This window comes from Mustelus asterias, chromosome 31 (assembly GCF_964213995.1).
Source record: "Mustelus asterias chromosome 31, sMusAst1.hap1.1, whole genome shotgun sequence".
Classification (NCBI taxonomy): Eukaryota; Metazoa; Chordata; class Chondrichthyes; order Carcharhiniformes; family Triakidae; genus Mustelus; species Mustelus asterias.
In genome coordinates, this window is record NC_135831.1 from 5,180,849 (window position 1) to 5,247,444 (window position 66,596).

A 66,596-nucleotide genomic window follows, 5' to 3' on the forward strand; every position below is an offset into this window, starting at 1 on the left:
ATCAAATGCAAGGCCTAAGGGTTATTGCAAAGAATGACATTGCTGTTTGTGGGAACTTGCTGTGTGCTTAACTAAAACCCCTGACTCTTCCGGGGACCATATCCCTCTATTCCCATCCTATTCATGTATTTGTCAAGACGCCCCTTAAAACTCACTATCGTATCTGCCTCCACTACCTCCCCCGGCAGCGAGTTCCAGGCAACCCACCACCCTCTAAAAACTCTGCCTCGTACATCTCCTTTAAACCTTGCCCCTCGCACCTGAAACCTATGCACCCTAGTAATTGACTCTTCTACCCTGGGAAAAAGCTTCTGGCTATCCACTCTGTCCATGCCTCTCATAATCTTGTAGACTTCTATCAGGTCGCCCATCAGCCTCTGTCATTCCGGTGAGAACAAACCAAGTTTCTCCAACCTCTCCTGATAGCTAATGCCCTCCAAAGCAGGCAACATCCTGGTAAACCTTTTCTGCACCTTCTCCAAAGACTCCACATCCTTCTGGTAGTGTGGCGACCAGAATTGAACACTATATTCCAAGTGCAGCCTAACTAAGGTTCTATAAAGCTGCAACATGACTTGCCAATTTTAAAACTCAGTGCCCCGGCCGATGAAGGCAAGCATGCCGTAAGCCTTCTTGACTACCTTCTCCACCTGCATTGCCACTTTCAGTGACCTGTGTACCTGTACACCCAGATCCTTCTGCCTATCAATACTCTTAAGGGTTCTGCCATTTAATGTATATTTCCTATCTGTATTAGACCTTCCAAAATGCATTACCTCACATTTTTGATTTGATTTGATTTATTATTGTCACATGTATTAACATACAGTGAAAAGTGTTGTTTCTTGCACGCTATACAGACAAAGCATACCGTTCATAGAGTAGGAAAGGAGAGAGTGCAAAATGTAGTGTTACAGTCATAGCTAGGGTGTAGAGAAAGATCAACTTAATGCAAGGTAAGTCCATTCAAAAGTCTGACAGCAGCAGGGAAGAAGCTGTTCTTGAGTCGGTTGGTACATGACCTCAGACTTTTGTATCTTTTTCCTGAAGAAAGAAGGTGGAAGAGAGAATGTCCGGGGTGCGTGGGGTCCTTGATTATGCTGGCTGCTTTTCCCGAGGCAACGGGAAGTTTAGGCAGAGTCAATAGATGGGAGGCTGGATTAAACTAGATTTGTCCGGATTAAATTCCATCTGCCATCTCTCCTGCTGTATCCTCTGATGGTCCTCATCACTATCCGCAAATCCACCAACCTTTGTGTTGTCCGCAAACTTACTGATCAAACAAGTTACATTTTCCTCCAAATCATTTATGTATATTATAAACAGCAAAGGTCCCAGCACTGATCCCTGAGGAACACCACTTGTCACAACCCTCCATTCAGAAACACACCCTTCCACTGCTACCCTCTGTCTTCTATGACCGATGATGTGGAGATGCCGGCGTTGGACTGGGGTAAGCACAGTAAGAAGTCTTACCTGATGAAGGGGCAGTGTTCCGAAAGCTTGTGCTACCAAATAAACCTGTTGGACTTTAACCTGGTGTTGTGAGACTTCTTACTGTTCTATGACCGAGCCAGTTTTGTATCCACCTTGTCAGCTCACCTCTGATCCCATGCGACTTCACCTTCTGCACCAGTCTGCCATGAGGGACCTTGTCAAGGGCCTTACTGAAGTCCATGTAGACAACATCCACTGCCCTACCCTCATCAATCATCTTCGTCACTTCCTGGGAAAACTCAATCAAGTTAGTAAGCAGCCATCTTTGAGGCCCGCGCTCTGTGTGGGAATGGATGGAATTGGTCTTCTAGGCAGCCATCTTTGATTTTCCCCCATTGCTCTGTGTGGGTGGGAATGGCTAGAGTTGGCCTTCTCGGCAGCCATCTTTGATGTCCCCCCACTGCTCTGTGTGGGTGGGAAGGATGGAGTTGGCCTTCCAGGCAGCCATCTTTGATTTCCCCCATTGCTCTGTGTGGGTGGCAATGGACGGAGTTGGCCTTCCAGACGGCCATCTTTGATTTTCCCCCATTGCTCTGTGTGGGTGGCAATGGACGGAGTTGGCCTTCCAGACGGCCATCTTTGATTTCCCCCATTGCTCTGTGTGGGTGGCAATGGACGGAGTTGGCCTTCTAGGTGGCCATCTTTGATTTTCCCCCATTGCTCTGAGTGGGTGGGAATGGCTAGAGTTGGCCTTCCAGACGGCCATCTTTGATTTTCCCCCCCACTGCTGTGTGTGGGTGGGAATGGATGGAATTGGTCTTCTAGGCAGCCATCTTTGATTTTCTCTCATTGCTCTGTGTGGGTGGGAATGGCTAGAGTTGGCCTTCTTGGCGGCCATCTTTGATGTCCCCCCCCCCCCCCGCTCTGTGTGGGTGGGAAGGATGGAGTTGGCCTTCCAGGCAGCCATCTTTGATTTTCCCCCCACTGCTTTGTGTGGGTGGCAATGGATGGAGTTGGCCTTCTAGGCGGCCATCTTTGATTTCCACCATTGCTCTGTGTGGGTGGCAATGGACGGAGTTGGCCTTCTAGGTGGCCATCTTTGATTTTCCCCCCACTGCTCTGTGTGGGTGGGAATGGATGGAGTTGGCCTTCCAGACGGCCATCTTTGATGTCCCCTCATTGCTCTGGGTGGTGGACGGAATTGCCTTCCAGCCGGCCATGTTTGATTGCCCCACCCCCCATTGTGCGGGGGGTGTTGACAGAGGTCTCCCAGTGACGTCATGACGCAGCGCTTCCCCTCCTGACGCACGACGCAAAGAATGACACCGCCCCCTGCACGACGCAAGGCTCGCCCCCTGCGCGACGCAAGGCTCGCCCCCCCCGCCCCCCCGAATCACCGTCGCGCGCACGCTTAGACGCAAGGCTCGCCCCCTTCACCGTCGCGCGCACGTTCTCGCTGGCGCGCGTTGGCGTGGGTCAGGTGCCCTCCGCCGGAATGTGCTGGAACAGCAGGATGGAAACTTAGCAACCGCGCGGCGCCAGCCAGGCTTCGGCGCTTCTCGTCGCCGGGGGGGTGGTGAGGGGGGGGGTGGTAGAAAAATCCACCACCACCACCCCGGTTCCTTACCCGTCACTTCCTTCAGCGGAGAGAAATAAAACAACATGGATGAAATCGGGACGACGGTCTGATTCTCTGAAGGACTTCTTCGCCCCCCCGCCCCCCTCCTCGGAAAGTGGGGGGGCCTTTTCCGTGGAGGCTTTCGCCGGCCTCGAGTTGGTGCTGCGGCCGAGGAGGGGGCGGCCGGGCGGCGGACGCGGCGTCGACGCGAGGGCCCAGGCTGCGCGGCCTGCACTTCAGGCCTCCCTCCTCTCGATGGCGCAGGAGGAGCGGATGGAGGTGGACCAGTGCGCGTGCGCGGGGGCCGGCGCGGCGGTGCCGGCGGCTGGCGGGGGAGGGGCGCTACTGCGCAGGTCCAATAGCGCCCCCATGATCAGCAACATCAGGTAAAGGGGATATGTCTGTTCGTGGGTGGGTGAGTGAGTGTGTAACCCAGTCTTAACCCCAGGCTCTGCACTGACTGATGGGCTGAATGGCCTCCTTCTACACTGTAGGGATTCTATGACTGAAATGCTCCTGACCTGTGGCTTTTTAATTTTGAAATTATTGCAATATTGAGAATCATTTGCAATCACTCCAAACTCCTCACCGACTGAAATACTCCTGAACTTATTTTGAAATGATTGCAGTGTTGGAAATCATATGCATCTGTCCGATGGGACAGGAGGTCAGTGTTGCCACTCCCGCTAGCATTTCAGTGGAATGCACACAGTTCGCCCTGTACTATGTGCTGTTAAGGCGAAAGTTTGTGTTATAAGGAATAATTCTCCTCCAGCATGAATCTCTCAAACTAGGGTTTATTTCCTGGGGAGTTTCAATGCTTGACGGGTGATTTGTGGGTTATGGGGGGATTAGCGGGTTTAATACATGGGAACCTGAGGGTAGGGCCTTGGGTAAGACCATAAGAACAGTAAGAAGTCTCACAACGCCAGGTTAAAGTCCAACAGGTTTATTTGGTAGCAAAAGCCACTAGTTTTCGGACCGCTGCCCCATCGTCAAGTGAGTGGGAGTTCTAAACAGGGCATATAAAGACACAAACTCAGTTTACAAAATTTATGTGTCTTTATATGCCCTGTGTGTGAATAGAACTCCCACTCACCTGATGAAGGGGCAGCGCTCCGAAAGCTAGTAGCTTTAGCTACCAAATAAACCTGTTGGATTTTAACCTGGTGTTGTGAGACTTCTTACTGTGTTTACCCCAGTCCAACGCCGGCATCTCCACGTCATAAGACCATAAGACACAGGAGCAGAATTAGGCCACTCGGCCCAATCTGCTCCGCCATTCAATCATGCTGATATTTTTCTCATCCCCATTCTCCTGCCTTTTCCCCATAACCCCTGATCCCCTTATTAATCAAGAACCTATCTATCTCTGTCTTAAAGACACTCAATGACTTGGCCTCCACAGCCTTCTGCGGCAAAGAGTTCCACAGATTCACCACCCTCTGGCTGAAGAAATTCCTCCTCATCTCTGTTCTAAAGGATCTCCCTTTAGCCTGAGGTTGTGCCCTCTGGTTCTAGTTTTTCCTACTAGTGGAAACATCCTCTCCATGTCCACTCTATCCAGGCCTTGCCGTATCCTTTAAGTTTCCATAAGATCCCCCCTCATCCTTCTAAACTCCAACGAGTACAGACCCAGAGTCCTCAACCGTTCCTCATACGACAAGCTCTTCATTCCAGGGATTTTTCTTGTGAACCTCCTCTGGACCCTTTCCAAGGCCAGCACATCCTTCCTTAGATACGGGGCCCAAAACTGTTCACAATACTCCAAATGGGGTCTGACCAGAACCTTATACAGCCTCAGAAGTACATCCCTGCTCTTGTATTCTAGCCCTCTCGACATGAATGCTAACATTGCTTTTGCCTTCCTAACTGCCGACTGAACCTGCACGTTAACCTTAAGGGTAGGAAGCTCTGTCAGAGGGTCAGTGCAGACTTGATGCAGGGGGCAGGAATTTAGATTTGTGGATCATTGGGATCTCTTCTGGGGAAGGGGTGACCTGTTCAAGAGGGACGGGTAACTGGAGGGGGACTAATATACTGGCGGGGAGATTTGCTAGAGCCACTGGGGAGGGTTTAAACTAGTTTGGCAGGAGGGAGGGACCCAAAGCAATAGGAAGACGAAGAGAAGGTTGAGGACAGCACAGAAGTTAAAGAGAACACATTAAATAGTAAAGGCAGTGTCAGTAATCCTAGTACCAGACAGATCAGGCAAAAGCAGGACAGAGAGCAAGGGAAGTCCAGATTAAACTGCATTTATTTCAATGCAAGAGGCCTGACGGGCAAGGCAGATGAACTCAGGGCATTGATAGGTACGTGGGACTGGGATATTATAGCAATTACTGAAACATGGCTAAGGGAGGGACAGGACTGGCAGCTCAATGTTCCAGGGTACAGATGCTATAGGAAAGATAGAACAGGAGGTAAGAGAGGAGGGGGAGTTGCACTTTTGATTAGGGAAAACATCACAGCAGTACTGAGAGGGGATATATCCGAGGGTTCGACCACTGAGTCTATATGTGTAGAACTGAGAAATAAGTAGGGGGAAATCACTTTGATAGGGTTGTACTATAGGCCCCCAAATAGTCAGCGGGAAATTGAAGAGCAAATATATAAACGATCTGGAAGAAGGTGTAACTGGGGTGATCAGTAAGTTTGCGGACGACACGAAAATGGCTGGACTTGCAGATAGTGAGGAGCATTGTCAGAGGCTACAGAAGGATATAGATAGGCTGGAAATTTGGGCAAAGAAATGGCAGATGGAGTTCAATGCAGATAAATGCGAAGTGATGCATTTTGGTAGAACTAACGTAGCGGGGAGCTATACGATAAATGGCAGAACCATAAAGGGTGTAGATACGCAGAGGGACCTGGGTGTGCAAGTCCACAGATCCTTGAAGGTGACGTCACAGGTGGAGAAGGTAGTGAATAAGGCATATGGCATGTTTGCCTTTATAGGACGGGGCATAGAGTATAAAGGTTGGGGTCTGATGTTGCAGTTGTATAGAACGGTGGTTCGGCCGCATTTGGAATACTGCGCCCAGAAGGACGTGGAGGCTTTAGAGAGAGTGCAGAGGAGGTTTACCAGGATGTTGCCTGGTATGGAAGGGCTTAGTTATGAGGAGAGATTGGGTAAACTGGGGTTGTTCTCACTGGAAAGACGGAGGATGAGGGGTGACCTGATAGAGGTGTATAAAATTATGAAAGGCATAGATAGGGTGAACGGTGGGAAGCTTTTCCCCAGGTCGGTGGTGACGTTCACGAGGGGTCACAGGTTCAAGGTGAGGGGGGGGAGGTTTAACACGGATATCAGAAGGACGTATTTTACACAGAGGGTGGTGGGGGCCTGGAATGCGCTGCCGGGCAAGGTGGTGGAGGCGGACACACTGGGAACATTTAAGACTTATCTAGATAGCCACATGAACGGAGTGGGAATGAAGGGATACAAAAGAATGGTCTAGTTTGGACCAGGGAGTGGCGCGGGCTTGGAGGGCCGAAGGGCCTGTTCCTGTGCTGTATTGTTCTTTGTTCTTGAGATTACAGATAGCTCCAAGAAAAATAGGGTGGTAATAGTAGGGGATTTTAATTTTCCCAACATTGACTGGGACAGCCTTAGTATTAGAAGTTTGGATGGAGTGAAATTTGTTGAGTGTATTCAGGAGGAATTTCTCATTCAGTATGTGGATGGCCTGACTAGAGAGGGGGCAAAACATGACCTCCTCTTGGGAAATAAGGAAGGGCAGGTGACAGAAGTGTTAGTGAGGGATCACTTTGGAACCAGTGACCATAATTCCATTAGTTTTAAGGTAGCTATGGAGCATAGGTCTGGCCCAAAAGTTAAAGTTCTAAATTGGGGAAAGGCCAATTTTGATGGTATCAGGCAGGAATTTTCAACAGTGAATTGGGGGAGTCTGTGGGGAGGCAAAGGGACGTCTGGTAAGTGGGAGGCTTTCAAAAATGTATTAACCAGGGTTCAGGGTGAGCACATTGCTCTTAGAGTGAAGGGCAAGGCTGGTAGAAGTAGGGAACCCTGGATGACTCGGGATATTGAGGCCCTGGTCAAGAAAAAGTAGGAGGCACATGACATGCATAGGCAGCTGGGATCAAGTGGATCCCTTGAAGATTATAGAGAGTGTCGGAGTTGAGTTCAGAGAGAAATCAGGAGGGCAAAAAGGGGACATGAGATTGCTTTGGCAGATAAGGCAAAGGAGAATCCAAAGAGATTCTACACATAAAGGGCAAAAGAATAACTAGGGAGAGAGTAGGGCGGCCTCTTAAGGATCAACAAGGCTATTTATGTGCGGATCCACAAGAGATGGGTGAGATCCTAAATGAATATTTCTCATCAGTATTTACTGTTGAGAAAAGCATGGATGTTAGGGAACTTGGGGAAATAAATAGTGATGTCTTTGAGGAGTGTACCTATTACAGAGAGGGAGGTACTGGAAGTCTTAAAGCGCATCAAGGTAGATAAATCCCTGGGACCTGATGAGGTGTATCCCAGGACATTATGGGAGGCTAGGGAGGAAATTGCAGGTCCCCTAGCAGAGATATTTGAATCATCGACAGCCACAGGTGAGGTGCCTGAAGATTGGAAGGTGGCAAATGTTGTGCCTTTGTTTAAAAAGGGCTGCAGGGAAAAGCCTGGGAACTACAGGCCAGTGAGCCTCATATCTGTAGTGGATAAGTTGTTAGAAAGTATTCTGAGAGATAGGATCTACAGGAATTTAGAGAGGCAAGGCCTGATTAGGGACAGTCAGCGTGAGTTTGTGAGTGGAAAATAATATCGCACAAATTTGATTGAGTTTTTTGAAGGGGTAACCAAGAAGGTAGATGAGGGCAGTGCAGTTGATGTTGTCTACATGGACTTTAGCAAGGCCTTTGACAAGGTACAGCATGGTAGGTTGTTGCATAAGGTTAAATCTCACGGGATCCAGGGTGAAGTAGCCAAATGGATACAAAATTGGCTAGAGGACAGAGGGTGGTTGGACAGGGTTGTTTTTCAAACTGGAGGCCTGTGACCAGCATTGTACCTCAGGGATTGGTGCTGGGTCCACGTTATTTGTCATTTATATTAATGATTTGGATGAGAATTTAGTAGGCATGGTTACTTAGTAAGTTTGCAGATGACACCAAGATTGGTAACATAGTGGACAGTGAAGAAAGTTATCTCCAATTGCAACGGGATCTTGATCAATTGGGCCAGTGGGCTGATGAATGGCAGATGGAGTTTAATTTAGATAAATGCGAGGTGATGCATTTTGGTAGATTGAACCAGGGCAGGACTTACTCAGTTAATGGTAGGGCGTTGGGGAAAGTTATAGAACAAAGAGATCTAGGGGTACAGGTTCATAGCTCCTTGAAAGTGGAGTCACAGGTGGACAGAGTGGTGAAGAAGGCATTCGGCATGCTTGGTTTCATTGGTCAGAACATTGAATACAGGAGTTGAGACGTCTTATTGAAGTTGTACAAGACATTGGTAAGGCCACACTTGGAATACTGTGTGCAGTTCCGGACACCCTAATATAGGAAGGATATTATTAAACAAGAAAGAGTGCAGAAAAAATTTACTACGATGCTACCGGGACTTGATGGATTGAGTTATAAGGAGAGGCTGGATAGACTGGGACTTTTTCCCCTGGAGTGTAGGAGGCTGAGGGGTGACCTTATAGAGGTCTATAAAATAATGAGGGGCACAGATCAGCTAGATAGTCAATATCTTTTCCCAAAGGTAGGGGAGTCTAAAACTAGAGGGCATAAGTTTCAGGTGAGGGGGGAGAGATACAAAAGGGTCCAGAGGGGCAATTCTTTCACACAGAGGGTGGTGAGTGTCCAGAACAAGCTGCCAGAGGTTGTAGTAGAGGCGGGTACAATTTTGTCTTTTAAAAAGAGTTAGACAGTTACATGGGTAAGATGGCTATAGAGGGATATGAGCCAAACATGGGCAATTGGGTCTAACTTAGTGGTTAAAAAATGGGCGGCATGGACAAGTTGGGCCGAATGGCCTGTTTTCATGCTGTAAACCTCTGACTCTATCAGAGGGTCAGTGCAGACTCGATGGGCCGAATGGCTTCCTTCTGCACTAGGGATTGTTGGATCTTTTCTTCAGAGACTAAGCATTAAGCTGGCTTTCACATGAGGGATTTCCCTTCTTAACCACAGCTCAGCTAATACAAAGACTCACGGAGACAGTATTCTGGTTAAAGCTGTGCCTTTATTTCCAGGACTGGTTCAATTTGGTGGCAATCCAAAACTACTCTAAAAGTGCATCACTTTCCGTTATACTATTACAATTATACAATTTTCAAAAGTCACTTGCCCGCCCTCTCTGCTCACCCCAGCAGGGTGTGAGTCAATCATTATTAGCATGGGTTAGTTACCACGGCCAATAACATTTTACTCTCTGACAGCATTGGACTACGTGAGTTCGTGGACTTTGAAAGCTTCTCTCAGTCTCCGAGCAACTTAGAATTACAGAGTCCCTTCAGTGCAGAAGAAGGCCATTCGGCCCATCGAGTCCGCACCGACCTCAATCCCACCCAGGCCCTATTCCCATAACCCCACATATTTCCCCTGCTAATCCCCCTGACGCTAATGTCAATTTAGCAAGGCCAATCAACCTAACCCGCACATCTTATCGGGAAACTGTATGCCCTATTCATTAACTGTCTGGGGTTGCTGAGACTATCTGGAATCCACAGCTCTATTATTCCAAAGAATCTTTTCATTTAGCTACGTCCCATCATGCCTTAGAGCAGTGTGCCATTGACTAAGGTTTATGCTTTTAATACAGAATAGTCAGAAATGCATATCTAAATTTTCTAACAGTGGTTATATGTGTCTCTATGCAAGTAGGTACCTTTGTAAGATTTATTCCAGGCATTTTGTGACTTCACTCTAAATTAATCTACTCTGATCAGTTACATCTTTTAGTACCAGGTTATTCTGAAGCCTCTCTTTCATTGGCTCTGTGACTTGATTGCAAATTTTAAGATATGAAGGGGAATGGATGAGTGTTGCTAGAAATGGTGTTTCTGCTGTTTGGGGGAGTCTAGAACTTGTCGGGGGGGAGAGTCTTAAAAATTAGAGCCAGATGTTTCAAGATGTTTGGAACTCTCTTCCACAAAAAGTAATTGTTGCTGGATCAGTTGTTAATTTTAAATACAAGGTTGATAGAATGTGTATTAAAGGATCTGGGGTCAAAGTGGGTGTGTGGAGTTAGGTCGCTGATCAGCCATGATCTTGTCGATGGCGGACAAGGCGTGAGGGCTGAACGGCCTCTGTTCTGAGGCTGATCCACCTCGCAAACTCCAGAGGTCCATCACCTGGGCATCATCCCAGTCTGAAATGGTTGTCTTTGTCTGGCGCCAGTTACAAAGATACAAAGCGCAGTGGACTCATCCTGGATTCAACAAAAACAGAAGACGCAGGAAAATGTCAGCAGGTCTGACAGCATCCATGAAGAGAGCCAAGGTTTCGAGTCTGGATGACCCTTCGTCAGAGCCGTGTCCTGGCTGCAAACATGCACGTAATTTATCCCACTTGCGTGGGTGCACTTAATGGCAGTGCATCTGGACGAGTTGACCTGAAACGTACGAGATTGAAACATCATCATACCGCTGGTTTGAAGCCTTTATTTAAAGGTGGAATTTGTAGTGAGGTTTGTGGACATGACGCACCGCATCAGAGGCCGCTGATTGGATACATGGCCCTGTGAATGGATTGAAGCAAGGTACTTGGTCGAGAACTTGAAGGTTTTGCCAGCCACGTCACAGTGGCTAGCGCTCCCCTGTCTCTGAGTCTGAATCTTGGAGGTTTGAGTTCCACTCCAGAGGCTCCAACACAGAATCTGGCAGCACCGAGCAAGCTCCACACTGCTCAAGATGCCAGCTATCGAATGGAAGTGAGAGCAAGATCTCATGGCAAAGCTTGAAGAGGAGTGTAGTTCCACCCACTCCTCCCACCTCCTGTCCAATTTGTCCAGCGTCAGTAAAAATAGATTGGCAGGTTATTTCTCTGCTTTTGGGAGCTTGCTCTGCACACAATGGCTGCTGTCTTTCCCGATATAACAGTAGCTGCACATCAAACGTCCTTTGTTGGCTCTGGAGTACTTTGTGCAATTCGTCCTCTCAGGATGTCCCGAATGTAAAGGCAAGTTCAGCCTTCCTTCCTGCACCCCAGGCGGTCAGGCACATGGTTTTTGGAGGGAGCTTGGTGGCCTGATGGCGCGGTGGTTAGCGCTGCTGCCTCACCTCCAGGGACCCGGGTTCAACTCCGGCTTCGGGTCACTGTCCGTGCGGAGTCTGCATGTTCTCCCCGTGTCTGCGTGGGTTTTCTCCCACACTCCAAACATGTGCGGGTTAGGTGAATCGGCCATGCTAAATTGACCCTAATGTCAGGGGGATTAGCCGGGTAAATATGTGGAGTTATGGGAACGGGCTGGATGGGATTGTGGTGAAGACTCGATGGACTGAATGGTCTCCTTCTGCACTAGGGATTCTATGTACTCTATGAACGGTATGCTTTGTCTGTATAGGGCGCAAGAAACAATACTTTTCCCTGTATCCCAATACATGTGACAATAATAAATCAGATCTTTCTCCACAGTAGAGCTTCTGTGATTCTAAGGATTCTATGAAATGATGTTTCCATGACCCTGCTGAGTTCTGCATTCTCATTGGTGGAGGTTTAAGGGCTGGGATAAGCCGCTGTAGTAAACTTGGTGAACTCCTCCTGAGGAAAATTCATTGTAAACGCCTGGAGTTTTCACCCAGTGCATTTCCAAATAGCTGGGAGTTCAGTCGAGAAGATTCTTTTCCTCTTTGGGATGTGGATGTGGCCAGGTGAGGCCAGCATTTGTTAATCGTTTCGAACTACCCTTGAACTCAGTGTCTCGCTGGGCCATTTCAGAGAGGCAGTTAAAAGTCACCATTAGCTGTGGTTCCAGAGTCGCATGTAGGCCAGACCGGGTAAGGACGGCAGGTTTCCTTCCCGAAAGGACATGAGTGAGCCAGACGGGCTAACAATGATAGCTTAATGGTTACCAATGCCGGACGTAGCTTTTTAATCTGAGATTCATTCATTGAATTTAGATTCCACCAGCTGCCCCAAGAGTATTATTAGCCTGGGCCTCTGGATTACTAGTCCAGTGACATTACCAACATGCCACCCTTATCATTTGTTGGGGAAACCAAAACTAGTCTTCAGAATAATTTAATCACTAAATCCGATCAGGGATTCAGGGGAAACCTCATTACGTAGAAAGTGGTGAGAATGTGGAAGTCACTCCCACAAGGAGAGATTGACATGGATAGCATGTATGAAGGGGAGCTTGTGAAACAGCCGCGGGAGAAAAGATTAGAAGGTTATGCTCCAGGACATGGAGTATATGAAGAGTAGGGTAGGAGTAGGGTGGCACAGTGGTTAGCACTGCTGCCTCACAGCGCCAGGCACCTGGGTTCGATTCCCGGCTTGGGTCACTGTCTGTGTGGAGTCTGCACACTCTCCCCCTGTCTGCGTGGGTTTCCTCCGGGTGCTCCGGTTCCCTCCCACACTCCAAAAGTGTGCGGGTCAGGTGGATTGGCCGTGCTAAACTGCCCCTTAGTGTCGGGGGACTGGCATGGATAAATGCATGGGGTTATGGGGGTAGGGCCTGGGTGAGATTGTGGTCGGTGCAGACTCGATGGGCCGAATGGCCTCCTTCTGCACTGTAAGATTCTATGATTCATAAGAGGACAATGGAGGAAGCCTGTGTGGAACAAGAAGGTCAGCATTGACCAGCTGGGCGAATGGCCTGTTTCTGCGTTCTAATGTAATAGGGTGGATGGAGAAGCGTTGGTGTTAGCAGCATGGGGTGTTAGAAAACCTTGGGGCTAGTGGGCATTGGAGCTTGGGAGATTTTGTGGCTGGGGAGGGGGGATGGGATTTCGTTGCAATGGGGCAGAAGCAGGTCTTGAGATATTTTAAAAATAGCCCCAATCTTGCAATTAATTCATGCCAGATTAGCTGTCCTGGGTCCTCTCCATGCCAGTCCTGTTTGTGCAGTGTGGAGCCTGGATCGGCGCAGAATGAATATAAAGTCTCCTAACTTCATTTTCGGCGTGTGGAGAGTGAGCACGCTGGAGTGGAAGACTTTCCCAGGACAGCTGGATGGACCGCTGCCAGACCCACTGTGCTCCACTCCTTAATTTACCAGTGTGGAATCATTCCTCCTCACCACACAAGGGGGCATAGATTTAGGAGCATGGAAAAGTTGTTTTTTTTAAGACCAGATTGTGGGATGCACTGTTGAAGAGAGCAATGGAAGCAGATACCCCGTGTTCTGGTTAAGATGTGAGAAAGGGGAGTGAAGGAGCAGGGTGAGTACTTGAGGATAAGCCCCAGCGTGGATCAAGTGGCCCATTTTCTTTTCCATTAAGAGGCCCAAGGTAATGGAGACGATTATCCCGTCTCACAAACAGAAAACGCTGGTAAATCTCAGCAGGTCTGACAGTATCTGTGGAGAGAGAATAGAGCCAACGTTTCGCGTCTGGATGACTCTTCGTCAGCATTTTCTGTCTTTGTTTCTGATTCCAGCATCCACAGTATTTTGCCATTATCCCGTCAGCCCAGTTTCCCTCCTCTATCTCGGCAACCCTCTGAGATCTCTGCTTTCCTCCAATTCCGGCCTCTTGTGTCAGGTCCGCTTCCTCCACTCCACCATTGGTGGCCGTGCCCGGGCCCTAAAGCTCTAGAGTTCCCTCCCTAAACATCTCCGCCTCTCTATCCTTCTTCCACTGCACCCTGAAACCTATCTGTTTGAACAAGCCTTTGGTCACTTGTCTTGATATCACCGTAAATTACGTGCCGAATTTTGATTTGATTTATTATTGTCACATGTATTGGGATACAGTGAAAAGTATTGTTTCTTGCGCGCTATACAGACAAAGCATTCCGTTCATAGAGAAGGAAAAGAGAGGGTGCAGAATGGAGTGTTACAGTCACAGCTAGGGTGTAGAGAAAGATCAACTTAATGCAAGATAGGTCCATTCAAAAGTCTGATGGCAGCAGGGAAGAAGCTGTTCTTGAGTCAGTTGGTACGTATCCTCAGACTTTTGTAGCTTTTTCCTGATGGAGGAAGGTGGAAGAGAGAATGTCCGGGGTGCGTGGGGTCCTTGATTACGCTGGCTGCTTTTTCCCGAGGCAGCGGGAAGTGTAGACGGAGTCGATGGATGGGAGGCTGGTTTGTGTGATGGACTGGGCTACATTCACAACCTTTTGTAGTTTCTTGCGGCCTTGGGCGGAGCGGGAGCCAGACCCAGCTGCGATACAACCAGAAAGAATGCTTTCTGATTCCATTTTTGCAAAGAGTCTCGGAAAGCCCTTGCCGTGTTAACGGTGCTGCGTAAATGCTGAACCTTGCAGCAGACGGGATTTGAACCCAGGTCTTTGAAGGTGAAAGATTATTGTCGATTCCCCCAGTGTTTGACCATGGCCGATCTGACCTCTGCTGGAGGAGCTGCCTGTGGAAATACAAGTGTCAATTGTATTGAGAGCCACGTGAAGATCAGCCAGGCGGGCAGAGCAGCTGGAGGGCGGCGAGTGGGCGTGAGGGAAACTAATCGCCTGTCCTCGGATGGTGTCTGTGCCAGTGCTGCTCTCGCCGGCCACTTCAACCCCACCCTTATAGGCATCGGCCTGGCATGTCCAGGATTGTTGGTGAGCAGTCCGATTTGGAAATCGGGCTGATTGCCATCGTCTTGGACTCCGATCAGGAGGCGTCCGTGTTTGGAACATTCAGTTCTAGCTGCACCGACAGCAGCTGTTGCTTTGATTCTCACTGTCGAGGAGACGTGGAGCAGGGCCCGTGTTTGGCTTTCTGTGTTTCGGAATCCCCCGCCTCTTGCCGGGGTTCAGCCCCACAGCAACCGGCAGCTTTCCGGCCATTCCTCGTGTGTGAGCCTCGGCGGTGAGTCTTAACGGAGCCGTTAACCACAGGCAGTGGCGCAGACAACTCCCAACAGCCGTCCTGTCCTTCCCGGCCAGGGGGGGAGGGAGGGAGGGGGGGTCATGTGATGGGAATCTGGAGCTGGAATCCCTTCGATCACTGGCCAAGTGTTAATGATCAATACATGGGCTGACCTAGGCATGTCCCCACACACCGAGACCAAACCTAGCACCAGCCTTACTTGCACCTTAATGTGACACAGCAGTTAAGAACCAAAGGAATCTCAGAGTTACTGAGTGTCTCTTCCTGTCAGTAAATAGCAGCAGTCCCTGCCAGGAACAATCATTCACTGAGCTGTCCTGCTGCGTGAATTCCACACAGCAGATGGTCTGCCCAAACACGCGACCTTGCATGTTGAACCTTAACTTTGTGACCCTGTGTGCGTCCAGACTGGGGGTGTTGCCAGCAGGCCTGTAATTGTGAGCCTGTACAACAGGCCACGTGGTCTTGGGTCAGGAGAGGAATTCCGTCGGATCGTAGGTTGAAACTGATGCCTGACGTTGGCAATGGTGAACAGCATTTAGGAATTTTCCAAACAGATCCTCCAACTGGCACAGAGTCTACCCCTGTTGCTCAGAAGGGAAGGGGGGAGAGGAGTAGAGCATTAGTCATTGGGGACTCAATAGTTAGGGGGACAGATAGGAGATTCTGTGGGAACGAGAGAGACTCGCGGCTGGTGTGTTGCCTCCCAGGTGCCGGGGTCCATGATGTCTCGGATTGTGTTTTCAGGATCCTTAAGGGGGAGGGGGACCAGCCCCAAGTCGTGATCCACATAGGCACCAAAGACATAGGTAGGAAAAGGGATGGGGATGTAAGGCAGAAATTCAGGGAGTTAGGGTGGAAGCTTAGAGCTAGAGCAAACAGAGTTATCATCTCTGGTTTGTTACCCGTGCCATGTGCTAGCAAGGAGAGGAATAGGGAGAGAGAGCAGTTGAACACGTGGCTACAGGGATGGTGCAGGAGGGAGGGTTTCAGATTCCTGGATAATTGGGGGTCATTCTGGGGTAGGTGGGACCTCTACAAACGGGATGGTCTACACCTGAACCAGAGGGGTACCAATATCCTGGGGGAGGAAATTTGCTCATGCTCTTTGGGAGGGTTTAAACTAATTCAGCAGGGGGATGGGAACCTGAATTGTAGCTCCAGTGAACAGGAGGTTGAGAGTAGTGAGGTCATGAATAAGGTTTCAAGGTCGCAGGAGTGGACCGGCAGGCAGGAAGGTGGTTTGAAGTGTGTCTACTTCAACGCCAGGAGCATCTGGAATAAGGTGGGTGAACTTGCAACATGGGTTGGTACCTGGGACTTCAATGTTGTGGCCATTTCAGAGACATGGATAGAGCAGGGACAGGAATGGTTGTTGCAGGTTCCGGGGTTTAGATGTTTCAGTAAGAGCAGGGAAGGTGGTAAAAGAGGGGAGGTGTGGCATTGTTAGTCGAGGACAGTATTACGGTGGCAGAAAGGACGTTTGATGAGGACTCGTCTACTGAGGTTGTATGGGCTGAGGTTAGAAACAGGAAAGGAGAGGTCACCCTGTTGGGAGTTTTCTATAGGCCTCCAAAAAGTTCCAGAGATGTAGAGGAAAGGATTGCAAAGATGATTCTGGATAGGAGCGAAAGTAACAGGGTAGTTGTTATGGGAGACTTTAACTTTACAAATATTGACTGGAAAAGCTATAGTTCGAGTACTTTAGATGGGTCAGTTTTTGTCCAATGTGTGCCGGAGGGTTTCCTGACACACTATGTAGATAGGCCAACAAGAGGCGAGGCCACATTGGATTTGGTACTGGGTAATGAACCAGACCAGGTGTTAGATTTGGAGGTAGGTGAACACTTTGGTGATAGTGACCACAATTCGGTTACGTTTACTTTAGCAATGGAAAGGGATAGGTATATACCGCAGGGCAAGAGTTATAGCTGGGGGAAAGGAAATTATGATGCGATTAGGTGAGATTTAGGATGCATAGGATGTGGAAGGAAACTGCAGGGGATGGGCACAATTGAAATGTGGAGCTTGTTCAAGGAACAGCTACTGGGTGTCCTTGATAAGTGTGTACCTGTCAGGCAGGAAGGAAATGGTCGAGCGAGGGAACCGTGGTTTACTAAAGAAGTTGAATCTCTTGTGAAGACGAAGAAGGAGACTTGTGTAAAGATGAGATGTGAAGGCTCAGTTAGGGCGCTTGAGAGTTACAAGTTAGCTAGGAAGGACCTAAAGAAGAGCCAGGAGGGGACATGAGAAGTCTTTGGCAGGTAGGATCAAGGAAAACCCTAAAGCTTTCTATAGGTATGTCAGGAATAAAAGAATGACTAGGGTAAGATTAGGGCCAGTCAAGGACAGTAGTGGGAAGTTGTGCGTGGAGCCTGAAGAGATAGGAGAGGCACTAAATGAATCTTTTTCATCAGTATTCACTCAGGAAAAAGACAATGTTGTCGAGGAGAATACTGAGATGCAGGCTGTTAGACTAGACGGGATTGAGGTTCATAAGGAGGAGGTGTTAGCAATTCTGGAAAGTGTGAAAATAGGTAAGTCCCCTGGGCCAGATGGGATTTATCCCAGGATTCTCTGGGAGGCTAGAGAGGAGATTGCAGAGCCTTTGGCTTTGATCTTTATGTTGGCTTTGATCTTTATGTCGTCATTGTCTACAGGAACAGTGCCAGAAGACTGGAGGATAGCAAATGTCCCCTTGTTCAAGAAGGGGAGTAGAGACAACCCTGGTAATTATAGACCAGTGAGCCTTATTTCTGTTGTGGGCAAAGTTTTGGAAAGGATTATAATCATCTAGAAAGGAATAATTTGATTAGGGATAGTCAACATGGTTTTGTGAAGGGTAGGTCGTGCCTCACAAACCTTACTGAGTTCTTTGAGAAGGTGACCAAAGAGGTGGATGAGGGTAAAGCAGTTGATGTATATGGATTTCAGTAAAGTTTGATAAGGTTCCCCACGGTAAGCTATTGCAGAAAATACGGAGGCATGGGATTGAGGGTGATTTAGCGGTTTGGATCAGAAATTGGCTAGCTGTAAGAAGACAGAGGGTGGTGGTTGATGGGAAATGTTCATCCTGGAGTTCAGTTACTAGTGTTTTGGGGCCACTGCTGTTTGTCATATTTATAAATGACCTGGATGAGGGCGTAGAAGGATGGGTTACTAAATTTGCGGATGACACTAAAGTTGGTGGAGTTGTGGACAGTGCGGAAGGATGTTGCAGGTTACAGAGGGACATAGATAAGCTGCAGAGCTGGGCTGAGAGGTGGCTGTTATGGTGGAATTAAAGTAATGGACACAAAATGGTTACCTGGGAAGGGACATTAAACGGCACTGGCTTTTGGCACAGACAGTTACACAAAAAGCTAAAGCCTGCAGTATCTGAATTGCTGCAGGAAGTTGGTCAGAGCTTGAGGCACTTTAGATAAGGGCAGACCCAGAACAATGAGTCTGATAATAAGGTCAGCCACAGATGGGGACATAAATACATAAATGTAACTAGATCAGCCACTGAATGTATAGATCGAAACCAGTCATTGATAGAGGACATAACTGCATAAATGTATCCATTCTATGAACAATGATATGTTAACTATCGATGTCCGTATCTGTCCACTCAACTTGTAACGATGTGTTAACGGCTAATGTCCGTACTGCCTATTGTCGAAAAGGTATAAAAATGATAGTTGAGAAGGTAGCTGCCAAGTACTGTGGAGTACCAGTGCTTTCTCCCAAAGCTTTGTCCGAAATAAAACTGTATTGTTGGAACCTCCAAGTCTGACTCCGAAGTGGCAAATTTCCCACAACAGTGGCAAATGGAGTTCAATGCGGAAAAGTGTGAGGTGATTCACTTTGGAAGGAGTAACAGAAATACAGAGTAGTGGGCTAATGGTAAGATACTTGGTAGTGTGGATGAACAGAGGGATCTGGGTGTCCATGTGCATAGATCCCTGAAAGTTGGCACCCAGGTTGATAGGGTTGTTAAGAAGGTGTGTTAGCTTTTATTGGTAGAGGGATTGAGTTTCGGAGCCATGAGGTCATGTTGCAGCTGTACAAAACTCTGGTGCGGCCGCACTTGGAGTATTGCGTACAGTTCTGGTTGCCGCATTATGGGAAGGATGTGGAAGCATCGGAAAGGGTGCGGAGGAGATTTACCAGGATGTTGCCTGGTATGGTGGGAAGGTCTTATGAGGAAAGGCTGAGGGACTTGAGGCTGTTTTCGGTAGAGAGAAGGTTAAGAGGTGACTTAATAGAGGCGTACAAGATGGTCCGAGGATTAGATAGGATGAATAGTGAGAGCCTTTTTCCTCGGATGGTGATGGCTAGCATGAGGGGACATAGCTTTAAATTGAGGGGTGACAGAGATAGGACAGATGTCAGAGGTAGGTTCTTTACTCAGAGAGTGGTAAGGACGTGGAATGCCCTGCCTGCAGCAGTGGTGGACTCGTCAACATTAAGGGCATTTAAATGGTCATTAGATAAACATATGGATGATTTTGGAATAGTGTAGGTTAGATGGGCTTTAGATTGGTTTCACTGGTCAGCGCAACATCGAGAGCCGAAGGGCCTGTACTGCGCTGTAATGTTCTAATTTTTTTCTGGAGGAGAGTGAAAATCTGACACACTCGTGTGAGATAAATGTCTGCTGCCATGAACCTTATTGGCTACAGTCCCTCTGTGCCTGAATGGAATGTTGCCTTTTACATAGTGGACACAGAATAGTGAGCGGCACGGTGGCACAGTGGTTAGGCCTGCTGCCTCACAGCGCCAGGTTCCCAAGTTCGATTCCCGGCTTGGGTGACTGATGCAGAGTTTGCACGTTCTCCCCGCGTGGGTTTCCTCCGGGTGCTCCAGTTTCCTCCCACAGTCCAAAAAATGTGCGGGTCAGAGAGATTGGCCATGCTAAATTGCCTCTTAGTGTCAGGGGGACTAGCTTGGGTAAATGCATGGGGTTATGGGGATAGGGCCTGGGTGGGATAGTGGTCGGTGCAGACTCGATGGGCCAAATGGCCTCCTTCCACACTGTAGGGATTCTATGTTTCTAATCGGGTGCAATATCAGAAAATGTTGGTTAAAGTCAGGTAACTGGGAAATGTTTCCTGAACATTGTAGTCGGCTTGCTTCTCATGCCTGTCCCTCCTGTGTATGTGATGTGCCTCGCTTCTTGTGTGAAAATGCAATGAGACTGGTCCAAAACAAGCAAACTGTGCTTTGGCTTGGGTACGCTAACTCTGTAAACAGTAAGGCCCCTGTGTGAGTCCTCAGTGAAAGCACTAGCTAATCTCTCTCTCTCGATTATGTCTTACAGCGACTCGTCTCCAGTCTTTCAGCCGACCTTGCTCCGGTGTCGGAGGAGCAGTGCCTCAGTAAACCTCAGCTGTCCAAGCTCGGTACGTACTGCCAGATGTTTTTTACCCCGTCGCATTCAGTTCTGGCACCGTTTTGGGCACCAGGTTGACTTAAATATTTCAAGGCTGGGAACTTCCCTTTTCGGACCAATCAGAATGTTCTGGAGGATGTTTGGATTTGCATTCTTGAGTAATTTTGCTGGTATCCCATGAGTAGCAAAATGGATTCTGTGACACCTCGGGTTTATTTTACAACAACACCGACCTGCATTTAGATAGTGCCATTACATCCGAAGCATATGAATTAAGAGCAGGTGTCGGCCACTCGATCCTGCTCCACCATTTAATGAGATAATGGCTGATCTGATTGTAACCTCAAACCCCGCATTCCAGCCTACCCTCGATAACCTTTCACCCCTCCTGTTAATCAAGAATCTATCCCGTTCTGCCTTAAAAATATTCAAAGTCTGCTTCCACCGCCTTTTCAGAAAGAGAGTTCCAGAGACTCTCCACGCTCTTGAGAGAAAAACATTCTCCTCATCTCCGTATTAAATGAGCGACCCCTTTTTTTTTAAACAGTGACCCCCCAAGTTTTAGATTCTCTCACAAGAGGGAACATTCTGTCCACGTCCACCCTATCCATACCCCTCAGCATCTTGAAGGTTTCGATCAAGTTGTCTCCTACTCTTTTATAAGTTCATAAGATATAGGAGCAGAATTAGGCCATTTGGCCCATCAAGTCTGTTCCGCCATTCGATCATGGCTGATATGCTCCTCATCCCCATTTTCCTGCCTTCTCCCCATAACCCTTCAACCCCCATTCCCAATTAAAAATCTGTCTAACCCCTCCTTAAATTTACTCACTGTCCCAGCATCCACTGCACTTTGGGGCAGCGAATTCCACAGATTCACAACCCTTTGGGAGAAGTAGTTTCTCCTCAACTCTGTTTTAAATTTGCTACCCCTTATCCTAAGACCTCTCGTCCTAAAATGCCGCACCAACGGAAGCATCCGCTCCACGTCTACTTTATCCGTACCTTTTATCATCTTGTATACCTCAATTTGAGAAAAATGGTATAATATTGCACTGGCTGACCCACCCTACGGGTACTCAAGCTGAACCTTCATACAGAAGCAGTTATTCACTTTGCCTTCTGAGAAGCCCTCAGAGGTTGCCGCCGTGTTATCATTCCTAATTCTTGCTGAAGCCAAAAAAAATCTCTTCAAGAACTAACAACCGTCTCGAGAAAAGACATCGATGAACCAGTGCAAAATACCAGCCAATTTCACATTTTCCGCAGGTTGACAACATCCACTCTGCAAGGCACAGCCTGCAAGCAATGCACTTGAGCAAGAGCGAAACTCTAGTGGATACAAATCTAGCCTGTCCAACCTTTCCTCACAAGACAACCCACCCATCCCTGGTGTTAGCCTGGTAAACCTTCTCTGAACTGGTTCCAATGCATTTGCATCTTTCTGTGAATAAGGAGACCAGTACTATACGCAACACACCAGATGCCCTGTACAACTGAAGCATAACCTCCCTACTTCTGTAAATTCCCTTCATAACAAATGATAACATTCTAACAGCTTTCCGAATTACTTGTATCTGTATACGAGCCTTTTGTGATTGATGCACTAGGGCACCCAGACCCCTCCGCACCTCAGAGCTCTGCAACCTCACACCATTTAAATAACAAGCGTTTTTTATTCTTCCTCCCAAAATGGGCAGCATCACATTTGCCCACTTTACATACTCCATTTACCAGATTTTTGACCGCTCACTTAACCTATCTGTGTCTCTTTGTAGCCTCCACCTCTCCCCTTCACCGTGTACTTTCCTTTCTAAAAATAGGAAACCGCCTTGAGGTATTTCGCAGTGATGTTGTCGAGACAAAATTTACCACAGAAGATATTAGGACAATAGTGTTATTGTGTGATTTGAGTGGCTTAGTGAATGCCACAGTTTAGGACGGTGAGGGCAGCGGGGGGGGGGGGCAATAAGCTTGCGTTGGAGGAATGCAGAGTTTTGTTTGAGTTGAAGGGCTGCAGGAGACTGCAGAGGGGTGAGGCCACAAAGATGTGAATTTGAGAGATTTCCCCCCCCCACCCCCAGCCTGCAGAGCAGCCTGTTAACCAGCTGAGTCAAGCTGACGTAATAGTCCTGAGCTGTTCAGTTCTGTAAACCGAGCTGATTACTTGTTGGAGCTTTGCCACGACTTTTATTGTCTTCAGATATTTTGGTACTTTGTCTAAGCTCCCAACACGCATCTGCCTAATTTCCTTCACTACAGCACCGGTCACCCTTCAACAAAAAAATATTTAATTGGCTGCAAAGTGATTTGGGACCCCAGAGGTCATGAGGTCACAAAAGGTGCAGCGGAAACGTAAATCTGTCTTTTGTTCCATTCCGTCCGAGCGCCAGGTCCCGCCCGCAGCCTTTCAGACAATTTTCTCTTCACACCCCCTCCCCGCCGAGTCTTTTTTAAAGTGTCCAATACCGCGAGGTGTGCAAAGGTCCACCAGAGGCTGAATCTCTTGCCTTCCACTTTCTCTTTTCCCAATCCTTCCCTTTGGGAAAGCACCAGGCTTGGCATCATTCCAGTACGGATACCTCCTGTGGGTAGGAAACTATCCCTGTCAGTTTGCCACCCGTGACAAGAATCAGAGCCAGACCTGTGGACCAGTGCTGAAAAAGGGTAAACACATCAAACCAAAACGTCTGAAAGCTATTTGTTCTCCCGTGGCACTGCTTCTGGTGGATTGAAGGGTGCAGTGTTTTGTCAGGGCTGGAACGTTATTACTTATAAAGTACTATTTAGGGCAGCACGGTGGACACAGTGGTTAGCATTGGCGCCGGGGGGCACTGCGGCCTCTCAGCACCGGGGGGCACTGCTGCCTCTCAGCGCCGGGGGGCACTGCTGCCTCTCAGCGCCGGGGGCACTGCTGCCTCTCAGCGCCGGGGGCACTGCGGCCTCTCAGCGCCGGGGGCACTGCTGCCTCTCAGCGCCGGGGGCACTGCGGCCTCTCAGCGCCGGGGGCACTGCTGCCTCTCAGCGCGGGGGGCACTGCTGCCTCTCAGCGCCGGGGGGCACTGCTGCCTCTCAGCGCCGGGGGCACTGCTGCCTCTCAGCACCGGGGGCACTGCTGCCTCTCAGCGCCGGGGGCACTGCTGCCTCTCAGCGCCGGGGGGCACTGCTGCCTCTCAGCGCCGGGGGCACTGCTGCCTCTCAGCGCCGGGGGGCACTGCTGCCTCTCAGCGCCGGGGGCACTGCTGCCTCTCAGCACCGGGGGCACTGCTGCCTCTCAGCGCCGGGGGCACTGCTGCCTCTCAGCGCCGGGGGCACTGCTGCCTCTCAGCGCCGGGGGCACTGCTGCCTCTCAGCGCCGGGGGCACTGCCGCCTCTCAGCGCCGGGGGCACTGCTGCCTCTCAGCGCCGGGGGCACTGCTGCCTCTCAGCGCCGGGGGCACTGCTGCCTCTCAGCGCCGGGGGCACTGCCGCCTCTCAGCGCCGGGGGGTGCTGCCTCTCAGCGCCGGGGGCACTGCAGCCTCTCGGCGCCGGGGGCACTGCCGCCTCTCAGCGCCGGGGGGTGCTGCCTCTCGGCGCCGGGGGCACTGCGGCCTCTCGGCGCCGGGGGCACTGCCACCTCTCGGCGCCGGGGGCACTGCTGCCTCTCAGCACCGGGGGCACTGCTGCCTCTCAGCACCGGGGGCACTGCTGCCTCTCAGCACCGGGGGCACTGCTGCCTCTCAGCACCGGGGGGCACTGCTGCCTCTCAGCACCGGGGGGCACTGCTGCCTCTCAGCACCGGGGGCACTGCTGCCTCTCAGCACCGGGGGGCACTGCTGCCTCTCAGCGCGGGGGGCACTGCTGCCTCTCAGCACCGGGGGCACTGCTGCCTCTCAGCACCGGGGGCACTGCTGCCTCTCAGCACCGGGGGCACTGCTGCCTCTCAGCACCGGGGGCACTGCTGCCTCTCAGCGCCGGGGGCACTGCTGCCTCTCGGCGCCGGGGGCACTGCTGCCTCTCGGCGCCGGGGGCACTGCTGCCTCTCGGCGCCGGGGGCACTGCTGCCTCTCAGCGCGGGGGGCACTGCTGCCTCTCAGCGCCGGGGGCACTGCTGCCTCTCAGCACCGGGGGCACTGCGGCCTCTCAGCACCGGGGGCACTGCGGCCTCTCAGCACCGGGGGCACTGCGGCCTCTCAGCACCGGGGGCACTGCGGCCTCTCAGCACCGGGGGCACTGCTGCCTCTCAGCGCCGGGGGCACTGCTGCCTCTCAGCACCGGGGGCACTGCTGCCTCACAGCACCGGGGGCACTGCTGCCTCTCAGCGCCGGGGGCACTGCTGCCTCTCAGCGCCGGGGGCACTGCTGCCTCTCAGCACCGGGGGCACTGCTGCCTCTCGGCGCCGGGGGCACTGCTGCCTCTCAGCGCCGGGGGCACTGCTGCCTCTCGGCGCCGGGGGCACTGCTGCCTCTCGGTGCCGGGGGCACTGCTGCCTCTCGGCGCCGGGGGCACTGCTGCCTCTCGGTGCCGGGGGCACTGCTGCCTCTCGGTGCCGGGGGCACTGCTGCCTCTCGGCGCCGGGGGCACTGCTGCCTCTCGGTGCCGGGGGCACTGCTGCCTCTCGGTGCCGGGGGCACTGCTGCCTCTCAGCACCGGGGGCACTGCTGCCTCTCGGCGCCGGGGGCACTGCTGCCTCTCGGCGCCGGGGGCACTGCTGCCTCTCGGCGCCGGGGGCACTGCTGCCTCTCGGTGCCGGGGGCACTGCTGCCTCACAGCGCCGGGGGCACTGCTGCCTCACAGCGCCGGGGGCACTGCTGCCTCTCAGCACCGGGGGCACTGCTGCCTCTCAGCACCGGGGGCACTGCTGCCTCTCAGCACCGGGGGCACTGCTGCCTGGCGGCGCCGGGGGTGCTGCCACCTCTCGACGCCGGGGGCGCTGCGGCCTGGCGGCGCCCCCAGTTTAAATCACTCTCACCATTGGTGGTCGTGCCTTCAGCTGCCTGGACTCTAAGCTCTGGAATTCCCTCTCTCAATCTCTCTACCTCTCTCCCTCCCACCTTCCTTACAACTTGCCTCTTGGGTTGAGTTTTTGGTCACCTGACCCACTTTTGTGTCAGAGTTTGTTGGCTGCCTCAGTGACTTGGACATTCCATTCCGATAAAAATGCTATATAAGTGGTTAGCACTGCAGCGCCAGGGACCCGGGTTCGATTCCCGTCTTGGGTCACTGTCTGTGCGGAGTCTGCCCGTTCTCCCCGTGTCTGCGTGGGTTTCCTCCGGGTGCTCAGATTTTCTCCCACAGTCTGAAAGACACGCTGGTTAGGGTGCATTGGCCGTGCTAAATTCTCGCTCGGTGTTACCCGAACAGGTGTCGGAGTGTGGCGACTAGGGGGATTTTCACAGTAACTTCATTGCAGTGTTAATGTAAGCCTACTTGTGACACTAATAAAGTTTTTAAAAAGTGTGTGCTGAGGCGTGCTGGCACCCCGGACATTCTCTCTTCCACCTTCTTCCTTCAGGAAAAAGATACAAAAATCTGAGGTCACGTACCGACCGACTCAAGAACAGCTTCTTCCCTGCTGCCGTCAGACTTTTGAATGGACCTACCTCGCATTAGGTTGATCTTTCTCTACACCCTTGCTATGACTGTAACGCTACATTCTGCACCCTCTCCTTTCTTCTCTATGAACAGTATGCTTTGTCTGTAAAGCGCACAAGAACCAATACTTTTCACTGTTTACTAATACATGGGACAATCTCAGATCACAATCAAACCATGTGAACCTTTCAGGGGAAAAGCCTTTGTCTCTTTTCCAGAAGCATTAAGCACTGCCCTCAAGCCGAAAGATTTAAGTCCGGGGAATTTACTGATGCAAATTGTCCATTCCCCAACCTCCTGCCGAAAAATAAAGGGCAGTGCCCCATGGTGCCAGTCTAAGCCGGCTTATCAGGGTTTGTTCAGATGGAATCCCTGGACGATGGGAGCCCTGAGCTTGACAAAACCGTGGCCTTTAGCCTCACAATCTGAAAGTGAATTTTTGAATGTTTGTAATCAAATTAAGCAACTTTTTATTGAATTGGGACAAATGATTTCCATTTGGCTGCATTAAGAAAGTCGTGCGTCAACAACAACTTAAATTTATGTAACACCTTAAGCAGGTGTTCCCCAGGGGGAATTATAAAAACAAAATGTGCCACCTAGCCACGTATGGAGATAAGGGGTCGGATGAGCCAATACTTAGAGAGGTGGGTTTTAAGGAGTGAATTAAAAGAGGTGGAGAGGTTTAGGGAAGGAATTCCCAGAGCTAAGGACCTAGCCATCTGAAAGCACGTCCAGCTATGAGGTGGAGTGACTCTCGGCATCGACGTGCAAGAGGCCAGTCTGAAAGGAGCACTGAGATCTCGCAGCGTTGTGGGGGCTGGAGGAGGCTGCAGAGCTGGGGAGGACGAGGCCACGGAGGGATTTTTAAACCAGGCTGAGAATTTAAAAATAACGAAGTCTGCGCGTTTTCCCCGTGTCCGCGTGGGTTTGCTCCGGTTTTCTCCCACTGTCCAATGATGTGCAGGTTAGGTGGATTGGCCATGCTAAATTGCCCCCTTAGTGTCCCAAAATATATAGCTTGGAGAGATTAGTGGGGTAAATGCGGGGTTATGGTGTAAGCCTGATTAAGAGTCAGTCCGGACGCGATGGACCGAATGGCCTGCTTCAGCAATGCAGGGATTCTAAGATTGAGCGGGAGCCGGTGTAAGTCAGTGAGCACAGGGTGATGGGGGGGAACTGGGACTTCACACGAGTTACGACATGGGCAGTGGAATTTGGTGGTTGAATCTAATGGGAGCGAAGGTATGCGGAGAAGCTTGGGCAATAAACAGCAGAGGAAACCTGTGGGAAGTGGGCGATGTGCCAAATTACTTGCCCTGTCCCTGCTTAAAGTTGCTTTTTAGCTTATCCAAGCTTTCATTTGACTTGGATGTGTAATGGCTGCCTTGCCCATTGGGGTGTGCAGACCTGGTTGATGCCAGTCACACACACCGCGTGGGTTAGTGGCGAATCTGAAAGGAGACGGGGACCTTACATTCAGACATTCCAGCCGATGCATCCTTATTTAGTCGGGATACCTGGAAAAGTGTTCCGAGGCAAAGTGCCCCAGCGTCGCCTGGATGGCCAAACCAGGGCTTAAACCACGTGGGGACTGGGAATTCTTAGTCGCGTCAGGAATGCAGGAAGGGAAACCAGCTGATGTGTTCCGATCTGTCCGTTTGTGCCTCGGTTTCCTGTTCAAGTCCCACTTTGTTACGCAGCTGCTCGGCAGAACAGAGATTTCACAGTGTAGCTGGTTACATAAACTCCGAATATTCAGGTCAATTTCCAATTACTGACACAATGAGCCAGTTGAATGACGGACTTTGTTTTTGTTCCCCTCCCCTCTTCCAGTCTTTCCCGCTGTCACCATTCCGAACTTTCAGCAGCCGGATTGACCAGATTAGGCAGGTAAGGGTCACCTCGTCATACCTGGTGCCTTGAACTCGGTCGGACACCCTTGAGTCAGCTCCTTCCTGTTAGGATCGAGGGATTCCCTTTGCAGACTAGGTGTGTGTGGGGCAAATGTGCCGTTGGGCCAATTGCTTTAACCACGCGGCAGTGTCCTTGCTAGCGGGTGCATTGCGTAGAGTGCAGAGCATGTAGAACAGGCCCTTCCGAACCAACTGGTCTGTGCTGGTGTTAACCCTCTGCAGTTGTGGTTCCCCGCACCATGGTTCATCTCATCCTTCCAACATATCCTAGCACACAATTTACAATGTTAACAGCTCATTCTCTTCTAAGAAGTATGATACATCAATATTCCGTAACTTTTGCATCAAGTACAGGACATTTCCTGATTGTTCCCTCTGACTTGGCGTCATTAGCACTTGCATGTCATTGGTTAAAATTGGCAGGCAGTAAAATGCGCAAAAGCTCTGAAATCTTTTCCCATTTATTGCCATCTGGCCTTTTATTGGCACAGACTCGGAGCTTCTCGCACCCAATAATTTGTATTGCCGCACGCGTTAAGCGTAGGATTTAAAAAGAAGTTACGGCGCGAATATTTCTCGCTGATCATGACATTCAAACGAAAGCTAATTATACCAAACAATAAATAGCCAATTCGTCTGCAGCTTAACACTGACACCACCATACAATAGGGGCAAGAGTAGAGGCCATTTGGCCCTTCAAACCTGTTCCACCATTCAATAAGCTCTTATTCCCATTCTACTTTCCTACAATCCATCGCTTTCCTCAGCATCCAGAAATCTGTTGACCGCCATCTTGGATATACTCAATGTCTTGACATTCGCAGCTCACCGGGGTAGAGAATTCTAAAGGTTCACAACCCCCTGAGTGAAGAAATCTCTCATCATCTGCGTCCTAAAAGGTCAACCCCTCATTCTGTGGCTGTGATCCCTAATCTTCCACTCTCCGACCAGGAGAAACGTTGTCCCAGCATCTCTGTGGAGCCCCTGTGGAATTTGAAATATATCTGTGTGATCACCTCTTATTCCAAAGAATATGGACCAATTCCATTGACTTATTCTTTATAAGACATTCCTCCTCATCCCAGGAATCAATCTAGTGGATCTTAGTTGCAACCCTTCCAAGACAGGTGCATCCTTCCTTCAGTAGGAGACCAAACCTCCAGATGTGGTCTTAGGATTTAGGAACAGGATTAGGCCATTCAGTCCTTCAATAGTCATCAACTTCAGGAAGTGTAGTGGAGGCCTTGCCCCTGTCTACATCAATGGGGACGAAGTAGAAATGATCGAGAGCTTCAGGTTTTTAAGTGTCCAGATCACCAACAACCTGTTCTGATCCCTCCATGCGAACGATATAGTTAAGAAAGCCCACCAATGCCTCCACTTTCTCAGGAGACTAAGAAAATTTGGCATGTCAGCTACGACTCTCACCAACCTTTACAGATGCACCATAGCATTCTTTCTGGTTGTATCACTGCTTGGTATGGCTCCTGCTCTGCCCAAGACCGCAAGAAACTACAAAGGGTTGAAGCCCAGTTCATCACGCAAACCAGCCTCCCATCCATTGACTCTGTCTACACTTCCCGCTGCCTCGAGAAAAGCAGCCAGCATAATTAAGGACCCCACGCACCCCGTACATTCTCTCTTCCACCTTCTCCCATCGGAAAAAAGATACAAAAGTCTGAGGACACATACCAACCTTCTTCCTGCTGCCATCAGACTTTTGAATGGACCTAACTCGCATTAATTTGATCTTTCTCTACATCCTAGCTATGACTGTAACACTACATTCTGCAGCCTCCTTTCCTTCTCTATGAACGGTATGCTTTGTCTGTATAGCGCGCAGGAAACAATACTTTTCACTGTATCCCAATACATGTGACAATAATAAATCAAATCAAAAATCAAGCCATTTGCTAAGATCATGGCTGATCTGATTGTGGCCTCGGCTCCACTTCCCTGCCTGCACCCCCCCATAACCCTTGAATCTGTCCTTAATCTCTCTCACTCAGCTTTGAATAAATTCAGTGACTCAGTCTCCACTGTTCTCTGGGGAAGAGAATTCGTCAGACTAACAACCCTCTGAGAGAGAAAAAAAATCTCCTCCTCCTCCGTCTTAAATGACGTCTCCTATTCTTAACCTGTGGCCTCTAGTTTTAGTCTCCTCCATAAGAGAAAACATCCTTCCGGCATCCACCCAATCAGTTCCCTTCAGCATCATATATATTTCATTAAGATCACCTCTCATTCTTCTAAACTCCAACCTGTTCAACCTTTCTTCATAAAATAAGTTCTTTATCCTCGGAGTGAGTTGGGAACCTCTCTGAACTCAATTCAATCAAATCTCAGGAGGCTAAGGAAATTCAGCATATCCGCTATGACTCTCACCAACTTTCATAGATGCACCATAGAAAGCGTTCTTTCTGGTTGTTTCGCAGCTTGGTCTGGGCTCCTGCTCTGCCCAAGACTGCAAGAAACTATAACGGTTCGTGAACGAAGCCCAGTCCATCACTCAAACCAACCTCCCATCCATTGACTCTGTCTACACATCCCGCTGCTTTGGAAAAGCAACCAGCATAATCAAGGACCCCACACACCCCGGGGACACACAGTCTTCCACCTTCTTCCATCGGGAAAAAGATACAAAAGACTGAGGTTATGTACCAACTGATTCAAGAACAGCTTCCCTGCTGCCATCAGACTTTTGAATGGACCTACCTTACAGAATGATAGAATCCCTACAGTGCAGAAGGAGGCCATTCGGCCCACCGAGTCTGCACCGACCACAATCCCACCCAGACCCTATTCCCGTAACCCCACATATTTACTCTGCTAATCCCCCTGACGCTAGGGTCAATTTAGCATTGCCAGTCAACCTAACCTTCATGTCTTTCGACAGTGTGGACAACTTGTATTAAGTTGATCTTTCTCTACACCCTAGCTTTGACTATAACACCACATTCTGCCCCCTCTCCTTTCCTTCTCTATGAACGGTCTGTATAGCACGCAAGAAACAATACTTTCCACTGTATACTAATACATGTGACAATAATAAATCAAATCAATTAAACCTTTTTCATAAGGAGACCAGTACTGTGCATGGTACTCCGGATGTAGTCTCACCAAGCCCCTGTACAGTTGCAGCAAAATGTCCCTATTTTTATATCCCGCTCCTCTTCCCAATAAACACCAACATTCCATTAGCCTTCCTAATCATTTGCTGTACCTAATTACTAACTTTTCGCAGTTCATGTAGCAGGGTCCCCAAATCCCTCTGCACCGTGGAGTTCTCTCGTCTCTCTCCATTTGAAAAATTATACTGCTTTACTATTTTTGCCGCCACTGTGGGCAAGTTCACGTTTTCCCACTTTATACTCCAGTTGCCAAATTTTTGCCCACTCGCTTCAGCTGTCTGTATCCCTTTGTAGACTCTTTACCATTTCTTGATAACTGTGAACGGTGTTTCTTTTAGTTTGATGCTAATTAACTTTAGCCACGGATGAGGCATCCTTCTCCACGTTTTTCTTTCTCACTGTGATATATTTTTGCTGAGAGTTATTGAATATTTTCTTAAAAGTCTGCCACTGCTTCTCTCCTGTCCTATCTTCAACCTAGTTCCCAGTTCACTTTAGCTATCTCTGTCTTCAGTTTTGTAACCCTATTGGAATATGGATGCCATGTTAACATATTTCTCATCTACTGGTACCTCCCCCATATCCATTAGCTCCCCCGTAGTTCTTGTTAAGTCCTCTTATTTGTCTCTCAGCACTGTGGGACAGGTAACGTCTATCCTTAGAGATTTTTGTTTTGGTGTCCATTTATTCTGCTTAATGCATTCTTCTCTTGTGAATATTTGGAGGAGGTAGTTATTCAGAATATTTATTCTTTTGTGTTCAGTTTCAAATCTTTCACTCCAAGTAAATCAATGGAATTGACGATCAGATCTGAATTCAAGGATCATGTGTATGATAAAAACCTAGCGGACAACAGTTAACAATGTCCTGCCTGTACAACGACTTTGACTTGTTTGAGGAAGTAACTTTGGGGTAACACTGCTGCCTCACAACGCCAGGGACCCGGGTTCAATTCCAGCCTTGGGTCACTGTCTGTGTGGAGTTTGCACATTCTCCCCGTGTCTGCGTGGGTTTCCTCCGGGAGCTCCGGTTTCCTCCCACAGTCCATAAGGCGTGCAGGTTAGGTGGATTGGCCATGCTAAAAATTGCCCCTTAGTGTCAGGGGGATTAGCAGGGTAAATGTGTGGTGTTACGGGAATAGGGCCTGGGTGGGATTGTGGTTGGTGCAGGCTCGATGGGCCGAATGGCCTCCTTCTGCACTGTAGGGATTCTATGATTCCAAAAAAAAGGAATTCAAGTAATCAGTCAAACTGAAAACAACGGGAATTCAGAATAAAACTTGTGAATTGATGAGAAACTGGCTTAAGGTTAGGAGACAATGAGCATTTGTTAGAGGATTTGCGTCAGAGCAGGGAGAAAAACTCAACAGGGTTATTCAAGGGCTCCAGCTGGGACCAGATTGAGAAACTGAGTGTGAAATGGTCAGCTTTAAAGATCATAGAAATCATAGAAACCCTAGAGTGCAGAAAGAGGCCATTTGGCCCATCGCGTCTGCACCGACCACAATCCCACCCAGGCCCTACCTCCATTTCCCTACACATTTACCCGCTAATCCCTCTAACCTACACATCTCAGGACCAGATGATACCACGCCAAGACAATCAACGAAACCAGAAGAGGCAGCTCACAGTTTACGGTTCTTCCATTTGCTTTAATCTAAGTTTAAAGCGGTAGTCTGAGACCCACATTTCTCACCTTCAAACTGAACGTGAAACTATGATCACTGTCGCCTAGAGCCTTCTCCTGGAGCCGCGAGGTTAATGATTAATCCTACCTCATTACTTACGACCAAATCTAGAATAGCTCATTCCCTTGGTTGGTGCTAGAACATACTGCTCTAAGAAATTGCCACAAATGCGCCCTGTGGACTGGTTTCCCAGGCTACCATAACGAAGCGTCTTGCTGAGACCCCGTGCTGTGCCACAGAATTACGATGGCTTGTCTTTTAGCATAGATGCTGACATCTCCTTTCCTCGTGTCAGCTGGTAGGAATAGGTTTGCAAAGGATTCTCCTGGAGAGTCGTACAGTGCACAAAAGGCTCTTCGGCCCATCGAGTCTGCACTGACGAAATCTACCACTAAAGACGCGCTAATTCTGTGCTAATCTGGGAAGCCATAAAATGGCCCAATACAGACACAAGATAGATTGCAAGCTGAGAATGAATATGGTTAGTTAAGCGTTCACTGGAAGAGTCTTGCTGGGTTCAAATGTGTTGCGTCTGGATGTGCGTCGAGTGCAAAAAAAATGCAGCTTTCTTGGATTTGCCCGTCATCCTTGCAGAGTAGGATGTCTTCAGTGGCTGAGGGTGCTAAAAGGCATGTTTCTGTTTCAGGAGGAGAGCATGGATGTGATGAATCGAGAGGCTGCACATGAAAGGTGAGATCGGCATTTGCAATTTCCCACTCCCCTCCTCTCAGTTAAGCCCTTGATTTCTGAGGAAGCCATTGCTCGTGTATCGACTGGCGTTTGCGTTCGCCTCGTGTTCCCCTTTCCATTTTCCATCCTCCTTCCCCCACCCGCCACCTCCACACTCCTCAATGTGTTGTGTCGTGCCGAGTTAAGGCTCCTCTGGTCACAGAATGGTCCAGCACAGAAGTTCAGCTCACTTCACGTGTGCCCGCTCTCTGCAGCTCACTCCCCGCAGCCCCGTAACGTTTTCCTTTCCCAGTATGTATCCGGTTTCCCTTTTTGACAATTCTTGCTGAGTCTGCTTCTGCCGCCCTTTTGGACTGCACCCCAGATCATAACTCGCTGCATAAAACAAATGAAATCACCGTGCGCCTTGCTGAAGAGTAGCCGTCCTTCGAGTTGTGTGACTTGAGGCATTTAAGAGGATGTTGGATTATTATCGGAAAAGGAACAGAGGAGTAGATAATATTACCCAACGAGACTGCCCGTCCATTTAACATGATCGTAGAGTCATAGAATCCCTACAGTGCAGGAAGAGGCCGCTCAGCCCATCAAGCCTGCACTGACAGCAATCCCATCCAAATGCTATCCTCGTAACCCCATCCAAATGCTATCCTCATAACCCCACATATTTACCTGCTAATTCCCCCCTGACTCTAAGGGGCAATTTATCACGGCCAATCAATCTACCCCACACATCTTTCGGACTGTGGGAGGAAACCGGAGCACCCGGAGGAAACCCACACGGACACGGGGAGAATGTGCAGACTCCACACGGACAGTGACTTGAGGCTGGAATTGAACCCGGGGCCCTGGCGCTGTGAGGTAGCAGTGCTAGCCACTGTGCCGCCCTCATAAAAGCTTCTTTTCTTGAGTCTTTTTTTCCTTTTTTAAAGTTACAGAGTTTTAAAGTTACAAGTACATCTTAAAATTGCAAGAACTCCCCGTCGGGGAATTGAGCTCCAGTCTCCCACGTGACAGGAGGGGATACTCGCTACTATACTAACAAGGAAGATCATGGCTGGTCTTGGGTTTCAGCTCTGTGTTTCCCATATCCCTTAATTCACTGAGAGACACAAAAAACTATCTCAGCCTTAAATATGTTCAGCATTGTAGCATCCACAACCCTCTGGGGTAGAGAAAGAATCACAACCCTTTTTGTGAAGAGATTTCTCTTCCTCTCAGTCCTAAATGATCAGCCCCTTTATCCTGACATTGTGCTGCAGTGTTTTAGATTCCCCGAACAGTGGAAGCAATCTGTTGTTTTCAACTCACCAAGCCCTCCTCACATTCCCGCGTATTTCAGTGAGGTCCCCAGCAAGTTAGAAGAATGTGCAAGGGCGGCACAGTGTTTAGAACTGGTGCCTCATAGCGCCAGGGACCCGGGTTCGATTCGGGTCGCTGTCTGTGTGGTGTCTGCGCATTCTCCCCGTGTCTGCGTGGGTTTCTTCTGGTTTTCCTCCCACTCTCCAAAGATGTGCAGGGTAGGTGGATTGGCCATGCTAAATTGCCCCTTAGCGTCAGGGGGATTAGCAGGGTAAATACGTGGGGTTACGGGGATAGGGCCTGGGTGGGATTGTTGTCGAGGGGCCAAATGGCCTCCTCCTGCATTGTAGGGATTCTATGACTCCAGCGCGTGACACTAGGTAAATTGCCCCTTTGGAGAGCCAGCACAGACACAATGTGGAATAGCCTCCTCTCTGTGCTGGAGCAGTGTGATTCTGTGGTGACATTTGTCAGGCTGCTTTTGCTGTCCGGTTTCCCCGGCCTCTGGTCTGTACTGCTGCCTCAGCTCCGCACAGACTGCAGTCAAACCTGGGCTCATGACAATGGCTGCAATCTCAGCACCGGGAAGCAGTCCATTCACTGATTGGGACTGGGGTCATGTTTACATTGTACCTGGGTCCCGTCCTCCCATCTGGTGGAGCTGGTTTCTCCCAGGCAGCGGCTCCGAAGCTGCACCCCTCCCCCACACCCAGCACACTCACGCACACACTCTCCTGTTGCTGACTTAGAATTGGAGGGAATCCAGTAGATAGAGGAAAGGAGGGAGTGCTGTGTGAGAGCTGCTGTTTAAGTGTCACGGTGATGGGAGTAAACGCTGATTAGGGAGTGTGCCAGTTTCAGTTGGAAATGACTGGGAAGCAAGTATATTTCAGGATGCCACAGAAGCGAGAATTTTGGTCTGTGGATGTTTTTGAGAGTTGATCTTCATTCTGGCTTGAGTTTCTGATTTGATATTTTGTGGGGGAGGACAGCAGTATTTGATTGTTGTTATGGTTCAGGTTAGAAATTCCAAAGTGTTTTATGAAGCTCGCCTGAGTCACAAGTTTTGCAGCTTGGATTTGGCTAGGGATAAGCAACATGTTCCACTTCAGGGAAGATTCAACGATCCTCTGGAGAACCTTTATCGAACAAACTTTATTTAAGGATATAGTTAACTTGTATAGAAAGAAAATTTAACAATACCTTTTATCAATTACAACCAAAAAAAACAGAAAACAACCACAATAATGTATTAACCCTTAATTGAATATTAAAGCTATTCCAACAAACCAAAACCTTTCACAGACAAAACCCTTTTCACAAATTTAACACAGCATAGATTAAAATCTCACTTGACTGGAATTGAGTCTTTTCAAAGCCTGCACTTTCCATTCGGAAGGCAAAACATTGTCTTGAGATAACAAGCAGAATTTCCAAGTAGAACAGGGAGAGAGAAAGAGACTTCAGCTTCTTTCTTGCTCGATGCCCCTTCTAAAACGAACTAAACTGCAGCCTCCGAACTCTCAAAACTGAAACCTTAAACTCCAAAAACACATGACCTTTTCCCCTAACAATGCAGGATCGTAAAACTAATCCCAGAGTAAACACAACAACCCTATTGCTACTGAAGTAATAAATAACAGGACTCATCAGTCAGCCCGGCAACAATTACATCACTGAAACTGAGCTGCAGAAGTAATGTTTTTTAAAAACCTTTCTTAAAGGGACACTAACGTCACATTGTCTTCAATGAATGTATTGGAGAATTCTCAGTAGCATCTACACACGCATTTATATATCTCAGCGCCGCCTTTTCACAGAGGGAATGGCCTGATCGTATCGTGTGAAACTCCCTCAAATGTGGCAGCAGCGTAATTCAGCTCCACCGATGCGAGTGGGGATTATCTTCAGTCGTTTTAAAACCGGGGTTTTTGGGGGGGGCGGGGGGGTGCACATGGAGAAGAGAGAGAGGAAACAACGCAAACTGAACCATTTTATTCTTGAACACACTTGAAGACATCTGCTTGTTGCTGCAGTGAGATCAGGACTGATTGCTGCACTCAAATAGCTTTTTCTTCAGGGATGCAATCGTTTACCGCAGACTTGTGTCCCTAGAAGTTGAGGATGGGAGCGGGGCTGTGGGGAGAGATTGGTGGTCAGGGTTTGAGTGGGCGACAGATTTTAAGGATTGTTGCTGCTTTAAGGTGGACCAGAGTCGTGGGGTATGTTGAGCCCGGAAATTTGAAATCGGACAACATTCCAATCCAGTCAGCACAAGGAGGAATTAGTGAGGTTCATAGAATCCCTACGGTGCAGAAGGAGGCCACTCGGCCCATTGAGTCTGCACCAACAACAATCCCACCCAGGCCCTATCCCCGTAACCCCACATATTTACCCCGCTAATCCCTGTAACCTCGGCATCTCGGGACACTAAGGGGCAATTTAGCATGGCCAATCCACCTAACCTGCACATCTTTGGACACTAAGGGGCAATTTAGCATGGCCAATCCACCTAACCTGCACATCTTTGGTGGCTGTTGAGGTTTTTGATTAATTTTAGTGGGTGAAGATGGAATCTGCACTTGTGCTTTCTGTCTGTCTAGTTTAGTTTTTTTTTCTTTTAAACAGTTGCACCTTTACTCAAATCACATTAAATTCCCAGTGTTCGGAGCACAAGAGCGCCCAGTGGTTAGGACAGGCTGATAATCCCCATAACCCTGCATTTACCCTGGCACAGTGGTTAGCACTGCTGCCTCGCAGCACCAGGGACCTGGGTTCGATCCCCGGCTTGGGTCACTGCGGAATCTACACGTTCTCCCCGTGTCTGTGGGTTTCCTCCAGTTTCCTCCCACAGCCCGAAAGACGTGCGGGTTTTGTGCATTGGCCATGTTAAATTCTCCCCCGGTGTTACCCGAACAGGCGCCGCAGTGTGGTGACGAGGGGATTTTCACAGTAACTTCATTGCAGTGTTAATGTAAGCCTACTTGTGACACTAACGAATAAACTTAAAACTGTAGAGCTACCTCTGATCAGTCGCGATTGGATAGTGTTGGTGAATTATGTGTGACAATGTGAAGGAAGCTTTGAAATGCATCATAAACCTGTGTAACAAAGGGACCTTGGCTTGTTTGTCCCCAGATCTCTGAAGGAAGAAGAGCATGTTAGTAGGTTGGTGAAAAAGGCATATGGGACACTTGCCTTTATCGATCGAGGCATTGATTACAAAAGCAGGGAAGTCATGTTGGAGTTGTATAGAACTTGGTGAGGCCACGGCTAGAGTACTGTGTGCAGTTCTGGTCGTCACACTATAGGAAGGATGTGATTACACTGGAGGAGGTGCAGAGGAGATTCACCAGGATGCTGCCTGGGATGGAACATTTAAGTTATGAAGAGAGGTTGGATTGGCTTGGCTCTGGAGCAGAGAAGACTGAGGGGCGACCTGATTGAGGTGTTCAAGATTATGAGGGGCTTGGACAGGGTGGATAAGGAACAGCTGTTCCCCTTAGTTGAAGGGTCACTCACGAGGGGGCATAGATTCAAGGTGAGGGGCAGGAGGTTTAGGAGGGATGTGAGGAAAAGCTCTTTTACCCAGAGGGTGGTGAGGGTCTGGAATGCGCTGCCTGGGAGGGTGCTGGAGGCGGGATGACTCACATCCTTTCAAAAGTACCAGGATGAGTACTTGGCACGTCATAACACAGTAAGAAGTTTAACAACACCAGGTTAAAGTCCAACAGGTTTATTTGGTAGCAAAAGCCACACAAGCTTTCAAAAGCTTGTGTGGCTTTTGCTACCAAATAAACCTGTTGGACTTTAACCTGGTGTTGTTAAACTTCTTACTGTGTTTACCCCAGTCCAACGCCGGCATCTCCACATCACGTCATAACATCCAGGGCTATGGGCCAAGTGCTGGGAAATGGGATTAGGAGGGAGTTCAGGTGTTTCTAATGTGTGGGTGTGGACTCGATGGGCTGAAAGGCCTCTGTGCTGTATGATTCAATGATGAACATCCTCACCCTGATGTGTCGCTGCCTTAAGCCACTGGTGCAAAGCGGAAAATGATCGTTGTTTTCCTCACCCACCTTGGGCAGGCTGTAATGAACCCCGTGTTTATGTCGGGGAGGGGGAGGGTGTGAGGATTGATTTGTTCTGGTGTCTAATTTGCATATTTTCTCTCCCTTTTCTCTCTCTGTTAAGAGGGATCCACACGGCCATGCAAATGACCTGCTCCCGGGATGATGGTTTCACGCTGGTGAGTACCTCCTGCCTGAACCAGGTTAAGTAACCTCTTGCCGATTAATAAATAGAATCAAGCTTCATTTCATTAGCTTCTCCTGTGGGTTTACTGATCTCAATATTTAACTTGTGTCAACTGGGAAACCCTGGGGGAAGTTGTCTCGGTGTAAGAGGACGCTTACACTTAATGCGTGCGGAACAGTGGCACAGTTCGATCCTGGCCTTGGGTGACTGTGTGAAGTCTGCACATTCTCCCGTGTCTGTGTGGGTTTCCTCCAGGTGCTCCGGTTTCCCCTCTCAGTCCGAAAGACATGCTGGTTAGGTGGATTGGCCATGCTAAATTGCCCCTTAGTGTCCAAAGACGTGCTGGTTAGGTGGATTGGTCATGCTAAATTGCTCCTTAGTGTCCAAATATATGTAGGTTAGTTGGATTGGCCATGCTAAATTGGCCCTTAGTGTCCAAAGATGTGCAGTTTAAGTGGATTGGCCATGCTAAATTGCCCCTTTTTTAGTCACAAGTAGACTTACATTAACACTGCAATGAAGTTACTGTGAAAATGCCCCAGTCGCCACACTCCGGCGCCTTTGGCACGGTCAATGCACCCTAACCAGCATGTCTTTCGGTCTGTGGGAGGAAACCGGAGCACCCGGAGGAAACCCACGCAGACACGGGGAGAGCGTGCAGACTCCGCACAGACATTGACTGAAGCCGGGGATCGAACCCGGGTCCCTGGCGCTGTGGAGACAGCAGTGCTAACCACTGTGCCGGGGTAAATACGGGGATAGGAAGGGAGAGAGTTTGTGCTGGGGTTTTCTGCCCATTACAAATGGATTTGCAGGTTGGTAGGAACACAGGTGGCTGAAAGTTGGCTCCTTTTGTAGAACATACCAAGTGGTTTTGTCCCTGCGATGTTCCCACCTCCGACACAGCTACAGGTCGGAATGGCTCACCACACGGTTAACCCAGCGTGGCCACTGACCTGAACATTGGAACAGGAGGAGACCATTCAGCCCCTCGAGCCTCTCTGGCCATTCATATAGATCATGGCTGATTTGTGTCATAAATCCCATTTTTACCTGCCTGTAACCCCCTTGCCCAGAGAAAACCTCTTCATCTCAGTTTGGACCTTTTCAACTATTCCCCCGACACGATGGCTTTCTCTCTGGGGAAGAGTGCTCCAGATTTCCACTCCCCTCTGTGTGAAGAGGTGCTCCCTGACATCGACCCTGCCTCTAAATGTAAAGCTTTGGACTCTCCCCCCTCCCCCTCCAGAGGAAATAGTTTCTCTGTGTCGACCCTATAAAATCCATTAATCATCGTAAAGCACCTCGATCATCTAGACGCGAGGGAACTAGTCTCAGTCACCCGTTCTCACAATTTAACCCTTTTGGCCCTGGTATAATTTGGAAAATGCCTGATTCATCCTCATGGGGATGAAGTGAATGCAGCCGGTAGGGCCGGTTAGCCACAGCCTGCCTCTGGGAACCAGCCCTATTCTGATGGCAAATCGAGCTGGTCGGTGCCTCTGGCTGGCCTGGTGTCGCATCGGCAAGTGATTTATTTTTCCCTTCATCCCTTCCTTGCTCCGTCAAACTCCTGCCAAAGTAAAACAGACGCATCGGGTGACTGAACGCAGCAACGGGCTGGCTCATAGAATCCCTACAGTGCAGAAGGAGGCCATTTGGCCCATCGAGTCTCCACTGACCACAATCCCACACAGGCCCTACCCTCGTAACTCTACATATTTACTCTAGCTAATCCCCCTGACACTAAGGGGCATTTTAGCATGGCCAATCCACCTAAGCTGCACATCTTTGGACACTAAGGGGCAATTTAGCATGGCTAATCCACCTAAGCTGCACATCTTTGGACACTAAGGGGCAATTTAGCATGGCTAATCCACCTAACCTGCACATCTTTGGACACTAAGGGGCAATTTAGCATGGCCAATCCCCCTAACCTGCACATCTTTGGACACTAAGGGGCAATTTAGCATGGCCAATCCCCCTAACCTGCACATCTTTGGACACTCAGTAGAGCGAATGTCGATTGAATTGTTGTATAGTCGGACTGTAACTTGTCACCCAGTGATTGGGATTTGCCTGAATAGTCATGGGGAGATATTGAAACTGCCACTATCTCTCCTGCAGTGCGACCAGATGGTGACTGCTGAGCAGGACGACCGGATTCTGACACTTCGGACGGATGATATATTCCCCCTTTCTCCTTCTCCTTCACCGACGCGCATTGGCAAGGTAGGGCCAGGCGGCTGTTACACTTGTGGCTGTAATTGGCAGCATTGAATTCAGTCGTGCGAGTCACTTTGGCATTTTGCAGCTCTGCATCGAGTTTGTGAGGAGTTTGCGAGGTTTTGGGGTTGCAGTCAGGGGTACGACAGCTCTCCTTGTTTGCCGACTCCACCTATTTCGAGGTGCCTGCCACAGGCATCAGGGTAGCACTCTCGCCTCTGAATCGGAAGGTCGGGAGTTGAGGCCCCACTTCATACACTTGAGCACGCAATCTGCGGTGCTGAGGGAGTGCTGTACTATTGCAGGCGTTGCTTTTCAGGTGAGACTTTAAACCAAGGCACCGTCTGCCTTCCCTGAAAGAAGTGTTTGGAAGAAGAGTTGGGGCGTTCTCCTTGGTGTCCTGGGCAATATTGCCACTTTAGTTATACGCATCTTATTCATTTACACGCACGGACCCTTTAGATTTTTTGCACGGTCGCGTATGGGTGTTAAAGGGGCCAAATTCATACTCCGTCTGTGCGAGAACTTGTTGATCACTTAGAACATTGGCTAATATTTATCCCTCAACTAATATGACAAAAATAACTGGTGGTGTTATTATCGTCATACTGTTTGTGGGATCTTTCTATGCACAAATTGACTGCCGTGTTTGCTGTGTAGTCCCTTAAATGTCTTGGGTTATCCTGCGGTGTCGAGAGTCGCAGTAAAAACGCACGTCTCTTTCTTTTGAGGAGGGAAGCCATAGATTTGTCTGTACAGACTTGAACCATCCGATTGACCTGCAGATCTCACTTTTTCTCTCTCTAATTTGAGACATACTGGCTGAGATAACATTTATTATTCACCTCCAGCTGTCTTCAGATGATCTCCTTCGTAAGACTTAAAAGGCCATAAGGAATCAGCCTTGTAGATGGAGACCAGAGTCACTTTAATGCATGACTGGGTTACACAGAAACAGAAGATAGGAGCAGGAGGAGGCCATTCGGCCCTTCGAGCCTGCTCCGCCATTCATCACCATCATGGCTGATCATCCAACTCAATAGCCTCATCCTGCTTTCCCCCCATAACCTTTGACCCCATTCCCCCCAAGTGCTATATCCAGCCGCCTCTTCAATACATTCAATGTTTTGGCACCAACTACTTCCTGTGGTAATGAATTCCACAGGCTCACCACTCTTTGGGTGAAGAAATGTCTCCTCACCTCCGTCCTAAATGGTCTACCCCGTGGCACGGTAGCACAGTGGTTAGCACTGCTGCTTCACAGCTCCAGGGTCCTGGGTTCGATTCCTGGCTCGGGTCACTGTTTGTGTGGAGTTTGCACATTCTCTTCGTGTCTGCGTGGGTTTCCTCCGGGTGCTCCGGTTTCCTCCCACAGTCCAAAGATGTGCGGGTTAGGTTGATTGGCCATGCTAAAATTGCCCCTTAGTGTCCTGGGATGCGTAGATTAGAGGGTAAAATATGTAGGGGTATGGGGGTAGGGCCTGGGTGGGATTGTGGTCGGTGCAGACTCGATGGGCCGAATGGCCTCTTTCTGTACTGTAGGGTTTCTATGATGATTTCTTTCTATGATGATGAATCCTCAGACTGTGACCCCTGGTTCTGGACTCCCCCCACCATCGGGAACATCCTCCCTGCAACTATCCTGTCTAGACCTGTTAGAATTTTATACGTCTCTATGAGATCCTCCCTCATTCGTCTGAACTCCAGCGAAAACAATCCTAACCTGGTCAATCTCTCCTCATACATCAGTCCCGCCATCCCCGGAATGGGCGATTCTTGGCTCATTCTCACAGCTTACCTCGATGGGATTTGAATTTGACCTCCGGACTGCTAAACCAGTCCGATAGCCGCTACCCGAAGCATCCTGCTTGATTGGCACCTCATCCACCACCTTAAACATTCGCTCCATCATTGTCGCACCGTGGTCACAGTGCCCACCTTCTCCGCGATGCTCTGCAGGAGCCCACCATGTCCCCTTCGACAACACTTCCCAAACCTCTGCCACCCAGAAGGGCAAGAGCGGGTGACAACCCCGCCACGTGCAAATTCCTCTCGCAAGTCACACACCATCCTGCCTTGGGAAATGTATCGGCCGTCCCTTCGCTGTCACAGGGTGAAAATCCTCCCTAACAGCACTGTGGGTGTACCTACACCATGGGGACTGCACATGGGTAATAAGCGCTGGTCGAATCCCTCTATTAATTTAAACAACAAACACTGATGCATGGTGGACCTGATCTTTGGGACAGTGAAAGGAGGTTGTTCCCTCTTTAGACCAGAGGCCATCTGAAATTTTCCTTCAGCTGCGTTGCAGACAGTTCTTGGGCTGTGAGAAAGCATCTGGCAGCGTGCACAGTCCCACATTTCATCCTTCCAGACTTGCAGAGAGGTTTGTGTGGTTTACAAAGTTGGTGGGAATACTTGCCGCCGCTGGTTGGTGGTGAGGAAGTAATTTGAGGCGATGAATAAAGAGGAAAAGGAAGACTTGCATTCCTGCAGTGCCTTTCACAACCTCGGGAAAATTCCCCAAACGCTTTACAGCCAGCGAAGGACTTCTGAAGCATGGTCGCTGTTGTAATACGGGACTCGATTTGTGCATAGTAAGGTCCCACAAGCAGCCGCAAAATGATTCTCCCCCCCACACTGATGCACAGGTGGCGGTTAGCACTGCCCACAGCGTCAGGGACTCCGGTTCACTCCCGGCCTCGGGTGACTGTCTATGTGGAGTCTGCCTTTGTCTGCGAGGGTTTTGTAAAGATTATCATAGAATCCCTACAGTGCAGAAGGCCATTCGGCCCATCGAGTCTGCACCGACCACAATCCCACCCAGGCCTGATCTTCATAAACCCATACATTTGCCCCAGCTAGTCCCCCTGACACTAAGGGGCAATTTAGCGTGGCCAATCCACCTAAACCGCGCATCTTTGGACTGTGGGAGGAAACCGGAGCACCCGGAGGAAACCCACACACACACGAGGAGAATGTGCAAACTCCACACAGACAGTGACCCAAGCTGGGAATCGAACCCGGGACCCTGGAGCTGTGAGGCAGCAGTGCTAACCACTGCCACCATGTTACCCTTGCATTTCTTCCGGGAGTTCTGGTTTCCACCCACACTCCAAAGATGTGTAGGTTAGGTGGGTTGGCCATGCTAAATTGCCCCTTAGTGTCCAAAGATGTGTAGGTTAGGTGGATTGGCCATGCTAAATTGCCCCTTAGTGTCCAAAGCTGTGTAGGTTAGGTGGATTGGCCATGCTAAATTGCCCCTTAGTGTCCAAAGATGTGTAGGTTAGGTGGATTGGCCATGCTAAATTGCCCCTTAGTGTCCAAAGATGTGCGGGTTAGGGAGATCAGCGGGGTAAATATGTGGGGTTACAGGGATAGGGCCTGTCGGAGAGTCAGTGCAGACTCGATGGGCTGAATGGCCTCCTTCTTCACTGTAGGAATTCTATTCTATGAAAGTCGAATGCCACGACTTGGCCACGGAATGTGGTTAAATGGGCTGATAATCAGCTGCGGAAAATAATCTTCATAAACCTTAAACCCAGCCATGATCAGAATGAATATATCAACCCCTGATCTCACCCCATCAGGCAGTAAATATAAAGAAAGGCTTGCATTTGTAAAGCACCGACCAAGGGACACTTCACAGCCTTTGTACTGTCGGAAACTCGGCAGCTAATCTGTGCACAGCAAGCTCCCACAATGTGTTAATGACCAGATCATCTGTTTTTGTGCTGTTGGATGGGGGATAAGTATTGGCCCAGGATAACTGAGGATGGGGGAAGGGGGAACACCTCCCCTGCCCTTCTTTCAAATAGTGACTGCAGGGTCTCATCCAGCCCCCCCCCCCCCCCCCGAATTGCCCACCTATTGGACTGTGACAGAAATGGAACCGTCAGATGGTTGCCCGGCAGTGTGGACACAAAGTTCCCCTGTTTTGTTTTCAAGTGTATCTTCACATTTATTTTACCCTTTGGGGAATAGTGGGGGAAGTGGCGGATGGATTCCCAACAGCTCTGCACACCAGAGCCCTCCCACTGCATGCCAGCGTGTCTTAGACCTCTGCTGCCACCCAGTGTCAGCTTGTTACGTTTAATGCACTCCCAAATCACTTGCCTGTTTGTTTCAGATTGTGTGGAAGCGTGTGTATCTGTCTCTTGGGCCAGTTTTACTCTGAAACTGGTCCCTTTGGGGTACTCAACCCCGTTTAGTCATCATAGAATCCCACTTGGCCCATCGAGTCGGCACTGCCACAGAGGGGCTAGGGGGGTCAAGTCATTGAGTTTGTTGAAGGCAGAAATAGATTGGTTCTTGATTGGCCAGGGGATCGAAGGTTACGGGGGGAAAGCGGGAGAATGGGGATGAGGAGCATATCAGCCACGATCAAATGGTAGAGCAGACTCGATGGGCCGAATGGCCGAATACTTCTCCATTTAGCATGGCCAATCCACCTAACCTGCACATCTTTGGACACTAAGGGGCAATTTAGCTTGGCCAATCCACATCTTTAGACACTGGGGGGCAATTTGGCACAGCCAATCAACCTAACCTGCACTTCTTTGGACTGTGGGAGGAAACCGGAGCACCCGGAGGAAACCCACGCAGACACGGGGAGAATGTGTAGACTCCGCACAGACATCGACTCAAGCCAGGAATCGAACCCGCAGGTACCTGGTGCTGTGAGGCAGCGGTGCTCACCCACTGTTCCCCCGTGCCGCCCTCAATGCTGTCCTCGGCACTGTGCCCTTGACTGCTCCTTTATCTTGTAGCTAAGTCCTCTTGTTCGAGACTCTCACACTAGTTTGGACGTTCAGAGACTATTTCCTTGGGTGGATGGAGCTGTTACTAGCGGGCATAACTATAAGGTTCATGGTGGGAGATATAGGAGGGATGTCCGAGGTAGGTTCTTTACTCAGAGAGTGGTTGGGGTGTGGAATGGACTGCCTGCAGTGATAGTGGAGTCGGACACTTTAGGAACTTTCAAGCGGTTATTGGATAGGCACATGGAGCACACCAGGATGATAGGGAGTGGGATAGCTTGTTCTTGGTTTCGGACAAAGCTCGGCACAACATCGAGGGCCGAAGGGCCTGTTCTGTGCTGTACTGTTCTATGTTCTATACCTTATGGACTCTCTGACAGGGGATGCCACCCAGGCCCTTTCTCTGGCCCTATCACCGTAACTCCACACACATTTGCCATGGCTCATCCAACCAATCTAAACATCTTGGGACTCTTAAGAGGCAATTTTACCACGGCCAATCCACCTAACCTACACGTCTTTCGGACTGTGGGGGGGGAAACCCACGCAGACACGGGGCGAAAGTACAAACTCCGCACAGACAGTGACCCGAGCCGGGAATCGAACTGCTGTCCCTGGCGCTGTGAGGCAGCAGTGCTAACCCACTGTGCTTACCCCACGCAGCAATGATCTGACCCCTAACGAATCCCCAGGTAGCCTGACCTGAATCATTGAAACCGTGCGCTTCAGGATGTTGTGATTTAGAGTTGATATTCATGGAGAGCGACCACGGATTGCAATATTTTATGTTTCAGGAAGTTGTGGAGTGTGTTTTATTCAGCAGGGTGCAGTGTGCCCTCTGGTGGCATGAAGTGGGTTTGCACCTACAGTTTAATTTTGAGAGTTCCCACTTCTGAACATATATCCCTGTTACTCTGGATAACATCAGCAAAAGATGCCAACAGTTAACCATTTAGAGGGCCTGGACAGAGGTAGGGAGGATCGAGAATCAGAGGACACCAGGAAAGAAGCAACAATAGCATGAGGAAAAAGAGAATCACGGAACCCCTACAGTGCAGAAGGAGGCCATTCGGCCCATCGGGTCTGCACCGACCACAATCCTACCCAAGGCCCTACTGCTGTAACATCAAGTATTTACCCTGCTAATCCCCCTGACACTAAGGGGAAATTTAGCATGGCCAATCAACCTAACCCACATATCTGGGCGGCACAGTGGTTAGCACTGTTGCCTCACAGCGCCAGGGACCCGGGTTCGGTTCCAGCCTCGGGTCACTGTCTATGTGGAGTTTGCACATTCTCCCCCGTGTCTGCGTGGGTTTCCTCCGGGTGCTCCGGTTTCCTCCCACAGTCCAAAGATGTGCGGGTTAGGTGGATTGGCCAAGCTAAATTGCCCCTTAGTCTCAGGGGAACTAGCTAGGGTAAATGCATGGGGTTATGGGGATAGGGCCTGGATGGGATTGTGGCCGGTGCAGACGCGATGGGCCGAATAGCCTCCTTCGCCGCTCTAGGGATTCTATGATGATATCATTCTATGATATCTTTGGAGTGTGGGAGGAAACCGGAGCACTCATAGAACATTACAGCGCAGTACAGGCCCTTCGGCCCTCGATGTTGCGCCGACCAGTGAAACCAATCTAAAGCCCGTCTAACCTACACTATTCCAATATCATCCATATGTTTATCCAATGACCATTTAAATGCCCTTAATGTTGGCAAGTCCACTACTGCCTCAGGCAGGGCATTCCACGCCCTTACTACTCTGAGTGAAGTACCTACCTCTGACATCTGTCCTATATCTATCACCCCTCAATTTAAAGCTATGTCCCCTCGTGCTAACTATCACCATCCGAGGAAAAAGGCTCTCTCTATCCACCCTGTCTAATCCTCTGATCATCTTGTGTGCCTCTATTAAGTCACCTCTTAACCTTCTCTCTAACGAAAACAGCCTCAAGTCCCTCAGCCTTTCCTCATGAGGCCTTCCCACCATACCAGGCAACATCCTAGTAAATCTCCTCTGCACCCTTTCCGATGCTTCCACATCCTTCCTGTAATGCGGCGACCAGAACTGTACGCAATACTCCAAGTGCGGCCGCACCAGAGTTTTGTACAGCTGCAACATGACCTCCTGGCTCCGAAACTCAGTCCCTCTACCAATAAAAGCTAACACTCCGTATGCCTTCTTAACAACCCTATCAACCTGGGTGCCAACTTTCAGGGATCTCAGAGGAAACCCACGCAGACCCGGGGAGAATGTTCAGACTCCGCATAGACTGTGACCCAAGCCGGGAATTAAACCAAGGTGCCTAGCTGTGAGGCAGCAGTGCTAACCACTGTGACACCGTGCCGCCCCATGATCAAGTGATTAGGTTCTGGGATGCAGTGACTGAGGGCAGAATTAATCCTGGCTCTCAATAGAAAATTGGATCATTAATCTGAAAAGAATTGCAGGGCTCCGCAGGAAAGGTGGAAGAATGGGACAGGATGAGCTGCTGTTGCAGAGAGTTGACACAGATTCAAATGGGCTGAATGGCCTCCTGTGCTGTAACCAATCTATGATTCTGTTCAAAGAAATGCCAATTGCAAAGACGTTGTTTAGACAACATTAAGCACGCCAAATCTTTTGAGACGGTTGGTCTGTTATTCGTCCCTTGCGATTATCATTGTTTAAAAACCAAACCTCAATTGGCCTCTCGAACTCTTAGAATCATAGAATCCCTACAGTGCAGAAAGAGGCCATTCAGCCCATCGAGTCTGCACCGACCACAACCCCACCCAGACCCTACCCCCGTCACCCCATGCATTTACCCTAGCTAGTCCCCCTGGCACTAAGAGGCAAGTTAGCATGGCCAGTTCACCTAACCTGCACATCGTTGGATTGTGGGAGGAAACCCACGCAGACACAGGGAGGAACATGCGAACTTCACACAGACCCGAGCCGGGGATTGAACCCGGGTCCCTGGTGCTGTGAGGCAGCAGTGCTAGCACACTGTGCCACTCTGTCACTTGGAAGCCTCCTGACTACGTCTATCGAACTAACGGTGGCAGTCACACTGCATCTGCAATGGGTCCGGGCTGCTAATCTCCGCCCCCCCCCCCCCCCCCCCCCACCCTCAAGTTGCTGATACATCGAGGGGGTTAACTGATGCAGATGGCAGTGGACAGAGGGAGGCTTACTGGAGCAGTTGGAGGTGGGTGAGGGAGGGGAGGGTAACTCGTTCTCCATGGGCTAATCGAATACCTTCCTTTTCAGCAGTACTTCTCCTCTTCTCAGCCAATCGTCATACCCAAAGGTGGAGTCACGCCAAATTCCTCTCCGAGCCCCACTCGACGTATTGCAAGGTAAGCGGAATCTGTAGCCTACACCGTCCCCTGAGTATTACTCTCTGATTTACCTGGTGATTTAATTTCCTGGCTGTTCTGACGGTGTCCTGCAGTGTGGATTTGTGCTCTGCTGTTACAAACGAAAAACCCTTCCTCCCCATTGTTACAAGTCAGGTCGGATATTTCAAGGTGTTCTGTGAAGCTCGCCTGACCTGTAACGTTTTACGTTGAATTTGGCTGGGAGGAGTATGAGATGTTTCACTTCAGGTGCGATTCAACTGAGCCACGAGGAGCTTTTATCAAAAACAAAGTTTAATTAAGAATATTGTTGACACGTACAGTAAGACAATCAGTAAGAACTTTCAACAATTACAAACGAGAAACACAACAACCACGATAAAGTATAACTCTCGAGGGAATATCTCTAATGTGTTCCAACCAAATCCAACACCCAATACACAAAACCCTCCAATAAGCACAATACAGTTTAGGTTAATGTGCATTTGTTACAGGAATCCAGTCTCCTGGGTTGAGTGCTGAAAATCTCTTGTGAAGAAACTCAGAAGATGTTGTAATCAAATCTGTTTCCCAAAACACAGCTTCTTTAAGGCAGGATGGCAATAAGCTTCTCCTTCAGCGAACTGATAATAGATTCGGAACCAAACAAAGTGAAGAACAGGAAGAGAGAGAGAGACTGTTTCTTAGCTTGCTGCTAAACTTCTTACAACACACTCCCCAAAACAAAACTGAAAACCCAAAGGAAAAAAACCCTATCGCCTGACTGCCACAGCTTAGCTCCACCACCCAATGACATCACTGAATCAGTAAACTGCATGATTTTTTTTTTAAAAATGGCCCCGTTGAATGAATATTCCAGGAGACACCATTTTCTGTGCTCCATTCTCCCTCAATCCTTGTTAAAAGAGGGGCCTACGTATTACCCGTGAGTGTACCGATCCCAGGACAGCCTCCTGAGTCTGGGGTACCAAGTTGGGAGATTCTGGCACCCAGGCTGTGTGTTTAGTGACATTGTTTTCATTTCAGTCCGAAACACACTGTGCAGCGAACCTGCGTTACTGCCTTCCCGCTTTCCCCAGCCTATGAAAATATTGCCTCATGTAATATATACAGAGGTCAACAAGTAACTTTGAAATATATTTTGCAAGTGCTTGTCCCTTCTGGGCCAACCAGTATTTTTACAGCGCTTTAAAACGTTGGTGCATCAATGTGTCCAGCACGAGGAGCTCCGAACGTGAACCTCGCAATTTCAGCATTGGTAGATACCAGCAGTGACCCGCGGGGAACACAGGTTTTACCCACCAACGGATAGGCCAGATCACCTGGAATATACGGTTAAGAAACAGACCAGCCGTCTGATTGGCTGCGGAACAAGCTGGAGGGGCTGACTGACCTCTGAGTGCCTGTTACGTAGCATTGATTCGGTTTATTGTTGTCACATGTACTGGGATCCAGTGAAAAGTATTGTTTCTTGCGCGCTATACAGACAAAGCATACCGTTCATAGAGTACATAGGGGAGAAGGATTTGATTTATTATTGTCACGTATTGGGATACAGTGAAAAGTATTGTTTCTTGCGCGCTATACAAAGCATACCGTTCATAGAGAAGAAAAGGAGAGAGTGCAGAATGTAGTGTTACAGTCATAGCTCGGGTGTAGAGAAAGATCAACTTAATGCGAGGTAGGTCCATTCAAAGGTCTGATGGCAACAGGGAAGAAGCTATTCTTGAGTCGGTTGGTACGTGACCTCAGACTTTTATATCTTTTTCCCGACGGAAGAAGGTGGAAGAGAGAATGTCCGGGGTGCGTGGGGTCCTTGATTATGCCGGCTGCTTTTCCCGAGGCAGCGGGAAGTGTAGACAGAGTCAGTGGATGGGAGGCTGGTTTGAGTGATGGATTGGGCTACATTCACAACCGTTGTAGTTCCTTGCGGTCTTGGGCAGAGCAGGAGCCCAGACCAAGCTGTGATACAACCAGAAAGAATGCTTTCTATGGTGCATCTGTAAAAGTTGGTGAGAGTTGTAGCTGACATGCCAAATTTCCTGAGTCTCCTGAGAAAGTAGAGGCGTTGGTGGGGCTTTCTTAACTATAGTGTCGGCATGGGGGGGATCAGGACAGATTGTTGGTGATCTGGACACCTAAAAACCTGAAGCTCTCGACCATTTCCATTATCATTTACAGACAACTGCTGACATGCAGAAAAACACTTCATCTTTACACCAGCAATTTCTCTGTTAAATGTTGACATAAAAGTGTGAGCGTGTGGTGTGAGCGGAAAGGGCAGTCATGCACAAGCTGGATACAGTTTGGTGAATGTGAGGAGTTGCAGGGCTCGGAGCACCCAGTCACAGCAGACCCTAAAGGATGATGTCTGTTCGGGATCGTGGGTTTCTGCCATTCTGTGCTGAACAGGCCAATCCTGGCCCAGCGCATCTTTGGCAGGACATTCCACAAGGCTGTCTGGATCCAGAGCCTGGGACTTTCTTCCTTTTCTCTCCCTCTCTGCTGCTCTGCCTCATCACTGAGCCGTGAATCAAAGCATGATGCAGATTGATAAGCAGCAAATTCCTCCCAGTCAGTAAATGTCAATGCTGCCACGCTTCAAGCAGAGCGCCCGAGGCTCTTTGAAGCGTTTCCTTTGCCCTTCCTTGCAACGCAGCCGGTTTGAGAGTGTGAGTGGGGCTGCAGTGTCTGTCGGGGTGTTGTCACAGGGAGCCGCAGTCAGAGAGGCTTGTTTTCATTCCAAACTGTCCTCGCTCAATCCACACAGCTTTTTGCAAATGCAAGAAAGCAAGTTGACACAGCAGCTCCCTGAGCAAGTTATCTCTCAGCCTTTCACTGCCAGTGACCCAGTCTCACTCCCTCACCTTCCCCCTTCGCTCTCTAATCTCACACACACATTCTCAATCACAAACACACGCGCTCCCCCTCTCTCGCGCGCGCTCCCCCTCTCTCGCGCGCGCTCCCCCTCTCTCGCGCGCGCTCCCCCTCTCTCGCGCGCGCTCCCCCTCTCTCGCGCGCGCTCCCCCTCTCTCGCGCGCGCTCCCCCTCTCTCGCGCGCGCTCCCCCTCTCTCGCGCGCGCTCCCCCTCTCTCGCGCGCGCTCCCCCTCTCTCGCGCGCGCTCCCCCTCTCTCGCGCGCGCTCCCCCCCTCTCGCCGGCGCGCTCCCCCCCTCTCGCCGGCGCGCTCCCCCCCTCTCGCCGGCGCGCTCCCCGCACCCGCTCGCCGGCGCGCTCCCCCCCTCTCGCCGGCGCGCTCCCCCCCTCTCGCCGGCGCGCTCCCCGCACCCGATCGCCGGCGCGCTCCCCCCCTCTCGCCGGCGCGCTCCCCGCACCCGCTCGCCGGCGCGCTCCCCCCCTCTCGCCGGCGCGCTCCCCGCCCCCGCTCGCCGGCGCGCTCCCCCCCTCCGCTCGCCGGCGCGCTCCCCCCCTCTCGCCGGCGCACTCCCCCCCTCTCGCCGGCGCGCTCCCCGCACCCGCTCGCGCTCTTTCTCACACACATGCGCCCGCCCCACGCACTCTCTCACACACACCACACATTCTCCGTCTCTCTCGTTCACACACTCAACCCACACACACTCCATCTCTCTCTTTCTCACACACACACTCCATCTCTCTCTCTCTCTGTTTCACACACACACACACACTCCATCTCTCAGACACACCACACATTCTCCGTCTCTCTCGTTCACACACTCAACCCACACACTCTCCATCTCTCTCTTTCTCACCCACACACACACACACACCATCTCTCTCTCTCTTTCACACACACACACTCCATCTCTCTCTCACACACACGCACTCCATCTCTCTCTCACACACACACACGTTACCTACCCTTAATTCACCTGTTTCTTCCCTTCTTTTGTTCCCTGGGCTGGGAAAGCCTCTTCCCACTTCAGGTGGAATTATCTTTAATGGGGAGGTTGTTAAAAGGCGCACACTAACTGCAGGACGGAGCCTGCCTTCACTCTGCCTCAGTATATGGTACAGCAGGGCAGTTTTAGCAGCCTGTAACACGGGGTATGGGTGTGTATGTGGGAGGCTGTGGCCCATTGAGCAGTGTCCGCCAACATCTGAATTTGTCCTTTCCTCTGCAGCAGGAGAAGTGTCAGCCCGAGTGTTGCTTTACGACCCAGTGCCTTGGGGCCATTGAAGAGGAAAGGTAAGCAGTCTTCAGTCATGTCTCTTCAAAATGCAAGTGCAAAGAACACTTGAAATAATCGTTTAGCGTTCAATCTTATACTCTGCGGAAAAGAGAGACTTGTAGCTGAAGATCTTTTGTCCTGAAGTTTTTCACACAGAGGGTGGTGGGCGAGTGGAATCGGCTGCCGTCAGTGGTGGTGGAGGCAAACTCAATAGGGTCTTTTAAGAGACTCCTGGATGAGTACATGGGACTTAATAGGATGGAGGGTTATAGGTAGGCCTAAAAGGTAGGGATGTGTTCGGCACAACTTGTGGGGCCGAAGGGCCTGTTCTGTGCTGTAGTTTTCTATGTTTCTATGAACTCAACAGGACAAATGCAAGAATACCAAATTTCAAATGATCACAGCAGTTTATACTAAAGGAGAAAAGGGTTCTGATTGGTTGGCAGCGACCTGTGCTGTGACCATTCTGTGATTTGATGAGCACATGTTTAAAAAGCAATCCCTAATCCAAAAAACAGCGAGGGCGCAAAGTGCTGGGAATATGTAGCAGATTCATCGGCTTTTTGTAACACCAAAGGTTCGCGGTTCAGGTGGGTTACTTCACCTGTCCTGAACATGAACCCACGACCCTGAGTGATGCCAGACAGGTGCCGTGTGTGCTGCCGCGCGGTTCAGTTTGTAGCCTTGTGAGAATCGTGTTCTTATTCCGCTCCTGTTCATGCTCAATGGCTGTGCCAACAATTTAATTTAAGCAAGTTTTAAGATGTATGTATCAAAGCCGTCCCGGAGGTTAATTTAGTCCAGTTATGTTAATCGGCGTGGTAAAGTAGCAGTGGAGGACAGTTAACAGTCAACCACATCGCTGTGGGTAAGGACAGCAGAGTTCCTTCCCTGACGGACGTTAGTGAAGCAGATGGATTTGAATGAAAATTGATGAGTCACCGCTTCCAATTCCAGATTTATTAATTAATTGAATTTAAATCTTGCCAGTCAAACCTGTGCCCCTAGAATATTAGGCTGTGCAGCACAGTGGTTGGCACTGCTGCCTCACAGCGCCAGGGACCCGGGTTCGACTCCCGGCTTGGGTCACTGCCTGTGCGGAGTTTGCCCGTTCTCCCCCCATGTCCGCGTGGGTTTCCTCCGGGTGCTCCGGGTTTCCTCCCACAGTCCGAAAGCCGTGCTGGTTAGGGTGCATTGACCCGAACAGGCGGACTGTGGCGACTAGGCGGTTTTCGCACTAACTTCATTGCAGTGTTAATGTGAGCCTTACTTGTGACGAATAAATAAACTTCACTTTTTAACCAGTCCAGTGACATACATAGAAAATAGGAGCAGGAGGAGGACATTCAGCCCTTCGAGCCGGCCATTCACAATGATCACGGCTGATCGTCAAACTCAATAGTCTGATCCGGCCTTTCCCCCTATATACCTTCGTCCCCACTGCCTCAAGTACTATATCTAACTGCCTCTTGAAAACACGGTTACCATACCGCTGTCTCCCCATTGAAGGTGGCAACAGGTAAGTGAGAATAGACATTTAATCTCTGTGGTTATTAAAACCCTGGCTAATACTAGACTTTTTTTTGAACACTTATCCCTTCCCCTGTACTTCTTACAAGTTTTGTCTTTCTATGTACCTGTCAGTTTGCATCATTCTGTAATAATGAACCGGCATCCATCACTGTCCCACAGCAGGGATGTGAAGTATTAGAATAATCTAGCACTGGGATCAGTGCAGCTCCCAGTGTTGTCCTCGTGTCTTCCCACCTGTAGAATCATACGGTGCACAGGAGGAGTCCATTCGGCCCATTGGGTCTGCATCGACCACAATCCCACCCCAGCCATAACCCCATGTATTTGCCCTCGCCAGTCCCCCTGACACTAAGGGGCAATTTAGCACCTAACCCGCACATCTTTGGAGTGTGGGAGGAAACCGGAGCACCCGGAGGAAACCCACGCAGACACGGGGGGGAGAACGTGCAGACTCCGCACAGACAGTGACCCAGGAATCGAACCAAGGGTCCCTGGTGCTGTGAGGCAGCAGTGCTAACCACTGTTAACTTAATGGGCTTGAGAAACTTGTCCTCTCTCTCTCTCTCTGCTTTCCCGTTCTCTGCTCTCCATCCATGGCTATTGCTTCTTCCGACAGGTGACATGGAAGTGGATTCGCCTCCAAAGAAATTATTCGTCAGTGGCGTCCCTGGGATTGGAAATACTGAGACTACTCTGCTAACTCCGTTGCTTTCGCACAGGTACGTAAAATGCAAATTGTTTTCTCCCCAACAAGAGTGATATAAACCTTTCCTAATGCCGGGATACGTTCTCACGAGTCGAATAGCCTCCCTTCTCCAGCCCCCAGTACTGACACTTTCAGGGATAGTTTAAGGAACTTTTATTAAATATTTAATTCTGACTGAGTGTAAGCTCGACTGTTGCCACGGTCCGTTCCATGTTATTTCCTACTGCCACCTATCCTGAAGGCATTGATTCTTGCTGCACATTAGGTTGCATAGTTCTTTCCAGTGTATCACCTAAAAGGAACCAGTTGGTGTAGCCCAGCCACCCACTAGGTGAATAAAGCCACAAGATCGCACCGTTTTAAACAAAGCAAACTTTATTATAGAAAGTCAGAAAAGTGTAACGATCTATCTTACACTCTTAACATGTTGTAAATATGAATTAAAAGGGGAACACACTGCACTGCATGTTAAATAGCAGATGCGACCAAGATAGATCCCATGGATTTCTCAGAACCCAAATGTCAGTGACCACTGAGTCACAAAATCTCATTTAAAACTGTTGCCCTCACAAGGGATTTTAATTCCTCACTTTTAATGATCTGATTCCCCTCAAAAGCCACTCTAACTTGGACTGTCTGTATGACTGCTCACCTCCCATCGGTTCAGCTGGGTTTCTCCAAACTCTGGTCTCCCAGCTGCACCAAGCTATAGGTGACTCCCAGGACTTCGTCTGAGCCCTAAACCCTCTCCAGTATGGAACCAGCAACCTTCCACTGCCTCAGCTCCCCAGGACTTCTCCTGAGCCCTAAACTGCACCAACTGGGTTTCTGTGAGCTGCAAATCACACGAGGTCCAAAATGGAATTAAGACCTCCCCCCAGCAAATACACAGGTAAACTGAAACCCGGGAACTATCTTAGGCTCCACCTAAATCCATCACAATGTCGCTTTTCAGTGTTCACTTTGAATGCTTTTAAACTCAAACTTCCACACAAAATACATCTCTGGATTGTGCGTCTTTGTAGATGTCACAATGCCAGCTTGGAATGCTTTTGGATCTCGCCTTTCCAGCCGTTAACCCCTTTAAGTCAACACAGAGCCAACCTAAGTGCAGTAGATTCCAAAGTGCTCGAGTTGCATTTATTCCATTTTCTACAGTTCGACATTAATCTTTCCAGAACATTACCTCTAAAGTATAAAATCAGGGTGGCACAGTGGTTAGCACTGCTGCCTCACAGCGCCAGGGACCCGGGTTTGATTCCCGGCTCGGGTCACTGTCTGTGTGGAGTCTGCACGTCCTTCCCGTGTCTGCATGGGTTTCCTCCAGGTGCTCCGATTTTCTCCCACAGACCGAAAGACATGCTGGTTAGGGTGCATTGGCCGTGCCAAATTTGCATCTCAGTCTATCCTAACAGGAGTTGGAGTGTGGCGACTAGAGGATTTTCACAATAACTTCATTGCAGTGTTAATGTAAGCCTACTTGTGACACTAATAAATAAACTTTAAAGAAACGTAAGCCTTTAGTCACCCACCCTCATTTGACTAGGCGTCATATTTGTTTTAATAATATTTCAGTAAAACCCCTTAGGATGTTTTGGGACATGACAGGCGCTCGTAGACATGCAGGTTGTTTTTGCTGTTGTCCCCTTGAAAGAGTTGATGACGAGAGAGAGCGCAAAAAGAAAAGTTGGAAGGAAAATCAACCAGGAATCATAGAATTCCTACAGTGCAGAAGGAGGCTATGCGGCCCATCAAGTCTGCACCGACCACAATCCCACTCAGGCCCTATCCCCATGACCCCGAACATTTACCCTGCTAGTCCCCCTGCACTAAGGGGCAATTGAGCATGGCCAATCCACCTAACCAGCATGTCTTTTGGACTGTGGGTGGAAACCGGAGCACCCGGAGGAAACTCACGCAGACACTGGGAGAACGTGCAAACTCCACACAGACGGTCACCCAAGCTGGGAATCGAACCTGGGTCCCTGGCGCTGTGAAGCAGCAGTGTTAACCGCTGTGCCACAGTCCCGCCCCTGAAGATATCCCCATGATAACTGTTACTTTCAGCATCTTTTCATCTGGGAATTACAGACATAATTTTAAGTATTGACCCAAGCCGGGAAGCGAACCTGACTCCCTGGTGCTGTGAGGCAGCAGTGCTAACCACTGTGCTGCTTTAATCTTAAGTTTCTTGCTCTGACAGTGCGGGTGAACCCTTACTAACATCAGTGTTTTCCCCTCACGTTTTGTGTCTGTGTTTCAGCCTGGAATGTGTGATCAGCAGCCCTCCCCAGACCGTGCCTCCATCAGGGCCTTACGGCGTGGCTTCGCCGTCCGTCACCGAGATTGGTTTCACCTCGCCATTCACCTCCGTGGCTCATCCGCCTGGAATGTGAGCGAAACAGAGACAGTCAGCGACATTCGAAGCGATGGGCCACCTAAAGCACTTTGTTAGAGGATACTGTATAAAAGCATTCCTAATCAGTATTTTATAGTCAACTGTATAGTTCATTAGTGAGAGAAACCTTTTTGAGGATGGCCAGTGAGGCGGGGAACAGAACTCAGCTCGCTGCTGGCCGCCACTTAACCTGGAACTGCACAGTCCGCGCGCGGTTGGAGCAGACCTGACTCTTTGCCATTTGGGTTCAGTCCTCGCGCCTGCCCTCTGTATATACCACTGTATGGACCGCTATCGAGAAATTAACTTGTGAGCTTACAAGAGAGTTGAGGAGTTGCTCCTGCCCTGTGTGTGGGGGTGGGGTGTGTGTGTGTGTGCGCGTGCGTGCGTGCGGTGTACATGTGCCTGTGGCGACAACGGGATCGGAGCCTGCGATAAAATAAGGTCACTCAGCATCAACCATCAGGAGTTTGACTTGACAGAACGGGGCGGGTTTCTGCATTAGACGGCGAGCAGACATACTGGAGAGCTGCAGGTGGGGCCAGTCAGTACTGTGGTTGGTAAGTGACCTGTACCCGTGGGAGTTAAGGGCTGTGGGGGGGGGAGGGAAAGCTCCTGCCTCCTCTTGCCTCCCCTTGTCACCTCCTGCCTCCTCCTGCCCTTCGAATTCAGGCATGTTTCCACCCTGAGCTGTGAACTTACTGACTGCGTGGACAGAATGTTCCCCACACAACACGGCTCCCACACATTCCCGAGCCGTGGGATTTTCCGGGCAACACCAGAGGATCCGGTCAGAGGTGAATGGACCTTTGTGTGGCCCGCTCCCCGTGGCGGACGAGACGGGACGGGAGAATTCCCTCCGTCCCCCCACGATCGGCTTCATGGCTGGCTGTTGCTTTAACTGATTGTGTTTTCTGTGAAGTTGGTTCCTGGATCATTTAACCAAAACATTTACATACCATTCAGGTTCTCTTCTGCGTTGGACTCTTGTTGTTGGAAATGCCTTTGACAAAGAAGAAGCAGATGACAGATTACTGCTTACTGTGGAGGCGTTGGAACCACAGTGTACACATGCACCTGCTGACTAGGATGCAAATACTTTGTGATTATTTTGCAGTTTCCTCCTGCACCATTGGATTAGCCACATATCATTACACAGTATTGCAACCATATCTCTCCCGGAACTAACTGTGTTCATCTTTCCCCAACCTGACTCTCTCTCTACCTTGAGGCAGCATCTCTGAGGCGCCCTGCAGAGCTGGTGGGATCCTTTTTCCTGACACAGAATAACCCCCTCAACACATCCTAAAGCTGCCTCCTGCTTAACCCTGATGTTGCAGGGACGGGCTGGGGAGACGGTTCGGTGTTGCAGTATTATAAATGAGAGCTGTCCGTGGGAGCAATCAAAAGGCAGAGCCAGACGGGGGAAGAGTGAATCGTGGCCAGGCTTGGTACGTAAGTGCAGCCATGTTGCTTTCCATTGAACTTGGGGACGTGGTGATTATGTAAGGAAAGGAGCAGGACATTCTCGGTGCGCTCACTCTGGGGGATATAGCTGACCAGGAGCTGCAGCAGAGGGAACTGGAAGTGGGCAGTGTTGCTCACATGGCAAGGGCTGGAGACGTGGGAAGTTCATTCCGTAAGGCAGGCTCCTTTTGCAGATGAATAATACAAGAGGGAGATCTAATGCTGAAATAGATTGAGATTATCAGGAGGGGTGGAATTCCTTGGCAGCCATGAGTAAGTCACATCTTGTTGAGGCCAAATGGCCTCCACAGTAAGCACAAACCTATTGTGTGCAATGTCGTGGGCTCCAGACATCTGGAAGACCGTGTAGCTTTTATTTTTTATTAGTCTGCTGCTTTTTGGAGGGTTAAATGTGTTTTGCTTCAAGCAACTTGTACTATCCCGGGTTCCGTACTGTTGCTGTGGGGTTCCAAGCTTGGAACTATTTGCAAGTTCCCAGTCAGAAACAGCGGTTGAGAATTTTAACTTCCCCCTTTCCCTTCTCTAATGTTGCCTGTAACTAAGCTACCTGCTTTTAACCAAACACCTGGTTGCTTCCAAAGCCGGGGAGTGGATAGCGCTGGTTAAATATTCCAACTCCTGGAACTTTTGATCGAGCCTTCATCTTGTTTGGTTGACTTATTGGTGAGAGTGTGCGGCGGGTAGAACCTGTGGGGAGACTAGGCTTCCATGTCAAGTGTTGGCTCACTTCACTCACATTTTGTACCAAAGCCTTTGAAGAGAAGGAACCATGGGGTGGATGAGGTTTTTTTTTTAAAAAAAAACACAGAAAGGAAGAAGTAAAGAGGTGTCTGGATGCCTTGGATGCCTTTCTGTGCTTGGATTCCATTCACTTGCTGTTGAACAGTGTGCAGCACTCGTTATCAGATAGTACTGTGTTATTCCAGTTAATGTGCTGTAACTCAAAAGGGTTAAAATGATTCTTAACAATCACTGGTCATGAAAACCGCTGAGTAGTGATGATGCAATATATGAAGAAAATAAATTTACGGTCATTGGTGCCAATTTTATATTTTTTATATAATATTTAATTATTATATACAGATATATATATACGCAGTGAGAGTTGTCTAACTTCCGGCTATCCAGAGAGGTCAGCCTTGTCTATTGTTGCCGCTGGTCGTGTCATTATAAACAATAAATTCCTTGATTGCTAGGACGTGAGTGAGAATTTCAGAGGTCCAGCAGGTGTTTGCAAGAGAAACAAGACTTCACTTAACATCGTGGAGCGTGGCAAAGGGTAACTGAAAATGGAAGCATTGACGGAGAATTCTGGAAGGGCTGGAGACTATTTCCAAAAAGGCAGAGGGGGGGGAGGAAAATTGAACAAGCCACCCCTCCCCCTTTCCTTGGATTGTAAGAGCCCTCTGCCTGGAGTAAGCCTCGGTTGCGATGGTTTTCGATGAGTTATTGTAAATCTCACAAATTATCAAACACAAATGTTGGTTTAGTGTTTATGCTTTTTCAGTTGCTGGCTGTCAAATCGAATTGACTTTGATTCGTCACCCAAAAATTCCAGGTAGCTAAAATAGTTTGTGTGTGTGTGGCCCCCTCAAAGTGTGTAAGCAGGGGGGAAAAAACAGATACACTGGCACCTCTGGTCCTATTCAGTAAAATACTACTCTACCCCGTGATGTTGAACTCGAGTGCAGTCTTTAGGTGATGTGGTGTGAAAAGGTTGGGAGAATAATTAGACCAGTGGGCATTTTGAAAGTCAGACATTCTGTCCTCACACCAAAAGAGAAAATGCTGGAAAATCTCAGCAGGTCTGGCAGCACCTGTGAAAAGGGAACAGAACTAGATGAGCATTTGTCCATTGTTGCAAAAACCTACCTGGCTCACGAATGTCGTTTAGGGAAGGAAACTTGTCATTGTCACCAGGACTGTCCTACATGTGACTCCAGACCTTTGACAAAAGGGTCATGACTCGGAAACGTCAGCTCTTTTCTCTCCTCACAGATGCTGCCAGACCTGCTGAGATTTTCCAGCATTTTCTCTTCTGGTTTCAGATTCCAGCACCCGCAGTAATTTACTTTTATCATCCTGTCCTCATGTTTATGTATCCGTTATAAAGTGTTACATCCACATTTAATCACCGCCCTGTGTACATTTGGTAAGGCTGCGTTAACACCCTCCTGCCATTAGTGATGTTTATTTTTCTTTCATGGGGGTTGTTGACCAGGCCAACATTTTATTGCCTGTTGTCTTTGAACTGAGTGGCTTGCTCGGTCATTTCAGAGGGCGGGTTAGTGTGGGTCTGGAGTCACATGTAGCGCAGTCCTAGTGACCATGACAAGCTTCCTTCCCTAAAAAACATTCGTGAACCAGAGGGTTTTTTTTTACAATTGGTAGGTTCAGGGTTACCGGGACTATCTGTATATTCCAGATTGTGACAAGTGGGTTGCAGCTGTAATTAAAGTCTGATATTGTTTAACACGGGGGAGTTTCCATTAGAATTGGGGTTATAGATTTATAAAGGGGGGAAGGGAAGTTGACAAAATGTGCACAAACACAGAACGCTTTTAATATATTAATTACAGTCACCGGTAGTCAGATCAGGATGTGTGCTTTAGAACCCATTTCATAGATCTCTGGGCTTGAGGTACAGGCCACATACACTGGGGCCTGGTTGAAAATCTGTTTGGTCACTTTTACCCAAATTACCAGTGGGTGGAGGTCGAGAGTAGACTAGAGTTGTTGATTAGTGTCGTGCTAGAGGGGCTGAATGACCTACTGTGCTCTGTTCGGATGTCAATGCATGACATTTATTCAAAAAGGCTAAAATGCGTTGTCGGAAACAGGACAAAGAAAAGGTCACTCGGATTGACAAAGTATCTTGTACTTTTCTGATTTACAGATTGGCCATTTCTAATTAATCATCGTAAACTACAGCACAGAATTCTCACAACGCCTGGTTGAAGTCCAACCAGGTGTTGCGAGAGTTCTTATTGTGTCCACCCCGGTCTTCAACGCCGACATCTCCACACTCGTTGGAATTTAGAAGGCTGAGGGGGGATCTTATAGAGACCTATCCGATAATGAAGGGGCTGGATAGGGTAGAGGTGGAGAGATTCTTTCCACTTAGAAAGGAAGCTAGAACTAGAGGGCACAGCCTCAAAATAAAGGGGGGTCAGTTTAGGACAGAGTTGAGGAGGAACTTCTTCTCTCAGAGGGTGGTGAATCTCTGGAATTCTCTGCCCACTGAAGTGGTGGAGGCTACCTCGTTGAATATGTTTAAATCACGGATAGATGGATTCCTGATCGGTAAGGGAATTAAGGGTTATAGGGATCAGGTGGGTAAGTGGAACTGATCCACTTCAGATCAGCCATGATCTTATTGAATGGCGGGGCAGGCTCGAGGGGCTAGATGGCCTACTCCTGCTCCTATTTCTTATGTTCTTATGATCATCATAAACTACAGCACAGAAGGAGGCCATTCATCCCATTGTGTCTGTGCTGGGTCTCCGCAAGAGCAATTCACCCAGTGCCCCCCTCCCCCCACTTACCCTGTAACACTGCATTTTTCCTCTTCGTTCAATGATCCAAATTAAATATAATTGGGATTATTTTCTTAGCCTTTGCGAGGTCTCCAAAACAATAGAGTGGGAGGATTGTTGGGCACACTGGCTTTAAAAAAAACTTTAAAAGCGAGGAAATATGTTCAATTCGCTTGAGCACCTAGTGATGTGTGACCATGTTCCTCCTGGAACTTACTTGTCTCACGGAGTTAGGAATCTCAATCACTCCTTTATTTTGTTGTCACACCATTGAATGAATAGGATAAGCCACGAGGGAGCCAAGTGATCTTCCCATACGCTGAAATGAAGTGGTGTGATTTATTGGTGAAAATAGTTGCATCGAAAACTCTTTGAAACAATCTGACAGTTTCTCAGTGAAGACTTTGTAAATGTCGAAATGTAGCTGAGTACTCCACCTCACGCCTGCATTTCCAACAGTATCCCAGTGCTGAGAGCGGGAAAATTATGGGTCCTCGCCCTTAATCAGCCTGACGAGCAGTGGGCAGGACGAAAACACCTTTCCTAGGCAAGCGGGAAAGAATAATAGAAAATAAGTCACCAGTTTGGAATGATTGGATGACAAGAGTCCTTCAGATGCAATGTGCTGAATAATTCTGCATGGCTTTCTCTAGTGGAGTTTGTACAGTGTTAAGTAGCACTTATTCTTTATATAAAAATCCTTGGACCAATAATGACAAGCAAGTTGATGTGGCTTTTTTTGCATTGCTCTGATTTGTTCAGTATATTAGGTGATTTATGCCTGGTAAGCCAGTAATGGTATTGTATCTATAGGTACTTGGTGATGTGAGGTCTCCCAGTTCTTAGATTTCCATGGTACAGCCTGTTCTCGTTGAGTCCCACATCCAGTTAAATGCATTGAAGCTTTTAAATCCAACGCGGGACCACGCACCCAGTAGCAACAGTGGATGGAACTGGCAGGACCGGAAATTTCATTCTGCATACTTCTGACAACCATTTGGGAAAATAGTTTAGCTTATTGAATAAAGGTGTTACCCACTAAAGTATGGCGTCTCGTAGCCAAGCTGGCTCCGGCATCCTTAGTCTGACAAAAAAAATGCCTCTTTTTAGCCAGGATGATGCCTTGGGGTGTGATGTACCAGTATGGGGTTGCTACACAGGGAAAAACAGGCAGCAGGAGTGCGGTGAGTGTTGGCATCCAGCACCGATGAAATTACACTCCCAGCAGTAATCTCCGGCTGCTAGAGATTAACCCAGAATAAAATAATCAAGTTTTCCTTTTGGGCGTGCTTAAAACAATTGTTTGAAATACTGTAGCATTACATCAGCACATACAGTACAAAAGTTGACATTTGCAAACCAGACGGGCACCTTCATTTGAAAATATGCCTTCACTCCCAGGCAGGACATCATCTACCCTTTGCCCAGTTGAGCCATGCTGGACGTCGCTGCGTAATATATTGGATCTGAATCTGACCTGGCTTCGTGTGTGTAATCACAGGGCACCTATCGGCATGCACAGAACCACATCCTTGTGAATGGGAGGTGGGAGAGACTACGATCTGGAGATACTGTGTTGGGAATGCAGTGTTTTTGCATTGTTCTGTTTGTGTGGCTCTTGCCAGAGCTCGCCTGTAGAAAAACGGTGAACCCGATATTGTTTGTACATACAAATTAAATAATGAAACATTAAATATACCTAGTCTTTTTCAGATGAACATCATTAAAAGGGCAAAATATCAATTTCATGGGTCTTCAGATCCAAGACACAACAGTGAAATAACCTGTTTTCCTCAAAGTATAATTGATCTGATTACATTGTGCAAGACTGTAAAAGAAAACAACTTGCGTAGCCAGGATGCCTCAAAGTGCTTTACAGCTAAGTGTTAAAGAATGTGTCCTGTGCCAGTATATGTACATTAATTAGCTTTTCAAATCAAAATATCACCGAGTACTGGATTTGAACTTCTCAAAGGTCTTACGCTTGGGGTTCTTGAGCATTGCCATCCTGTAAACTTCTTAATTGAATCTCTAATGTACCCTTAGGGCTTTGATTTGTTGGTTGCTCTGGTTGGTTACATATCTCAGGGAGAAATGTGATGGCTGAGTGTTATTATCGCTAGACTATTAATCCAGAAACTCGGCTAATGTTCTGGGGACTTGAGTTCGAAACCCTCCACAGCAGATGGTGGAATTAAGAAACTATTGACTACTGCAAAACCATTATCGATTGTCGGAAAACCCCATCTGGTTCACTAATGTCCTTGAGGGAAGGAAATCTGCCATCCTTACCCGATCTGGCCTACATGTGACTCCAGAGCCACAGCCAATGTGGTTGACTCTCAACTGCCCTCCATGGGTAACTAGGAAATGGCAATAAATGCTGGCCCAGCCAGCGACGCCCATGTCCCATAAATGATTTTTTTTTAAAATGCAAGAATCTTCTTTGGAACATTGGAATTACCGCTCTCTGCCTAGGGTCTGGTCTCTAAAACTGCACATGACTAAGCTTTTCAGCTGTCATGATATCTCCAGCTCTGATGGTCATTCTTATTCGAAACATTGGCTCTATTCTCTCTCTCTCTCTCTCTCCACAGATGCTGCCAGACCTGCTGAGATTTTCCAGCATTTTCTGTTCTGTTTCAGATTCCAGCATCTGCAGTGTTTTGCCTTTATCTCCTTTGTGTGGCATTGTGTTTGATAATGCTGTGAGTTATCATCATAGAATCCCGACAGTACTGAAGGATGGCATTAAGTCCATCGAGTCTGTACCAAACCACAATCCCTCCCAGGCCCTATTCCCGTAACCCTACACGTTTATCCTCCTAATCCCCCTGATACTAGGGTCAATTTTAGCATGGACAATCAACCTAACCCACACATCTTTGGAGTGTGGGAGGAAACCGGAGCACCCGGAGGAAACCCACGCGGACATGGGGAGAAAGTGCAAACTCCACACAGACAGTGACCAAAGCCGGAATCGAACTTGGGTCCCTGGCGCTGTGAGGCAGCAGTGCTAACCACTGTGCTGACAAAACTTAAGCGCCCAACGTGAGGCTGAAACCCACGACCCTGGGATTAAGAGTCCCATGCTCTACCGACTGAGCTAACCGGGCTACCCAGTCTTTGGATGTTTCACTGTGTTAAAGGTGGCTGCGCGAAAGAGAGCAATCCCAGTTTCTCCAGCCCCTCCACATAACTGAAATGTCTCATCCCTGGGACTTTCTTGTATATCTCTGTATTCTCCCCAATCTGATCCAAAATAGGCACAGTGAGATCGATGATGATAGATGTAGATGTTAGGATCGTTCAATTGTTACAACCACTTGCACACTTTTGGCTCCAGTTCAGAAGAAAAATTAATTGTGAATTCCCTTTATTTAAAAAAAGAATATTTTGCATTTGGGTAAGAAAGCTTGACAAATCCAATGATAGCTTGTTCTATATGTTCACCAACTCTGCAGATACTTGAATACTGTAACATGATATTACTGAGATTGAA

General features: G+C 49.1%; 1 protein-coding gene and 1 non-coding gene across 5 annotated transcripts; one reads left to right on the plus strand and one right to left on the minus strand.

The window, feature by feature from the left end:
- Positions 1 to 2,918: 2,918 nt before the first annotated feature.
- LOC144481735 (P2R1A-PPP2R2A-interacting phosphatase regulator 1-like) lies at positions 2,919 to 60,597 on the plus strand. Of its 4 annotated transcripts, none has more exons than XM_078200883.1 (10): positions 2,919 to 3,441; positions 20,329 to 20,410; positions 27,812 to 27,868; positions 33,356 to 33,399; positions 38,893 to 38,947; positions 41,083 to 41,187; positions 49,195 to 49,283; positions 53,386 to 53,450; positions 55,583 to 55,685; positions 57,936 to 60,597. In XM_078200883.1, exons 1-10 carry the CDS (start codon positions 3,104 to 3,106, stop codon positions 58,066 to 58,068), a joined length of 1,071 nt encoding a protein of 356 aa, XP_078057009.1. In that variant the 5' UTR covers positions 2,919 to 3,103; the 3' UTR covers positions 58,069 to 60,597. The 4 variants fall into 4 exon arrangements, with proteins under 4 accessions (XP_078057009.1, XP_078057010.1, XP_078057011.1 ...); XM_078200884.1 differs by having other exon boundaries at positions 49,198 to 49,283; XM_078200885.1 differs by lacking the exon at positions 27,812 to 27,868.
- A 5,540-nt stretch (positions 60,598 to 66,137) lies between these two features.
- trnak-cuu (transfer RNA lysine (anticodon CUU)) lies at positions 66,138 to 66,210 on the minus strand. The gene has a single exon. It is a non-coding gene; the product is annotated as a tRNA-Lys (tRNA).
- Positions 66,211 to 66,596: the final 386 nt, after the last annotated feature.

Bases quoted from the DNA above. Each gene is read 5' to 3' on its own strand.
- LOC144481735 (XM_078200883.1), top strand. From the start codon at position 3,104: ATGAAATCGGGACGACGGTCTGATTCTCTGAAGGACTTCTTCGCCCCC. The intron at 27,869-33,355 runs GTAAGGGTCACC...TTTCTGTTTCAG, and splicing joins GGATTGACCAGATTAGGCAG to GAGGAGAGCATGGATGTGAT. The intron at 41,188-49,194 runs GTAGGGCCAGGC...CTTCCTTTTCAG, and splicing joins CACCGACGCGCATTGGCAAG to CAGTACTTCTCCTCTTCTCA.